General features: G+C 48.2%; 1 long non-coding RNA gene and 4 other non-coding genes across 5 annotated transcripts; 1 reads left to right on the forward strand and 4 right to left on the reverse strand.

The window, feature by feature from the left end:
- Positions 1–19,964: 19,964 nt before the first annotated feature.
- LOC146839693 (uncharacterized) lies at positions 19,965–51,724 on the reverse strand. The gene is made up of 3 exons (XR_014980699.1): positions 51,449–51,724; positions 24,862–24,912; positions 19,965–21,317 (listed from the first exon to the last, which is right to left on the reverse strand). It is a non-coding gene; the product is annotated as an uncharacterized LOC146839693 (long non-coding RNA).
- Positions 51,725–52,228: 504 nt separating this feature from the next.
- On the reverse strand, positions 52,229–52,300 carry TRNAD-GUC (transfer RNA aspartic acid (anticodon GUC)). The gene has a single exon. It is a non-coding gene; the product is annotated as a tRNA-Asp (tRNA).
- Positions 52,301–53,012: 712 nt separating this feature from the next.
- On the reverse strand, positions 53,013–53,085 carry TRNAF-GAA (transfer RNA phenylalanine (anticodon GAA)). The gene has a single exon. It is a non-coding gene; the product is annotated as a tRNA-Phe (tRNA).
- Positions 53,086–66,628: 13,543 nt separating this feature from the next.
- TRNAE-UUC (transfer RNA glutamic acid (anticodon UUC)) lies at positions 66,629–66,700 on the reverse strand. Its single transcript has one exon. It is a non-coding gene; the product is annotated as a tRNA-Glu (tRNA).
- Positions 66,701–67,387: 687 nt separating this feature from the next.
- Positions 67,388–67,460, forward strand: TRNAR-UCG (transfer RNA arginine (anticodon UCG)). The gene has a single exon. It is a non-coding gene; the product is annotated as a tRNA-Arg (tRNA).
- The last annotated feature ends 4,629 nt before the right edge of the window (positions 67,461–72,089 follow it).

The following is a 72,089-nucleotide window of genomic DNA, read 5'->3' on the forward strand; positions in this document are numbered from 1 at the left end:
GTTCTCCAGAATCTGCATCCAAGGCCATATCGCGTAAAGCTCTGGCAATAATGTATTATGAAAGAAATCGGTCGGTTTGGCTGACCTCTGATAATTTGGGCTCCATGACAAGTTCATTTATCTTAATGAAAGATTATTATAAGTTTGAGATAGTGCTGGATGATATTTATCCCCCAACTCTTAGAAAACTTTATCTCCAATGGAGATATAATTCCCTCCCTATTTGTCCTCTTACGAACAGATGGCACCCCTCAACTGTTGCTAATTGTCCCCTTTGCACTGCTCAGCCTGAAAATGATCTCCACGTAATTCTTTTTTGTCCTCTATATATAGCATCTAGAAGAAAGTGGATTATTCCCCTATGCAAAAAATGGGGTTTTAGAAAATATATGGAGGCTTATCGAATACTAAAAACGGATTTATCACCATTAACCGTTTTTGCTGTTAGCAAATTCTTAGATGCAATGTGGAAAACTAGAAGAAAGTTTTGGTAAACATGATATTATCTAGTTTTCACAGTTTTCTGCTATGTTGATTTTTTGGCAAGTGGTATCAACTGTGTTTGCTAACTTGATTAGTATTCTTTTCTTGGCTATAAAGTGTATGATGAATATATCCCTCTATTGATTGTAATAATTGTGAAATTTTATGTTACCTTGTGTTATAATTGTGAAATTTTATGTTACCTTGTGTTATCTTTTATGACTCATTGTAGTCGAAATAAAAATTATAGAAAGAATTGTTTTAGTAGAGTTTCCTTATGATGCACATGGTATTTTGCTGTGTTACAATGTGCCATAACAATCTTTACTTCTATTGAAGGCTTTACAGACAGTGCTACATATAACTATGGAAGGGCAGGGCAGGGAACAGAAAAATCAAGGTAATTACATCCTGCGGTTTGCCGCCGATGCCTCGGTACTATGTGACAGATTGCATCCATGAGCATAGTCATAAACCTAAGCCATGTTCATTATTTTACAGGCTTTGTGGCACAGCCGGTTAAAACCGGCTGGCCCGAAAATGTTCAAGCACAAAGCTGTAACTTCGGGAGAGTGCGGTGCTTCACCACAAAGGAAGAAATGGTGCCTTGTATTGAAGGAAGAGTGGATGAAAGAAATTGTGGAGGCTTAGACACAGAAATCACGAAGCAAGGTTCGTGTGTAACTCGGGGAACTATTTAAATACAGTCCAGAGGTGGGCTTGATTTGCAAAGCATGTGCCGAAGCCAAGATTTCTGGGGACTTTTCTACAGGTAAGAAATGGAGTGATGGCTGGAACTGGATTATATGATCTAATTAGCAAAGTTGACGAGTCTGCCTTGGTGATATTAGTAACAGAAGTGCTTCTGGCAGGTTTGGTTATAGAGTGCGGAGAAACTGCCACCAACAAAGCAAGCAGAATGGAAGTGGTTGAACGACAAAGACCCCTGCCTGAGGAGATAAAGATTCTCATCAAAAACGTGTTGCTGGCGCTCAAGTTGAATACTTCAATGTTGTCTGTCCAAGACATCCATGACCACATAGCTTTGTATGTGAAGATACCAGACAGATGGAGGAGCAAGAATTATGCCTTTGAGTTCCATTGAGGCCATCAATAGCGTGATACACTGTGAAGCTATGGGAGAACTTCGTAACGCTTTGTATCACACATTGATAATTAATAAGCGCACAGATATTTCTGTTAAAAAAATGCTCATCCTGTACTTCAAGTTCTGACCTATAACATCATCATACACTCTTTGGGGACATAATGAAGCTGACTAGTTGTAATGCTGAGGCTATCACTACTGCTGTGCAAGAATTATACGCTGCCAATGAACTGGACCTTAAGAAAATGGTCATGTTCACATCTGATGGTGCGTCCGTGATGCTGGATAATACTAATGGTGTTGCTACTCGTCTTAAACAATCCATTCAACATGTAGTTGAGCAGCATTGTGTCGCCCATCGAGAAGATTTGGGAGTTGATGATGCCTGGAAGAGGGTTCCAATGACTGAGGAGATGGAGACATTTTTTAGGACTGTCTACACTGTGTTATCCAGATCTCCTGCAAGGAAGTCCAAGCTGGATGAAATTGCATCGGTCATAGTATGTGAAGTGGTCTCCCTTTGACCATTGACTGAAGTCTGATGGCTTTCAAGGAATTTTTCAGTTGGTGCACTAATTCACAATTACGAGGCTGTTCTAAGTACTTGAGCACGAGAAAGTTGAGGAGAATGATCCAGTTGCAAAATATTATTACAAAATGCTATTGGACTCAAACTACCATATTTTCCTTGCAGTACTTAATGACATTCTGGGCGAATTTGCATCTTTGTGTAAACTGTTCCAAATAAGTTCTTGGACTACTGTTGAAGCTGTACAGTATGCAAGAGCAAAGATTAGCCAAATTAAGGAACAGTACTTGGGGGATAATGACTTTTGGAGCAGCACGGTAAGAGATCTGATGGTGTTGTACAAGGAAGGTCAAGAGTTCGACACTGGGCCTATTTTGTCTTTTGTTTCCCTTCTTTGTGAGCACATGCAAAAAACGTTCCCTGAAGATGAACTGAAAGAATGGGCAAGTTTTGAATTCCAGGCAATAGCAACACAATCACATTTTGGTTTTTGGGACTGAGAATGTATAAAGACTTGTTGAAAAGTATAAAAATGTCTTGGTCCTGGGTGATTGTGAAAAGATGTTGTTCAATAATACACAGAATATAAATATGTGGTGGCAGAACATGTAAAGGGTGGGTTATTTACCACCTTTTAAGAGATGGTGAATTTCCCTGAACGCAATGCTGCTCAGTAAAGTGTGGTGTTGATGTCTGCGTGACATTTCAAGCATCTAGTGCAGATTATGAACGAGAATTTAGCCTCATGAACACTATCAAGAGTAAATTGAGAAATAGACTAAGGGAGAAGCATTTGGATATGCTCATGACGACAAAGGCATGTCTCCTGAATGGGAAAATTGACCTCCATAAAGTTTATCAGGACTGGAGAAATGGCAAGAGTAGACGTGAGAAGCAACCATGTCACCATCTAGTGATGGCACTTGACTTGTGTGAACGGCTCTCTCCCACAGAGCATGTTTGCCTGGATGTCACACATTTCCCAAGCTATCTCTCAGGAAGGATATCCAGACTTTACTCAGTAGCTTGCACATCAAATTATAAATTTGGTATGTTATTGTGTAACTTATTGTGTATATGTGATTTTCTATAGGCTCCCAACATTTCCCCACCCTATGAACAGTGCTCCGGTTGAGAATTTTTAGTAAAATCTTATAACGGTACCAGTGCTTGAGCCCTGTGCTTTTCTAAACCTGAAGTGTACTGGCCTGTGTAACCAGTTCATGTCATGGCGTGTGCATCTAAATTGCAAACCTGCCTTATGACCTTTCATGTGGTGCTGTATGTGGAAATGCACCGTCTTTACACTTTTTAAAGAAAAGGTTTGGAGTGATATTTGCATTGATATTTGGCGTTGCACCTACACGCCCCATCTGGTTTCTGGTGCACATAGCCTTGGCTGCAGCACACATAGACCTTACACTGCCGCACACAGAGGAAAAAAACTTAGAGGGAACATTGCTCGCAGTGCTACCATCTCCCTCAGAGTCTTAACCGAGGTCTTATGTAGCTTGACCCCCTCAGTTTGATCTGGTGGGTTCTCAGCCTCTTCATGAACCTCCACAGTTGGGCTTGTCCTCTCCAGTGACCCCTCGGTCACAGCTGGAAATACTTCTGGGAGAGGAGCTGTCTCATCAGAGGGACCTGTGACTCGTCAGGTGTGGACGCATTCATCCAGTTTGGTACTCCCCCACACTTCACAGCAGTTTTCGTCACCAGTATCACTTGGTATGGTCCACGCCACCTATCAGGAATACTGCACAAACTCATCAGGACCAAGGGCAACGCATCAGGCCAGTTTAGAGATATCGAAGCACAAGCTTTAGCTAATCTTGCTTTCCAAGTCCCATTGATGTGCTTCAAAATGCCAGATGCTTTCGGCCTGTAACTACAATGCAGTCTTTGATCCACACTCAAGGTGGTGCACAACAGTTTCATGGCTTTGCTATGGATGTGCGTCCCTCCATCCGATTCCAATGAAGCTGGAAATCCGAATCTAGGAATGAGTTCCCTCACGTTAACTTCGCAACTGTGACACTATTACACCTTCTAGTTGGATAAGCTTCCACCCACGAAGAAAAGATGTTCCCAACCACCAGTATGTATCTTAAACCATTACATACAGGCATCTCAACAAAATCCAATTGGATCCAATTAGATCCGATTGAAGGGGCCACCTGATCTGCCAATGTGACTCAAAGCAACCACTATCTTCTTACCAGCATTCATCTGTTGATATGTAACACAGCGGTGACACACTGCTTCTGCAATCGTCCAAAACCTCGGATTGAACCAAGTCTGTCAGAACAATCTCACTATTGAATACCTCCCTATGTGAGCTGCTCCATGAATCTGTATTGCCATTTGATGTAACAAACAATTAGGTAACCCTGCCCTGCCATCAGTTGACATCCATATGTCATCTTCCCCTTCGCTACCTGCTCTGATCTGTTCCTTGTCTGTTGCTTCCATTTGCAAATGCCTAACTTCATCCTGTCCGCGACAGCTAGCATCATGCTGAGTTCAGTCTTCTCTGTATACGCGCCAGTATATTCCCCATTAAAGATACATGAATGTGTAGCACAAAAACAAGCAACTTCATCAGCATATCGGATCCATATTGTGACAAAGTCGTCCCCTCTTCCATGGGCTGCGCACTTAACAAGAGCCACTTCTCTTGGTAATTGCAATACTTCCAGTAGTTGTCTCACATACTCCCCATATCTGATCGGTGGGGAACCCTCTCTGTGATCACAGCTATCCGAAGTCATGCAGCACACCGAAATCGTACTGGCTATCGATATAGATGATGACTCGGATCTGTTCAGTAACTCGACATGCACAGGTTAAGGCAATGACTTCAGCTACTTGTGCGGAGTGTATTCCCTGTAAACAAGCAGCTTCCACCACTCCAGAGATTATACATACAGCAAATGCTGCTCTCAAATTACCTTCATTGACCCTTAAGCATGAGCCATCAACAAAAAGGAGGTGGTCAGGATCCGGCAATGGTTCATCGACTATGTCAGGTCTCGGCTTAGTGCAAAGCTCAGTAGCATCCAGACAGTCCTGGTCTTCACAATCTTCCCGATCAGCATCTGGAACAGGCAACAAGGTAGAAGGATTTAACACATAACAGCGCTTCAGAGTAACATTCTCTGCAGGAAGCAGAATTTGTTCATATCTTGTCAGCCTGTTATTTGTCGAATGCTGTGTTTTGGTTCTCGTCATCAGAAGCTCAACTGAATGCAGCACATAGACTGTAAGTGGATGACGCATCGCAATGCTCTCCCATCGTTCAATACTGACACCTGTTGCAGCAATGGATCTGAGACATCCAGGCAACGCTGTAGGTACAGGATCTTGCGTATCTGAGAAATAGGCAACTGGTCTACGGGTACCTCCATGTGTCTGGGTGAGTACAGATTAGTAGCAGCTGGCATAGATCGGGTGTGGAGTGGGTGGGGGTAAAGATAAAAAAGAAAACGTACTTCCTCCCATGTCTATGTGTCGTCCATCGTTGTTCCTCTGCTCCAGCTGGAAGAGGAAGCAGCCAGGCTCCCCTGACCAATCACAATACTGCAATACAGGGTTGTGATTGGTAAGCACCCAAGCTCCCCAGACCCATCACAATGCTAAAATGTAGTATTGTGATTGGTCAGGGGAGCCTGGTTGCTTCCTCTTCCGGCTGGAACTGAGGGACAATGACGGATGGCACGGAGAGACGCAAGGAAGTAAGTTTTCTTTTTTTTTATTTTTACTCCCGCCCGCTCCACCACCCCCTGTCGGTGATCGATGATTGGTCTGAGCGCCATGGTTCGGCACTCAGATGGGGAATGGGAGCCTGGGTATGTTCTCCATGCAGGCTGAAATGCAGCCTGTATGGAGAATATGCAAAGTGCGCATGACTGTTTGACCGGCCCCAGAGGGTCACCATTCCTCCCCCTGCTCTGAGAGCAGAGCAGCCCTGCCCCACAAAGACTCAGGAACAAATAAAATGATAATAACATCCGCTTGTTATCATTTTATTTTTCCTTCATTTCCACTGCTAAAAGAAGTGGGGTGGTGCTCCTCCGCCTCAGCTGAGGAGCCACCACTGGTACAGTTGGAGCTCAACCTTAAGAACGATGAGAATGCTTTGTTGTAATCAGGCATTCTCTCAACTCCAGGAAAACAAGCAAACAGTCATTATCCCAAGGCACTGGATCACATACATCCCTGGTGGTCAGCATCTGCAAAGGCTTAGCCATCAAGGAGAAATTAGGAATCCATTGTCAGCAGCAGCCAACCATTTCCAAGAACATCCTGACCTCTTTCTGTGTACTGGGTGGATTCATTTTCATGATCACTTCCACTCTCTCTGGTGGCACTTTCCTCTTGCTTTTCTCAATTCTGTGACCCAAATACTGTACTTCGTCCAAACAGTACTGTAGCTTACTCAGAGACACCTTATGCCCATTGTCAGTAAGATGGTTCAGCAAGGCGATAGTATCGTGTCTGCAAGCCTCTGGCGTTTCAGGTGCAATGAGAAGGTTATCTATGTACTGGACTAACATTGAGTTTCGGGGCAAAACCAAGTTCTCAAGGTTCTTTTTCACGATATGGTTGAATATGGATAGACTTTCAGTATGCCCTTGAGGGATACGACACCATGTTAAGACACGATTCTCCAGACGGAAAGCAAATAAAAATTGGCTTTCCTCATGCAATGGGATGGAGAAAAAAGCCTGGCAGTGGTCAATCACTGTGTGCCACTTAGCTTCACAAGAAATTTGAAATAGGATCACCGAAGGGTCGGTACCACGGGACAACATGGAATCACTATGTTATTGACCTTCCCACGGTCTTGAACAATGCGTTCTCGGAAATTCTGCATTAGGCTTGATCTATATGCGAACTGGCTCAACTCCTTGAATCAGTCCGATTTCCTCCCCAATAAAGTCCCATACCACTGGAGAGACATTGTCTCTCAAATCCAACAGCATGTCCTCGAGTACTGCTTGAATTAATCTAGGGTTCAATTAATGGCATCTGATTATAGGTCCGAATAACCTGTGAGAATCTCGGAGGTTGGGGCACATGTATGAGTTGGTTCTTATTCCCCCATGCATTAAGAGATCTTGGCTTAGTCACTGTCAGTAGCTGATTTAATTCATCTGTCACTTGCATGAGTTCTCCTTATTGCACCTGATGCGCTGGATTGAAATGATACGTGCGTTTCCAATGCCCAATCTTGAGACAAAAATGACAGGCAGTTATCCTTTTGAGGGACTCAAAATCTATCCCTGTCTTTGGGTCTATGGGGACACCCCTTCCTCTTCCCTGTCCCATTGACACTGTGACGGATGTGACTTGGACACCTTCCTGAACATTTCCTTGACCAAGAGTTGCCGTTCCCACTATTGCCTGTACCTGCTCCCCTTTCTGTGCATTTCGCATTTGAACCAGCATCAGTTTCTCCTTTAGCCTCTTATGCTTGGAATCCACCTCATCACTGCAGGATCGAGTGTGCCTAACCCACTGTACTGCTTAAAGGCTTGTAGTAGCCTCTAGTAATAAGCATGTACTGACTCTTTTGATGTCTTCAGGGGCTATTTTGGACAGCAACCATGTGATCACCTCCTCGTACTTCTTCATGACCAAAGACGAAGGACCATGAGTTACCGAATCCCTCTTTGGCTCGGCAGCAGGCCGCTCAAAAGCTGTTTTACAAGCAGACCATAGATCACTCTGAACCACAATTTCAAACAAGGTATTCAAATCGATCCACAACACCTTCGAGATTTTGAAAACGTGATCGACTTGCTTGTACAACTCAGCAGGCTTCTAACTCAACCTTGGAAAATCATTTGTAAATGCAGATGAGTCACCTCAACTCCAAGGAACATGCATGTACCCTCTGCTAGGCACTTCCTGTAATGGATATGCCTCAATTCCCTGCGTCCCCCCTCCTGGAGGTGGTGTTTCTCCGGTCACCTTCCTAGCACTTTTCTTCCTTGACCATAGCTCCTCCTACTTATCCAGCATACTCCAAGCTCTTATTCCTACAACCAATTCTCGAATATGGGTTTTCAAGCCTCTTACTCTCTTTTCCTCCAACTCCTGATCACTGTAAATAATCCTGTGATTACCCTCTAGCATTTTTGTTCGAGATAGGTAGACTTCATACCTCTGAGCTAACTCTGGCAGCTTCTCATGTGCTCTCCTTGCCCAGTGATGACAGTCTTCACTATAAACAACAGGTCATCTGGCTCGTAGGTCTCTATCCTGTCCAAAGGTAGGTTCCCACTGATAATTTCGTCTACCTCCACATCTAACCTCATCACATCCAATAGTTTTGCCTTCACCGCAGCCTTCATAGTGTTATGACTCGATGTACAACTCCGACCCTCCTTGTTGCTAATATGATGATCTCTCAAGTCTCAACTAAGACTCCAAATCTGCGACATTGATGGAGCAGGGTTTTCGCTAAATGAAACCTGCTCGATTTGAACCCTCAGTAACACTTATTAACTGTGTGCAGTGAAAAGCAGGAAAGGGCCTAAAATGGGGGAAAATGCTACTGCACAAGCGTGAACTAATGCACTGAAGTAGGCTGCAAATGCTTTTTGACTAATGTAAAATAAAAGACTAATGCTGCTTTAATGCATTATATTAATGTTTGCAAGAAGATGTTAGACCTGGCACCATTGGCGTGGGTCTCCCTTCCATTTTTCGCTATTGTCTCCTCTGTGTTTGCTGGTGTTAGATGCTCTGGGTGCTGTGCCACTGCCATTCAGTGCCACAGCGCAAATGTTCTCTATTGTAAATTAACTGCATTACCTTCTATAATCCTAATTGACCCAAGGAACCTGATAGGAAAGACGAATTTAGTATGCCTGAGCTCAGAATATTAAAGTGCATCTGGTAGTGAAGATTATATCCATATTCTGTGGTTGAAAATACCACTTTTAGAAAATGGGTATTTTCTTGCCTAAACCTTCCAGTGTGCTCTGCTGTGATGTGTATTGGCTGTCTGGTTTTGGATGGAGAGGGCAGGCTGAGCCCGACCTGGATTGACTAGAGAGATCTGCTGTTGGAGTATGGGGAGGGGTGACCCTTTGATCTGAGCAGGGCTCTGCCTGGCAAGGTGAATGATGGCTCCACCTCCCACTGTGCATCTGATAGCAGACCCCCTCTCCCTGAAAGGCAGGATGCAGCCTTGTAAACAAAGTGCTCCAGGACGAAACCAAACTGGTTCTGGCTGGGTTCAGTGAATTGTGACTTTTTGAGAACAAAGACTCTTGGGGTATAAAGATCTGTGCTAAAACCCCCACAGAGTACGTTACTTCTGGATGTCAAGACAAACCTCCGTCCGTGTAACTAGAGGGAAAGGACTTTGAAACTTTCATCCATCTTGCTGAAGCAACTACCCAAGGGCATGATTTGAGCTTGCCTCCTGCTAAAGTCTCAGAGACATTAGACTTCACCCTTCAGCCGCCCGGATTCCTATTTGAGGGGAATTCTACTCACAGGTGAGGCCTCTGTTGAGAATTCCAGAGCCTCTTGTTCTACTTCGGGGAATGCGGGCTGAAAGTCATCGTATCGCTTGTGTGGGCCGCTGCAGCTGAGGAGCTGTGCCGCTGAGTGCCCGCATTTGCCGTTCTACGAAAACCATGGTATTGCTATTGTGGGCTGCCGCAGCTGAGGAGCTGTTTCCGCTGAGAGCCCGTATTTGCCTGTGTTACCAAAGTCATCTCTATTGCTATTGTGGGCCATGGCAGCTGAGGAGCTGTTGCCGCTGAGAGCCCGTATTTGCCTGTGTTACCAAAATCATCGCTATCACTATTGTGGGCCGCTGCAGCTGATGAGCTGTGCCGCTGAGTGCCTGCATGTGCCGTCCTATGAGAATCATCGCAATCGTTATTGTGGGCCGCTGCAGCTGAGGAGCTGTGCCGCTGAGTGCCTGCATTTGCCGTCCTACGAGAATCATCGCAATTGCTAGTGTGGGCCGCTGCAGCTGAGGAGCTGTGCCGCTGAGTGCCCGCATTTGCCATCCTACGAGAATCATCGCCATCGCTAGTGTGGGCCGCTGCAGCTGAGGAGCCGTGCCGTTGAGTGCCCGCACTAATCACCACTTCAAGGATCTTGTTATCACCTGCGTGTGCCGCTGGGTGCCCGCCTTAAGCCCCGCACCAGGATTATCGTGAGGGCACGCTACAGGCCACTTCAGCCGGGAGCTGTGGCCGCTGCGAGTCCGCCTGTCATCACCGCGGCTTTCTTGTGAGGCTGCGTGCCGTGCCCCCTTTAAATCTGAGGTACAATGTGTATCACCGGGTCGTGTGGACCCCGGCCTCAAACTAAGTTGCTTTTGAAGTGAATCTGTAATTATGTGCATTGTGGTTTCTTGAGTGCTTTTAAGCCTCGTGTTCAGTCTATATAAAGATAATTATTTTTCTATAACTACTTGTGGTGTCTGTTTGTAGAGTACTTCCTGTGTTATTGTGTATAGTCCTAAATGCCTCACACACTGCCTCTGAGACAGGCCTGTCTGCTCGTGCTACGTTACCACAGGGTTGAGCAGGGGTTGTCAAAGGGTGTAGCTCACTTACTCTGACTTAGGAAGAAGGATCCCTATTTGGACCTCGGCGCCAGCCACTGCCAACTAGAGATCCCCATTTCTAACAGGAAATTAATATTAACTCGGGTTGCACATGAATAGATGCAACACAGGGTGGGTGCGTAATGGAAAACATTATAAGTGATTAATAATGTCTGTGTTTGTTTTCCATAGAAGTATGGTTTTCTGTTCTGCAGGAAATGTTTGGGTTAATAAAAGAAATAAATGCAGTCTAATTCTGAGCGAGAAGGGGAAGGTGGAAGACAATTGTCCTTCACGAATCCTATGTGCCTGTCAAGAGTTTGCATGAAGGGGGAGGAGCCTAGCGCGCAACCAAGATGGCCGCGTAGGTGCGAGGCTCCCGAGGACCTCCGCGACCTCCTACGTTTATCCTGTCTTCATCCTGCATCGGTTGAGGGGACTGTGTCGGTGAGCCTGAGCCGAGGTGGTACCCGTTTCCCGTTTTCGAATCGGACCTCGGGTGCCGGAGTGAGCACCGATTGAAGTTCGCGGCCTGCTTCGCTCCTGACCCCGGACTCACGTTTGGGGGCGACCCGGTGGCAAAGTGAACAACAACGGCGGGCTGGGCCTGGCGAGTCGCGTACCCCGCACTTTCACTTTCACTTTCGCGCCCCCTTGCCGTCTTTGCAAGTGGGATCGCGGCGCTCTTTGTGTTGGGGTGGACTCGCTGGCTGACCCAGCCTGCCTGCCTGCTGTGGCCCGCTCCGCCGTCCTGGGGTGACCCCCCGGAGCCCGTGGCCTTGATTGCTTGCCTTTTACTGCGTGGCTGGTGAGGGTGTGAGACCCGCGACGATGGCCACGAAACAAGATGGCGATCGGTTAAAGGCCAAGTCGACCTGGCGTGGCGCCGCACATCAGGCCAACATCATGGACCGCTACACCCTCCCGAAGGGATCTCCCGGTGGACCGCGCAAGTCCCCTGAGTGCCCCCCGGATGCCCCGGATTTGCCCACAGAGCTGACTCTGCAAGACGTCATGGGCGCCATTGCTGAGATGAGGGCCTCGGTGGGCCAGCGGTTTGACACTTTAGCCCATAAAATCAACGCGGTCCTAGTTGACGTCAACCTGGTGAGGGCTGATCTCTCCAAGACCAACGACCGGGTCGATTCTTTGGCCCACACCGCGTCGGGCCTCACGACTGAGGTGGCGGCCCTACAAACGGAGGTGCACCGACTTCGTCAGGCGAGTGCGCTTATGGATCGGCGCCTGGAGGACTCCGAGAGTCGGGCCCGGAGGAATAACATCCGCATCATCAGAGTACCCGAGGGACGGGAGGAGGCGGCGGCGGATCTCTTTGTGGAGGACCTGATCACTACCCATCTCCAGCCTCGGGGACTGAGTAAATTCTTTGCCGTGGAGAGGGCTCATAGAGTTCCCGGGGGAAAGCCGAAGGTCGGAGCCCCTCCGCGGCCTCTCATTGCCCGTATCTTTAACTTTCGGGACAGAGACGCGATTCTGCAAGCCTCCAGATTGCAAGGGCCGATTAAGCTGGAGAACATGGAGGTGAACTTTTATCCTGACTTCACCCAAGCGGTCCAGAAGCAGAGACTGAGTTTCCTGGGCGTCAAGCGGCGGCTTCGGGACATGAACTTAAAATACGCCATGCTCTTCCCGGCCAGGCTGCGGATAGAGGTGGAGGGTCACACGCACTTTTTTGATCGTCCTGAAATGGCCGGGGACTGGCTGGATACTCTGTCTGGGGGTCGGGATCGGGATGGCGGGGGGGGGGCGGCGGGAGGTGGTGGCCCACTGGACCGGGACTGAGGTGTTGATACTGGGCCTCACTCTGGACGGATATGATGCCACTTTCGGCCAAGCTTAGGGATTTTCGTTCTTCTGTATTCGTTTTTTCCCTCCTTTGGAGGTGGCGCGGGGTCTCGAAGGGGTACTCTTTCCTCCTCTAGGGGGTCTAGCTAGTTTCATTATATAGGGGCGACAGGCACACTGCAAGTTGGGGGGGCTGTTTGGGCTCATGCAGGGGTGCAGGGAGGGGGGAGTTTTGTTGGGGCGGTTGGGTTGGGGTGGGGTGTTGTTCGTTTACACCACAAGGCAAAAGTATTGGTGTGCTATTTCTAAAGTGCTCTCTGGGGGACGAGTGATTGCTTTCGTTTATGATGGGGGGTAGGGGACTGAGTCTTTTGTCCTGGAATGTTAATGGACTGGGGGACAGGATAAAACTAGGTGTGGTCCTGCAGTTCCTGAAAAGAATTTCACCCGATATAGTTTTTCTGCAGGAGACACACCTCATTGGCAACTCCTTTCGTGCTATGAATCGACGGGGCTACCGCCTTGTGGCCCATTCGGGCTTCACGTCTGGTTCAAGGGGTGTGGGCATCATGGTCAAGAACTCGCTCCCGTTGGAAATTGATGAGGTGCTCCATGATGACAGGGGACGTTACACGGTTCTGGTGGGTAGAATGGAGGGCAGAGTGGTCGTTTTTGTGTCTGTCTATGTCCCGCCAGGGTTGCAGACGACCACCTTTGCGGATCTGGGGCGCCTCCTTCTTTGGCTTGGAGCGAGTCGAGTTGTCCCAATGATTGAGAAACAGGATGGTGTGTGTGTCACTGAACCGGAAGAAATTGTCGATTGCTTTGCAGAATATTTCCGTGGGGTATATTCCCCGGTGTCCTCCCGCTCGGAGGAGGATTCCCATGCCCTGCTCAGAGATATCGCGCTGCCTTCCCTTTCGGAGGAGGACAGGGTGTCGTTGGACGCCGCCCCAACATCTGAGGAAATTGCCCTCGCCATACGTTCGGTTGCTTCTGGCAAGGCCATGGGTCCTAATGGTCTTCCCATCGAGTTGTACGAGCTGCGACCGGATACGCTGGCGCCGCATCTCCGTGCTATGTTCCTCGCGGCCCACTCGGCGGGTTCCCTCCCGCTAGACCAGCGTCTGGCTACTATTGTGGTTATTCATAAGGAGGGGAGGCCGCGGGACCGGGTCACATCCTATAGGCCTATGTCGCTGTTGAATGCGGAGCCCAAAATTCTCGCCAAGGTGTTGGCTACTCGGCTGGTTGGCGTGGTGTGCGACTTGATTCACCAGGATCAGTCCGGCTTTATCCCTCATCGCAACACTGCGCTTAACCTGCGGCGCTTGCATGGGGTGCTCGCACGTGTCCCGTTCATACGGGAGCCGGCCATTTTGGCGTCCTTGGACGCCACTATGGCGTTTGACACACTTGAGTGGCCATATATTTGGGCGACACTCGCGAAGTTTGGGTTTGGCCCATGATTCATCGGTTGGGTAAAATTGTTGTACTCGGGACCGCTGGCACAGGTGGTTGTGAACGGTAGAGTGTCGGCTCCGTTCGAGCTGGGCAGGGGCACGCGGCAGGGCTGCCCGTTATCACCGCTCCTTTTCGCGCTTGCCTTGGAGCCCCTGGCGGAGTGGCTGCGGCGGCATCCTTCTATCCGTGGTCTCCGTTGGACCCCTGAGTATGAGGACCGCGTATCTCTATACGCTGATGATATTCTTCTGTACCTGGCTTCCCCACGTAAATCACTGATAGTACTGGTTGATGTATTGCTCTCATTTGGCCTCAACTCCGGCCTTGTCATCAACTGGGCTAAATCGTGTGTGTATGTTCTCTCTGGGGAGGCTCCTATCCTTCCGCGGGGTTGTCCTATCCAGATCGCCCCGCGGGGATTTAGGTACCTGGGTGTCTTCATTACCCTGGACGCGGAGGCCCGGTATAGTGAGAATTTGCTTCCCCCCCTCCAGCGCCTGAAGGAGGACGTCGCGCGTTGGAGGCGCTTGCCACTCTCGCCGCTCGGCCAGGCGGCATTGTTTAAGATGATGTCGCTGCCACGTTTCCTGTATGCTTTACAGAACACAATGGACGTCGGCCCGGCGCGCTACTTTCGCGAGGTGGAGAGTCTGCAGCGCCGACTGTTTTGGGAGGGTAGACCGCGTGTCGCCCTGGCGAAGCTGACGCTCCCATGGTACGACGGGGGGTCGCCTTCCCAGATATCAAGCGATATTATTGGGCCTCCCAGCTGGCTGCGATCAATCACGGCCTGTACGGGCCCGCTCTAAACCCTGCCTTTGAAATGGATAAGATGTTACTGCCGGGTGGTGATTATAATCGGGCGCTTTATTCTAGCTCGCTCGACGCATGTCTGACGGGCCCCACACGGGTCATGGTACGAGTGTGGCATGCGGCTAACGTGGCGATGGGGTGGAGGGACCGCTTGACCCGGGCGACGCCACTATACGCATCTGAGCGGCTGGGCTCCCTGTGGACCTTGAAGGGCTTTGAGAAGTGGGACATGATAGGCATCAGCAGGGTGGGCGATCTCTGGACGAGGGGGGGATTCAAGACGTTCGATGTGCTGCAGACAGAATTCCAGATGCAGGACAGGGAGTATTTTCGATATCTGCAGATTCGTCATGCGTTGTGCTCCGTATTTCCGGACGTCGCCTCCATCCCGGAGTGCTCCCCGCTGGAAGATAGAGTGCTGGATGGGCATGTACCGGACGGCACGATTTCATTAATTTATAAAAAACTTATCAATGACCGTTCGGGACTGCTGACTAGCCTTCGTGAGGCATGGGTGGCCGATGGACTGGAGCTGGATGACGAGGACTGGGTGTCTGCGGTGGCCTCCCCGAAAGAGGTGGCCATACCGGCCCGCCTTCGCTTCGTCCAGCTCAAGATACTCCATAGGGTCTATGTTACGGGGCCGAGGCTGATGCGTATGGGCTATGCTGTGGACGGGTTGTGTAAGCGTGGGTGTGGCTCTTTGGGGACCTTTCTCCATATTTTGTGGGAATGCCCGGATGTGGCGCGATTCTGGCGTGGTGTGCATGAGGTTTTGCGGGTGGTTACGCGTGTGCCGCTGCTGCCCGAGGCGAGGAGATGTCTGCTGAATGTGTGGGAGCCAACCGACTACTCGGTGCCGCAGACGTGGTGGGTGACTCTGGGATATATGGTGGCCAAAAGTGACATTGCTCAACTGTGGGGTTCCCAGAGGTCGCCGACTGTCTCGGCGTGGAAGGATAACATGGATTGGTGCATGTTTCGGGGAAAGGTGGTGTATGTTGCGAGAGGTAAGCCTGGGACATGGGTGAAAGTATGGGGCCCCTGGAACGCCTACCGTGGGGGAATCTGTACCCCGCCGTTATTGCCCGATCCGTCACCGGCCCCGTCTCCTTAGCCAGTTTGTCTTCCCGGTTCTGGGCAATGAGTCTACTTAGTCCCCGTCCTGACCTTTTTCCCCCCTCGATACTCCTATGGACTAGTGGGGTCCCCCTCCTTGGGGAGCTCATGCTGCTGTTTCCGATTGTGGTTTGCCTTGTGGATTTGTTTTTTGTTGTTATTTATATTAAAAAGAAACCGTTATGTGGGGTTCGAATGGTGTGGCTGCCAACGCTTCTTCCAACTCCTGTGACTTTCCCTCTGCCGCGGCATGCGTGCTATTGTCTGTATCACATGCTCCTTCTGTTTGCTAGCGGCCGGCCTGAAGGTTGTAGGCCCATCTTTGTATATTTTTTAGATTCTGTAATAAACGGTTTCAAAAAAACAAAAAACAAAAAACAAAAAAAAACAAAAAAGAGTTTGCATGAAGAAACAAATTAAACTTTGAGAGAAAGAACACTTCCTTAGTGAAACGGCACAAATGGACTATCAAGGCAAGAAAGTTGTTACATGAATGGGATGGAGGAAATGTGTACTATGACAGTGAATCAAAATTGTATTTCCTGGGGTGGAAGTTGATCTGATGAATAAATGAACAATGAAGACGCTGAGCTAATGGAGATAATGAGAGTGGTATGACAGTACACCCCCTTCCTTAACCAATCAAGTGTTGAGAAATTGTCTGTTCTGACACAAGTGTGGGTTGGACTTTGGGTTATAGGGTATAATTGAGGTTTCTAGTGGGCGGGAAAGGGAGTGCATGTTTCTACCTGCGAGAGGAGAGGCCCGTGTTGCTGTCTCCTGTTCTTGAACTGGCTGTTCCCGTCTGCTGAATCCTGACTTAATCTTTGCCTCTTCAAATCTTCTTGAAGGGCCTTACTGCTCTCATGGCCAGAGAGTAGTTTTCCTATTTCCTATTGGGTTAGTATAGACAGTAATCTGAATTTGCATAATCATTTGTAAATGTATTTTGCCTCAGAACCTTCTGTCACTTTGCCTTTCCACTACTTTATGCACTGTCATTAAGATATCATTTTTGTCATTTTCTCTTATATTGTTTCTCTTGATGGTCTATGATTCATACTGTATTTGGTATTAATGAGTATTTTCACATTATTTTAGATAAAGTATTATAAATATATAAATGAGTTTGTCTTTATTAGAGGTGTTTATTCTTGATTTGTGAGTATATTTAGAATCAGGTATTAGTTTGCCAAACCCTGTCAACTTTAAAAGATGTCATTGCCACAGATTATATGCAGAATAAATTATGCAAATTGGTAATTGGTAAACTTGATATTACACTCACCCAGCGTGAAGGGACTTGTTGGGTAATGAATTTGGGTCTTGTCAGTGAAAATGTATCAGTCCCAAATCACTGGATCAACATCTAAGTCATGCTGATATCCTGAGGTTCCCTGACTCGGGCTTGCTTCTAAAGGTGCCCCAATTGGTCCTTTTACTGGAGTTCCCAACATTCGTAGGTCTGAGCTAGTGCTTGACATGAGTATGGACCGTATGGTACTTGAGCCAATGCGTATTCTAGAAGGATCAGCAGTAGCTGGTAAAGGAGTACTAGTTTCCGTAGACACAAAGGATGGACCATTCCCACTTGTGCTTCCTGCTCTTCCCAATCCAGTCCCTTCAACTTATAGGGACTGTCGCTTACTAAGGTTCGCCACTGAGCTCGGATCATACACAGGGAACAGGACCATTAGTAACTGGGACTGTAAGCGCTTCCGGTAACCGTGAAGCAGCGTTGACTCCGTTCTGTTCTCTACCTCCTAAGGTGGACAGTCCTGTTCCCCCTACTCCTGTAAATATCCTCCCCACAGCTTCTGCACTAAGAACCGCTTGAGGTGCTGTTACACTTTCTGTATTCCTTGCACTCACTGAGTCCCCCTCTCCTGATTGTGCATTGTAAGGTGGCGAACGCTTGTGCATTGTAAGGTGGCGGACGCTCAAATAACAGCCCATCCAACAAGGTGTCATCAGTGTCACTCCGATCGTTTCCATTTGCCCCTCTGCTTCTGCCTGTTGTCTCCCCTTCTCCCACCAATACTGGGTACAACCTTTCTCCTTCAATAGTATCCACTACATCTCTTAAGCTGTTGTCCCACTGTGCATCCTGGCATGCCCTCAGAGCTTTCTTCATCTTCCCTTGATATTGCTCCCTCTGCTTAATATGTGCTTCATGCTTCAATGCATCTAATGCTTCAAACTGTGTTGGTCTAGGATAAGGTCGTAGTGCAAACATCACTCCCCTCATCTGCAGCAATACATACAACCGAAATGAACCAAAACTTGGAAATGGCAATTCACCTGTTTTCAGAGATTTTATTCCAATTTTTAAGCCACACTATAGTGTAAAGTCCAAGTTTTATCGCCATATCATGTGGTGGAGTATCCTTGGGTGGTGCCTCTTCACCCACTCGAGTAATAACTCCTTGGTCACTCCTGAAAAGATCTTGCAATACTCTAAAACATCGCATGATTTCAATTGCAATTTGTTGTTCAATAAAATATAGACAGAACAAGCTTTTCCAACCACAACTTACAGATGAACACCAACCAACCCCATTGCGGCGTTACGCCAACCGTCCTATCGCAGTGTGACACAATCTGAAGTCACCTTCATTCCTTGCACTGGCTCACACTCCTTCACAATTTCTCCGTACGCATTCACTCTCACAGTCATCCTAAATCTGTTATTGTCGGCCATCTAAAAGATCGATAGAATTCAATCACTCAAGAACATGCACATACGATGACCTTTGACCAGCATTAATCACCCAAATCAGTATAGTAAACCCCTGTACACCAGGTACACTAAACGATTCATATTCGTACCATTTGAAGGCCGAATGGCGTAAGGTCTAAGATGACTACGTCATCGGCATACATCATGATATGAATTTTGTATGATGATATTTTTGGGGGAAATTGATGACGTGTACAAAACGTACCGGAAAATCACTGAGATATAAAGAGAACAAGAGGGGTTCTAAAAGGCAACCTTGCCTGAGACCATTTGGTGTATCAATTGGGTGAGTAAGTTCCTTCTCTTTCCCCATTTGAACTTGACACCAAGTTCCCGAGTATGGTGATGTGATTATGTGCAGCAAGTTGTCCGGGGTTCCCAATTTTCTGAGCTTGCTCCAAAAAGTTGGTCTAACTACTCTGTCAAATGCTGTTATGAAATCGACAAAGGCCGAATAAACGACCTGTGATTTTGAGACCACGTATTTATCTATTATTGTTTGCTACACTGCTATGTTGTCGGTTACAGAGTGTTTTTGTCGGAACCGAGCTTGGTTTAGTGATATTGATCCCATTGAAAAATCCCAATCTTTAAGATGTTCGAGAATACTTACCGCAAAGATCTTCGCTGTTGCGTCCAGCAGGGCGATCTGACGGCAATTACAGGGAAGCAACCGAGAGCCCTTCTTATAGATTGGGATCACTATGCTTCCCTTCCAAGATTTTGGGATTTTGCCAGTAGAAAAGCATTGGGAGAACAGAGGGGCTAGAAACGTGCTCCACTCTTTTGGATTGCTTTGCAGTACCTTTATTGAAATCTGAGCCGGGCCCATTGCAGTGGACGATCTTGCCATTTTAATGAAGTGTACGATTTGCTGAGGAGATGGAGAACCATTGTCTGGAGTTTTTTCTCCAATCTTGCATGAAACTAGGATCGCACTTTCTTTCCTTTGGTTTAAATTGTATAGGCTACCAAAATATGATTCCCATTCGACTGAGGGAACTGGTGGGGCTTGTTTTCTTGTGCCTGTTTGGTAAGCAATTAGTCTCCAGTAAACACATTCATTTTTTTGTTTGGCTGCAATCTGAATGTCCACCCATTTTTTATCCTGCATAGTTTTCGATTTTTTTCTTTTTCGCTCCTGCAGCGGTTTTTTAGAATAATGATTTAGTGTTGTCTTATTTCTGAGACTTGAAGGAATTGCACCCGTATTAATTTATTTAAGTCAATTGCTCTTTTATCGAAATACCTTCTTTTATGTTTTTCTGATTGTGAACTTCATTGTTTTAAGGTATCCTGAAGGGGGTGCACCATTTTGTTTAGAACTCCTTCAAAGTTTATTATTGGGTCTACGGAATAAATACAGAACTAGTTACCTTTCAAACAATGACTTCGGTGACGTGGTCAGACCAGCACTTGCCACTTGCTTGCTTTCCAACATAAAACAACTCAAAGCGACGACCCGAAAACCCCGTTACGTGCACCCACCTATCAACCGTGAAAGAAACTCAATTTGGAACACTTAGAAACACAAATAACATCCAGTACAGATCTAGAGACAATAAATTCTGTTAAAAAACTATGAGTGCCTACAAGAAGCTTTTGATATCCTGATACTACTAAAGACTACATAATAAAACATAAGAAAACAGGCACCTTGGAGAAATACAGAGATAAAAGAGATAAAAAAACAAATTAGCAAGCCTGGCTCAAAACAAACACCAATCAAGACTTCGCCTACAGAAACTTAACAAATTATACAAGTCAGCTATCGAAAAAGCCAAGAAAAGGTACTATTCAGGCAGAATTCAAAATACTAAATGTGCAAATAAAGAATTCTATAAAAGTATATATTGAAAGTGGTATATGGTGAGAAATAGGGTAGTGCCTTGGATATGCTGAATTAGAAGAAAGGTAATAAATATATTGATACATAAGTACATGGAAGGTATATATATGTATATATATATGCATAAGGAAGGTAATATATGTACATTAAAGATGCATTTAATAAACTTTGGCTTTCAAGTGTTGTTGTACTTTCAATTAATGTATTTGTTTTTATTTTTTGTAATTCAATAGTGAAGCAATTGTAGATCAATAGTTATGATAAAAGATTTACTTATTATGCAGTCACCTATATACATGTTCAAACATAATTATTATACACGTGTATACAAAGCAATACACATATGTTGGTATATATCTATAGTCCAAATAAACCATGGTTCCAGGGCTGTTTGCGTGAACAATTACTTACAGGATCTCACCCTCTGCGCGATTGCTGCTGCTACTGTGTGTGTTCAGGGAGGATGAAAAAAATTCTAGCTTTCGCGTTAGAATTTTCAATTCTATTAAGGACACGGAGGAGAGGATTATGCTTCTCTTTTCTTTACTGACATGTACAGCAGCCAATGAAACTTTAAACTACATAACCCATCAGGCACAGTGTGCCCTGTCTCCACCAATCACCTCTCAACCCCCCGGGCATATAACTCGGTGTCCTCAGAGATCGTCCTCTTTCTTTGCGAACAGTCCAAACAGAACTATAACTTCAGAACCATTGGTCTCCTGACTGAACGTCGTCTTCTGGACCTTCAACAGAAGGAATCCTTGCCTTCTCAATAACAAGCAAATCAGGTGATCCAAACTCAGGTTGTCTTGTCCTCTGCACCTGAAAAGAAAATCAAGGCCATAATACCTCTTGACTTAAGGCTTACATTAACAAGGGTGGGTATCTGTAATCACTTTACACTTGTCAATTCTAAATCATGACATTTCAGCTACTTTTTAAAATTAAATATTTATAATAACATTTGTTTGGGTGGGATAATGCTCGCCTCCGTTTCCTTAATATATTTGATAATTCTTGACGCGTAAGCTAGAATTAATTTTATTCGATATCAGGAAACAAAGGCTTCTGATTATGCTAGTTTTAAAGTTTTTCCACCACATTAGTTGCCACATCCACAATAGGTTTATGATAAAATATTTTAAACGTTGAATCAGACGACCAATCCGCCGCAGTCATAATGTCCTCCAAACAAGAACCAGTCACAAAGGCTTTAGAAGCCATGGCTCCTCTCACTATATGAGCCCCAAAAACCGAGACATCAATCCCGGCCTCACTCAATAACCATTTGACCCATCTAGCCAAAGTCGCAGAAGAGACTGTTCGAAAAGGTTTCTGAAGAAAAATCAATAACTGACCTGCGGTTGTATGACATAATTTCGAAAGACAAAAATTCGACCTACAAAAATATCGCAACAAAAATATCGTGGTCAAGAATATCGACATCCTATCTACAACATGGTAAGTACAAAAATATCGATAATTTAATATCGATGTCAAAAATATCGTAATTCAAAAATATCGGTTTTTTTTAGTTTAAAAATATATGTAAAATTAACCAAATAATACTTATAAATCAAAGAAACATAATTAAATATATTTTATAATATGTAAAATTTATAATAAATATATATATTTAAATGAAACTTTAATTAAACATATATATATAATATATAACATATACACTTACTTAATAATTACTTTTAATAATAATTTCTGTAACATATAAATTATTAAATATTTATTTAAATTACCAGTACATCTATACACATAAAACAATAACATTAATAAATATTAAATAATTACATATAGCAAATAATAATCAATATTTTTAATTTGAATAATTTTTATTATTAATTATATATTACAATAGCTAAAATATTACAAAACATATTAAATATCAGACACAATAAAACTACTAGTCCAACTTCAACAAAAACAACAGTAAGGAAAATGTTGGATAGCGTAGGGGTAAAAATAACTATTCCAACTCCCGAGAGTGCAACAGTAGGGAAAACATTGGATAGCGTAGGGGTAAAAATTACTATTCCAACTCCAAAGAGTGCAACAGTAGGGAAAGCGTTGGATAGCGTAGGGGTAAAAATTACTATTCCAACTCCAGAGAGTGCAACAGTAGGGAAAGTGTTGGTTAGCGTAATGGTAAAAATTACTATTCCCACTCCAGAGAGTGCAATAGTAGGGAAAGTGTTGGATAGCGTAAGGGTAAAAATTACTATTCCCACTCCAGACAGTGCAACAGTAGGGAAAACGTTGGATAGCGTAGGGGTACAAATAACTATTCCAACTCAAAAGAGTGCAACAGTAGTGAAAACGTTGGATAGCGTAGGGGTAACATTTACTATTCCCACTCCAGAGAGTGCAATAGTAGGGAAAGTGTTGGATAGCGTAAGGGTAAAAATTACTATTCCCACTCCAAACAGTGCAACAGTAGAGAAAACGTTGGATAGCGTAGGGGTAAAAATAACTATTCCAACTCCAAAGAGTGCAACAGTAGGGAAAACGTTGTATAGCGTAGGGGTAAAAATTACTATTCCAACTCCAGAGAGTGCAATAGTAGGGAAAGTGTTGGATAGCGTAAGGGTAACATTTACTATTCCCACTCCAGAGAATGCAATAGTAGGGAAAGTGTTGGATAGCGTAAGGGTAAAAATTACTATTCCAACTCCAGAGAGTGCAATAGTAGGGAAAGTGTTGGATAGCGTAAGGGTAAAATTTACTATTCCCACTCCAGACAGTGCAACAGTAGAGAAAAGGTTGGATAGCGTAGGGGTAAAAATTACTATTCCAACTCCAAAGAGTGCAACAGTAGGGAAAGCGCTGGATAGCGTAGGGGTAAAAATTACTATTCCAACTCCAGAGAGTGCAACAGTAGGGAAAGCGCTGGATAGCGTAGGGGTAAAAATTACTATTCCCACTCAAGATAGTAAAACAGTTGGGAAAGCACTAGATAGCATAGTGATTCTATGAACATTATAACCAATTCAATAATTTCTTATTAAAAAATTGCATGTTAACAATGTTTTAAAAAAATAATTATTATTAAATACCAATTATGTAAAATAAATATTTAAATAAATAAATTTAAATTACATCCCACACTATTCCCCCTTTAACACACAACACACTACACATACAAAATACACAATAGATTTAAATATCAATTTATCTCTTATTTACAATTAATAATACATTCTTTATAATTAATATAGTTATTAATTGACTAATTAATACATATTAACTACGAAATTACAAATATTCACCTATTAATTATTAATTAACAATACATTAATTAGCAATAACAACAAATAAAATACAATAATCAATTATTTATATTCACTATATTTAACTAACTAATAACAATTAATTAATAATAATTACAAATAAATAAAATATATCATTATTTATTTTATTTTAATTACATCCCACCCTATTCCCCTATAAACCCACAACCCACTACACATAAAAATTCACATAATTAATTTAATTATGAATTAATCACTTAATAAAATTAAATCACCAATTAATTACTAATTAACAATTAATTAACTATAACAATAAATAAATATTATTAATAAACTAATTATAATGTATATAATTAACCAAATAATAAAATAATTTTACAATTAATAACTAATTAAAAATTAATTAATCTATTAATCAAATTAATTACCAATTATTAATTAATTACCAATTAATTAATCATAAATACCAATTAAACAATACATATTAATTCATTAATTATAATTACATTACTTCCCACCCTATTCCCCTATAAACCCACAACCCACTACACATAAAAATTCACATAATTAATTTAATTATGAATCAATCACTTAATAAAATTAAAGCACCAATTAATTACTAATTAACAATTCATTAATTAACAATAACAATAAATAAATATTAATAATGAACTAATTATAATGTATATAATTAACCAATTAATAAAATAATTTTACAATTAATAATTAATTAACAATTAATTAATCAATTAATTACCAATTAATAATTAATTACCAATTAATTAATCATAAATACCAATTAAACAATACATATTAATTCATTAATTATAATTAAATTACTTCCCACCCTATTCCCCTATAAACCCACAACCCGCTCTGATACTAAAACGCTAAATTAAATGTAAAATAATTATTAATCTCTAAACATTTATTTTTAAATGTATTAAAATACATTACAATAATCTTTAACATACAAATAAAATACATATTAAATGACATTACACTAAATAAATATCGATATTATTGACATCGATATTTTTACTTACGATATTACTTACATCGATATTAATTACTTCGATATTATTAACTTCGATATTACTTACCTTGGGATCGATATTCTGTCCATCGATATTCTTGACTTCGATATTCTGTACCTACGATATTAAAAACACGATATTATTGTAGGTCGAAATTTAAAACTCGATATTTTGGCTAAACACCCTGACCTGCAACATCACTTCTAAATTCACAAGTACAATCCTCGTAACATTTCAAACATTGTACAACGAACCATTTACTATGGTGTGGAAAAGCCGGATAACTTACACACTTGGAATTAGTTTTAGTTTGTTTAGAAATAGTGAAAGAAACTCCTGAAGGACTAAATACTCTACCTGCTAAATCCACAGCTCGTACGTCCAAGACGCGTCTACAGGAAATCAGGCATAATAACATGGTAAGCTTTGCTGACAAAGGTTTTGGTCAAAGACCTTCATTTGCCGGCCAGCTTCTGATAAAACGAAGTACTACATCTACGTCTACGAGTAGAATATCTGCGCTCTGATGGTTTCACTAATCTTATACCTCTCAATAACTTATAAATCAAGGGATGCTCCCCAACCAGTTTCCCTTCAATGCGGGGGAGTCCTGCCGAAATTGCAGAATGGAAATTATTGACCGTCATATAGGCCATTCTCCGACTGGCAATATCGGAAAGAAAATTCACAATCAAGGTGCCAATTCCGATCCGGTAAAAAAATTCCCCGTCCGACTCGTATCCGGATTTTTTTCCGTCCGAATCGTCAAAGTAGCGTACAAACTGCCAAGTACGATTCGAACGGAAAAAAGTCCATACGAATCGCATTGGGAAGATTTCCCCACACGTCCTCGGGTCGGGAAAAGTCACCGACACGTCCCCGGTCGAAAAACACACCGTGCGGAAAAATAAAGTCCGACAGCGCAAGTACGATCCCTCCCGTCCTCCCCATTTCACAACCGTACGCAAAAAACACCGTCCGAACCGAACTCCCATAGCAACCATGGAGACATGTGCCCGCATACGCGCCGAACACCCCACCACCCCCCCGCCCGCGTATGTACGCACCGAACCCCCACCCCAGCAGTGCATGTACGCCCCGAACCCCCACCCGTGTATGTAGGCCCCGAACCCCCACCCCAGCAGTGTATGTACGCCCCGAACCCCCACCCGTGTATGTACGCACCCAACCACCACCCGTGTATGTACGCACCGAACCCCCACCTGTGTATGTACGCACCAAACCCCCACCCGTGAATGAATGGACCGAACCCCCCCCCAGCCGTGTATGTACGCACCGAACCCCCCCCCCAGCCGTGTATGTACGCACCGAACCACCACCCGTGTATGTACGCACCCAACCACCACCCGTGTATGTACGCCCCCGAACCCCCACCCGTGTATGTACGCACCGAACCCCCACCCGTGTATGTACGCCCCGAACCCCCACCCGTGTATGAATGGACCGAACCCCCACCCCAGCAGTGCATGTACGCCCCGAACCCCCACCCGTGTATGTACGCCCCCGAACCCCCACCCGTGTATGTACGCACCGAACCCCCACCCGTGTATGTAGGCCCCGAACCCCCACCCCAGCAGTGTATGTACGCCCCGAACCCCCACCCGTGTATGTACGCACCGAATCCCCACCCGTGTATGTACGCACCAAACCCCCCCCAGCTGTGTATGTACGCACCAAACCACCACCCGTGTATGTACGCCCCGAACCCCCACCCGTGTATGTACGCACCAAACCCCCACCCGTGAATGAACGGACCGAACCCCCCCCAGCCGTGTATGTACGCACCGAACCCCCCCCCCAGCCGTGTATGTACGCACCGAACCACCACCCGTGTATGTACGCACCCAACCACCACCCGTGTATGTACGCCCCCGAACCCCCACCCGTGTATGTACGCACCGAACCCCCACCCGTGTATGTACGCCCCGAACCCCCACCCGTGTATGAATGGACCGAACCCCCACCCCAGCAGTGCATGTACGCCCCGAACCCCCACCCGTGTATGTACGCCCCCGAACCCCCACCCGTGTATGTACGCACCGAACCCCCACCCGTGTATGTAGGCCCCGAACCCCTACCCCAGCAGTGTATGTACGCCCCGAACCCCCACCCGTGTATGTACGCACCGAATCCCCACCCGTGTATGTACGCACCAAACCCCCCCCCAGCCGTGTATGTACGCACCAAACCACCACACGTGTATGTACGCCCCGAACCCCCACCCGTGTATGTACGCACCAAACCCCCACCCGTGAATGAACGGACCGAACCCCCCCCCCCCAGCCGTGTATGTACGCACCGAACCCCCCCCCAGCCGTGTATGTACGCACCGAACCACCACCCATGTATGTACGCACCCAACCACCATCCGTGTATGTACGCACCGAACCCCCACCCGTGTATGTACGCACCAAACCCCCACCCGTGTATGAACGGACCGAACCCCCTCCCAGCCGTGTATGTACGCACCGAACCCCCCCCCAGCCGTGTATGTACGCACCGAACCACCACCCGTGTATGTACGCACCCAACCACCACCCGTGTATGTACGCACCGAACCCCCCCCAGCCGTGTATGTACGCACCGAACCACCACCCATGTATGTACGCACCCAACCACCACCCGTGTATGTACGCACCGAACCCCCACCCGTGTATGTACGCACCAAACCCCCACCCGTGAATGAACGGACCGAATCCCCCCCCCAGCCATGTATGTACGCACCGAACCCCCCCCCAGCCGTGTATGTACGCACCGAACCACCACCCGTGTATGTACGCACCCAACCACCACCCGTGTATGTACGCACCGAACCCCCCCCAGCCGTGTATGTACGCACCAAACCACCACCCGTGTATGTACGCACCCAACCACCACCCGTGTATGTACGCACCGAACCCCCACCCGTGTATGTACGCACCAAACCCCCACCCGTGTATGAACGGACCGAACCCCCCCAGCCGTGTATGTACGCACCGAACCCCCCCCCCCCCAGCCGTGTATGTACGCACCGAACCACCACCCGTGTATGTACGGCCGTACCCACACCCCACCAGGGAATGTACGGACCGTGCCCCCACCAGTGCATGTACGGACCGTACTGACGCGAAAAACACACGTACTGAACCAGGACAAACCATATTTACACAAGGAGAGTCAATTAGAGTTTCCCCACACCACCAAACATGCCCAACAACCCCACAAACATCACATACACTGACCTGCAACTGCCAAACTGCCAAACAGAGGCCCAAAACTCAATCACTCCTCATAACACACCCACACAAATTTCAAACACAGCCACACCCACAAATGGACCAATAAAAATGGACCACACACACAAACCATGAGCCTTTGCAACAGACCCACTGCTGCCAGAGCCTACAGACGACCCACACCACCATACTTGAACCTCACACTTGCATACCTTCACACAACCACCTACACAAACACCCCCTCATCACATTCACACACACACCTCCACTACCACACCCACACACCCACAACCATCCACATCCACACCCACACCCCCACAACCATCCACACCCACACCCCACGCCATGTCCACCACCAAGAATCCAAAGTTCACAAAGGAGGAGCTGGAGATCCTTGTCGACGAAATCCTCAGAGTCGAGCCACAGCTCTTCGGAACATTGGTCAGACAGACCAGCATATCCGAAAAAACGGCCATGTGGCAGAGGATTGTCGATTCTGTGAATGCTGTTGGGACCACCAGAAGGACCAGGCACGAGTGCCAATCCAGGTGGTACGATCTGCGGAGGACGGTCAAGAGGAAGATGACTGACAATCACAACCAGGGGAACATCACTGGAGGAGGGCCGCCCCCCAGACCGGTACAATACCATCCCTGGGAGGAGAAGGTGATGTCCACGCTGGCAGTGGAGGGACTACACGGACTACCAGGACTCCCAGACCCTGGTGAGTACACAAACAACTCACCTCACATGGGGGGGGATGCCATACACAATCAATCATGCATGCCACCCCCCCCAAGCCACCACCGGACACAACAACACTCCACAAACACACACATGCCACTAGCGCCTCCATGCCCCATGCATCAATCAGGGCCATGCCAAGTCACAGGCCACACAAAACACCAACACAACACAGGATGTGGCCGATGCTGGGAGTGGGGGCATCAAAACTAACATTGAGCAACTCACAAGCACACCACAATGCCCTCAGCCCATATGGCCCAGGGCACAGCCATACAAACTGTGTGTACCCACACAGTACTGTCTTGCCTGCAAATGGTGGCTGCCATGCAGGATGACATGGGTCTGAAGGCACAATTTGCACATAACAGCAGACAATGAAGATGCATCGCTCTGATAGAGTCTCAGCACACACCGCCACAGCAGCAGCCTACACTCAGACACACTGCCCAATGGGTGCCCGGAGAACAGGAACTAACTCACATGAACAAGCCAATGGCCATTCAAAGACCGGCTAACTGTGTGTGCCCAGGAAGCTGGCCTGAGGTGACAGAGGGTGACAAATAGAGGGAGGGAGAGGGGGAATGAGAGGGAAGGAGACAGAGGGGGACACAGGGAGACAGACAGAGGGAGGGAGTAGGGTGACAGAGGGAGACCGACAGAGGGAGGAGGGTGACAGAGGGAGGGAGGAAGGGAGACACAGGGAGACTAAATCACCCTTGGGTGGTGTGGCCATGTCCACTCGTCAGCCGGTGGACTGTGTGCATGCAGACAAGGTCTGGCAGTGCCTCAACCCCCCCCCTACCGTAGATGAAGACCGTTCCATGTGTCAATATGTGCACGAGTCCATCCGTGCTGCAGGCACAGACCTAACCACACACCCAGTATACCCACCCACTGTGTCGGTAAGAACCCTGTCACAAATGCTTCAGTCACCTACCTGCAACATCAAATTGCCTTGGCAAAACACCATTTGGCCACGTACAGTGCAACACGTAAGGCGCCTCTGCATGGCTCGCTACGCCCGCACACCACACTGCTGACTGTGTACCCAAATAGATGCATCAACTAAGATTGTGTCACACATGCGTAAAGCCCTGACAGCTGTGGCCAAGGGACATACCCATGCACAAGTGCACTGTGAGAGGAATGCAAGACAGATCCAACTACCCAGAGGAAGAGTGCCAAATCAGAAATGCATGAAACATGGATGCCACATGTAACACTGTTAACATTGTCTCTCTCACACACAGGTCAACGTCGACGATCACCCCCCAACACTGGGGGGGAAGTCTCACAGGACCAGGCTCTGCGGGATGAGGACCCCACCGCCAGCGACGACTCTCACCACTCCCTTGATGACCCAGACCAACCTGGCCCCTCTGGTGTCCAACCACCTGCAGCACCTGCGTCAGGTACAACTGTGCCAACCACCACCCCCATTCCTGCCACATCCCAGGAGACGTCCAGGAGCCCTGCCCGCACACGACCACCCAGCCAGTCTGCCCAGGAGGGACACGGTCCTCCGGGCACCCAGGAGGAGGCAGGCGGCAACGCAGATGCCATCCCTCAGGGGTCCCGGAGACCCGATGCGCCCACAACGGCAGGCCAGGTGCACGTGGGCAGGGGTGGCGGGAGTGGAGGACGGCGGAGGCGCGAACCTGACCAGGGAGCTCAGGACCCGGTAGTGTCCCAGGTCAGCAACATCCTGGATACATACCGGCGTGACACCAGGGGCATGGACCAGATTGCGTCCACCCTCAATGACATCAAGGGGACCCTCCAGGAGATGAAGACCCTGCAGGCCCAGCAACATGCCTGTCAACTGCAACACCAAGGAAGGATGGAGGATAGACAGGCTGAGCTCGTGGCGGTGCAAACCCAAATGACCGGTGTACTCCGTCGGATTGCCGACAACATGGGCAACCCTCCCTGTGGCACCAGGCGAAGGCCATTACCAGACACAGGGAGGGATCAGGAGGAGGAGGATTCATCCGACGGAGCGTCACAGACATCGTCACGGCCTGCTTCCGAGGGTCCCCGCAGGAAGGTGGGTCGTCCACGAAAAAGACTGTGAGAGTCAGCAGAACATCACGATCTCCCAGGTCACCTGGCCTGGCACCTGGCCCTCTGGCCCAATAGCAGCACATGACATCCTCTGCCACATGGACTTGCTGGTCACTGTCTGACCTATGTTGACGAAGACTGTGGCATGGACTCTGACATTTTGCTACGGCAAGGATACCAACTCCCCCAGTGAACTTTGGATTCTACACTCCCGCTGTGCACCTCTTGTCATCCCCACAAACCCGTACCCCACCACAAATAAATTAATCACACTTACAAGATGATGCCGTGATTCTGCATTATTACAATACATGTGTGTGTCGTAAAGTCAAAGCATGCCTGATCTCAGAATTAACTCCAACCATCCAAACCGTGGGGTCTCAGTCTTGCCCAGGACACACATGGGTCCCAATGTATCATCTGATACAGACATGGAGTACCATACTCACCTGTGCTGGGCCCAACCAGCTGAGTGGTTCCCGCACAACTGTGGCTACAGACACATTCAGGGGAGCAACAGTCATGCGCAGAGGTCAGGGATCATGTGGAGTGACCTGGCTTGCCGCTCCCAGGTATGTCTAGACATGTGTCCCTACCATGTCCTGCATGCTAGCGTCAGGCGGATGTTGAGAATGGTGGCTAGGCCAAGGTTGGATGCATGGAGATGCCAGAATGCAGTTTTGGATCACAGTGCCACATGGTTGTGTTGGGGTTGTGGGCTGCATCATGAGTGTGGGCGTGGATCGAGAAGGTCATCCTGCAGCTGGCTGTGAATCATTCCCCCCATCCCGTTTGGACGTTGATGTGGCCTGGTTGCCCAATGCAGTAGCAGAGCTGTGCAGATGCACTCCAGATATGGACAAGTATCATGGGAGTCGTAAGGCACATGTCCGTAGACTGCAGGGTAGGATTCGACACGGATGTTGTAGTTGCCCTGGGGGATGGTCTATCTTGCCTTGAGGTGGATGGAACTGTGCATCTTGTGCATAATACAGTTTCCACTCCCTGACAAACCGCTAGCATCTTGTCACTCTACACATAGACACATATGCACCACCTCTGAAAACTATGCCAGACATGCCGCACGCACAGTGGCAACAGGCCACCATTGACAGGGAAGAGGCAGCTTGGAGACAGAGGGACAAATTTATTAGTCATGTGTGTTGGAATGACAATGATACTCTGTCAACACATACACAGGTCATGTGGATGAACATGTGGGAGCAACACTGGCACCCCCCATTGCAACACAGATGCTGGTATTCCATTGAACTGGCACACAAGTGACGGATAACAGCTAAACACCCCCTACTGCCACGGAGAGGCTGCTATACACCATTGAGGCCCTGATGGGGCAATCACACACCATGTGAACCCGGTGCAACCTGTATGTTTCCGAGGCCAGTGTTACACACATTGATGGCCTTATCACAATCCCCAATCCCCTGACACATGACAGTCACCAAGTCTGACCATGGCTCCAGGTGAAGCCTGCCCCATGTCATGTTCCCCATGTAGGATCCACATGTATGCAAATTGACCACACATGAACCGGAGAAGTGCACACAGACTACAAACAATTTACACACCCAAAACGCCGTGAGGCATCCCTTACCCTAAGGAGATTTCCAAACTTGCCCGTGCATGTGACGCAGAATCAGCACATGTTGCTGTGTTCATGAGGAGTAGCAGGAGCACAACAATGCCACCAGCAGACAGCATGCCCATGGAAATGTGGAAGAGAGACACACAAGGAGTCAGCCCAAAGGAGCACATCCGCAAGCATGTACTCAACACGTATCATGTTGTCAACATGACAGGTGACAATGATGACTCTCTGACAACATCCTTCCATTGCGCCATCACTCGAGTGACACTTCAATACACACCACTGACTCACTTGGCAGACATGCAGATGGACACACACATTGCAACACATGCCACACACGGCCCAATGCGTGCACACTCAGACACTGGAACTCACCACTAAGCAAAGAAGTTGCGTATGAGCCGACTCCGCATGTCCTCCACAGCCTCCTCCTCCTCCACATCACTTGCCCCGTCACCAAGGCCTTCATCCTCCACGGGTGGATGGTCCTGGTCATCTTGATCCAGTATGAGTGGAACAGCTTCCTCCACTGCCATGTTGTGCAGCATGCAGCAGACGATGATGATCTTGCACACCTTCACCGGGGCATATGGGAGTGCTCCGCCGGTCTTGTGGAGGCACCGGAATCGGCTCTTCAGAAGTCCAAACGTCCTCTCAATGACTCTCCTGGTCCGCCCATGGGCGTTGTTGTAGCGGTGCTCGGCAGCCGTGCTGGGGTTGCGGACAGGCGTCATCAGCCATGGCATGTTGGGATAGCCAGCGTCCCCTACAAGGAAACATCATGGACAGAAGTGTGTCAGCACAGGCAGTGAGATTGGAAGATGACGCCAAACACTGAACTGCCAGAGTCTAGCCACCAACAATACATGCTCGCTCGTTCCGCAGCTGCAGCATCATTTCAGGCAGCCTGCTACGCCTCATGATGAAGGCATCGTGTGCTGATCCTGGAAAGCGAACACAGACATGTGAAATCACCATGTTGGACAGACACACCACAAGGGCATTAATGGAGTGATAATGTTTGCGATTCCTATACACCACCTCCTGTGCCTGTGGTGGTACCAACGCAAAATGTGTCCCATCTATGGACCCAATGACATGGGGCATCCCTCCCAGGGCATAGAACTCACGCTTGACATCTGTCAACTGCTCACGAATTAGGAATTTAATGTACTCATCCAGGTGAACCAACATGGCCTCTAAGAAATCATGCAGAACACGGCTGAACATCGTCTGGGACATGCCCCCGACGTCAGCAATGGTATGTTGGAACGTACCCGTGGCAAGGAAATGTAGGGCTGCCATCACCTTCAACTTGGGTGTCAGTGCACTGGGATACCTGTGGCGCGGGAGGAGTTGTGCTTCCAGCCGGCCAGTCAACTCATCAATCAACCGTTGGCTGAATCTGTAGCGGCGTATACAGTCCCGTCCATGCAGGGCTGCCATGTCTGGCATACGTCGAGGGAGAGGCGGAGCCCTGCAGTGAAATGGAAGGAACACCGAAGAGTGAGCACTGTACAACGACATTGACAATGCACTGAGCACATGTTAAACAGCCAATCCACAAATGGCACATTCTGAGTCAGGTCTGTGCCACATTTCCTGGACACGTACGCCAGTCAGGTGACACTCCTACCAAGGGACAGCCACTAACGGAGTGGGGCAAGCTCACGATGACATGGCATGAGACTAGCTGTGGGCCAGTGTAAGTGAACATGCACACGCATCACAGGATTCACAGACATCCACACATGTGCAGAAGTAGTATGCGTATGGTACAGACAGGTTGGTGGATGCGATATGCACTGGTCACATGTCATAGGAAAAGGACAGCCCACACACATTGCCTTGGAGGAGTACATGTCGAGACAGAACATACATAGAGAGCATGTGGATATGTACTTGTTTTGATACTCCGTGTAGTTGCATACATACACACCTCATGGCAGATCACATATGTGGGCTGGTGTGCGGAACAGTGTGCCATGGCCATCTACACACAGACACATGTTGGCAGCAGCAACTGCTGATGCATTGAACCACACACCTACAGCAAAATCATGGAAACACATGCCACACACATGACATGGTTGCAGCGTGCAACGCAGCCATACACATGTCATGTGTAATATTGCGTGTACCTGGCATCAGGGGACAGGTGCGGGTGTCCGTGACAGGGACATGCAAGTGACTCATGGCTCCACTAGTGTGTACGACATGCACACATGTCAAAGGAGTGCAGGGGATGTGTGGTACAATGCGCACCATCACACACGACATGTGTACACAGCTAATCGTACATATGCTTTGCCCACACCTCAGGGGTAAAGTGCCACATCACATCCTGACACACCTGTGTCACACACATGTGGTATTGCACAGACAATGCATTGGTGTCCACCCTTGGCAAAATCTGACCGCTCCATTCCTGTCTGTGTGCCGCCTGTCACCACTGACAGGTGTGAAACGCACCGTACATACGCTCTGAGTGCGTGTATAAGGTCCCTGGGCCAATATGGGCGCTGGCGTATGCGTACGCCACAGTAGTACGGACCGTACAAGCGCTTGTACGGTCCGGATCACAATATGGGCGCTGGCGTATGCGTACGCCACAGTAGTACGGACTGTACACGCGCTTGTACGGTCCGGATCACAATATGGGCGCTGGCGTATGCGTACGCCACAGTAGTACGGACTGTACACGCGCTTGTACGGTCCGGATCACAATATGGGCGCTGGCGTATGCGTACGCCACAGTAGTACGGACCGTACAAGCGCGTGTACAGTCCGTACTACTGTGGCGTACGCATACGCCAGCGCCCATATTGTGATCTGGACCGTACAAGCGCGTGTACGGTCCGTATCACTGCTTGTGGGGTGCCCTAGGGCGTGGAACGCACCGTACCTGTGTGTAAATGTATGAAATCACATAGGGGACACATGAGGGACAAGTATAAGGGCCTAAATGCATGATGGTTGCCATGGAGACTGAGTTAGAATTTTGAATTTGAGCACCAGGTGCCCAGCAGAAGTCAGTTTGAAAGAATCTACATTGTTGCAAAGTGGATGTTGACTTGACATCATCATCAAAACTGAAACCATGCAAAGCCACACACTGGGGTAGGTTTGAAGGGATTGGATGAAACGTAGGATGCAAATGTGACTGACCAATCAATCTGTACTCCTGTACATGAACAGGCCAGCCAGGCATATATAAGGCAGCCAGGTCCCATGAGAGAGCACTTGCCTGCACATCCATTCATCCATGACCACTGCTGCTGATAGTGATTCCTCTGGCACCATGTCCAGGACTGTGGAGAGGTCACAGCCATTCACCCAGGAGGAGAACCTTGCCCTGATAGATGTGATCCTCCCACAGTTCCAGAGCCTGTATGGTCGACCAGGGGTTCAGGTGAGTGCAGACTCCACTAGCTTACACTGTGCCCCTTTTGTGTGACAGTGAATTCTGGCATTGTGTCCATGTGTGACAGACATGCACTGTTGTTTAGAGTGGGTCCCAGGGTGTGGAAGGCCTCATGTCACCCATGCAGAGCATGCTGTGTTTCCTGTGTGCACTTCTCACTTGCATAGTGCCTACTGTGACAATGAATGCATGGTGCATGCCACATTCTGCCTGCATACTCCTCCTGGGGATGTTGTTTCCACAGTCCTGATGTGATCCTGTGTTCCCCCCAGTGTGACAGGTGACAGTACCCATGGATGTGTGTTTGTTCAGTGTACCTGTGCTGTGAGTGTCCAAAGGCCGTGTTCGTCCCCTGCACATTGGTGTGTGTGTAAGTCCCCTGTCATGTGGGTGAGTGCATATGGGGAGTGTTGCACACAAGCAGCATGAGGGATGGATATAGCCTGGCCATCCGATGTGAGCAGGGAGCAGTGCTGTGTGCATGCCGTGCTGAGCCAGCCCCACACCTGTGACACCCCCCGTCTACTGGCACATGGGCAGAGTGAGGTGTGTACCCACAGTTGGCAATGCCATGTGATTGTCATGTACCTGTGTGTGTCTGTGTACTCTGCTGAGGTAGCATCAGTGTGCTGGGGCAGGTGACTGCTGTGAGGTGCTGTACATAATCCTGGTGTAGCCTGTGAGGCACAGTGTGATCCCTGGTCAGTGAGTGTGTGGTGCCCCTCATGCCACCCGTGTACTTTCAATGACACGTAGTGCATTTGGCCTTCCACAGTGGATAATGTCCCTATGACAAAGGTGCAATGAGTTGCATGCATACCATGGCCTGTTCATAATGAGGATTGTACTATATGTGTGTCTCTGTGTCTTTGCTCATGTGGATTAATGTATTCTCACTTTTGCATCCTCACAGGTAGGCACCATTGCCAAGGGCGAGATCTGGAGGGAAGCCGTCAGTGCCGTGAGGGGTACAGAGGGTCGGAGGCGGAGCCTGTCTCAGGTGAGGAAACGCTGGCAGGACATCCGGTGCTGGACGAGGAGGATTGCACGGCTCCTGCTGGGGGACTCACCTGAGAGCCGTAAGAACCGTGGGCGCCGTCGTCTGACCCACATCCAGAAGCGTGTGCTGGCGGTGGTCTTCCCCGATATGGACAGGCGCCTACAGGAGAAGCAGCAGCAGGAAGGGGGTAGGTACATGTGTGTCAGTTGTGTGTCCCCAGCCAATGTAAGTGCGCAGTTGCATGGATACACTGCCAGGGTTTGATTGTGCAGTGCGTCAACTTCTCCCCAAAGTAGCCCGGTGCTGTTCTCACTCCCTCCCTTCCCCTCCTTGCCATGTGTTCCCTGGTCTGTGTGTAGCCACTCTTGCACAAGGTTATTTAGGCAGGCTGTTTATGCTGGTGCCCAATGCTAGCAGCATCATGTGTGGGGGTGATGTGTCACAGGTCTGGGGACCTTGTGTGTGCCATGGCCAATTTCTGTCATTGTGGGGTCCATGTCACTTGGCAATGATTGTGAATCACGACATAGGGGTGTGTCTCCAAAGTGTACAGCCTTCCAGCATGCATGTCCAATTGTGTGCCCTCTGACATGATGTGCCTGAGTGGGAGGCCTGCTAAGTGCAGGGACGGTTGCTTAATTTGCAGTCATGTCCATCCTGGACCATGGAGGAGTGTGGGCACTACTGTGCCCTGGGGCACCTCTTCCTAGGTATCATGTGCGTCATCAAACAATATGGACATTCACTGTGTCTTCGCCAGGGGTTGGGTAGGGTGGCATTGAACCCTGGGCTCAACTGTTATGACCTACAGGTTGCTACATGTGTCCACTGTACAGGGGGGCCCATTTTGCTTGTGCATACTCACAGTGGGCATTACCTGTGTGTGTTGTTAAGACAATCTGATGATGTTTGCTTGTCAATGATGTGTGGACAGGCGCACGAGGGGCAGTGTGTGTACAGTCATGAATTAGTGGAGGCCATGTGTTTTCATCCCAGAGTAAGGGGTGTACATACTTTCTCCGTCTCCATGAGATTGTCTCAGGTGTGGGTGGTTTGTGCGTACAAGGCCTACATGTCAAGAGCTCCATCCTCCTTGCTGGGTTTGGCCTGTGTGTGATGTTTGACTGGACATACGCTCAAGGTGCAGTGACCCAGTCATGTTTGGCATGGTTTCATGTATTGCCTTTGCAGCATGTGCCAAGAGTAAATGGATATGATTCCTGCTCATCCCTTTTTGACGACGCAGTGTGGTGCAGGTGCTGTGCACATTTGTCCCCAGAGGCTGGCTCCTCTGTAAAATTTGAAGTGAAGTGATTTGCTGTTGTGTCATGCTCTCCATTGTTTCTCAGTGGCATGGTGGGTCGACAAACTGTGTGTTCCATGGCCTACATGTGTACATTGTTTTGTAGGTGTAACTCCTGTTGCTTTTCAGGCTATGCAATGTGACCTATGTATATTTGACTCATGTGACATATGTGTACAGGTGTCTGATTATCTCCTGTCTCTTCACCTTGCCCACAGCATCGCCGGGGGACACGGAAGGAGACACTAGCAAGGACCGGGAGGAGGGATTGAGCACCAGTGCCAGCAGTGCTGTCCTGTCTGGCACATGGAGTGGCACGGAGGCCGAGGGGAGTGAGGCAGAGGACCTGTTGACTGCCAACACAGACTATGACGCAGACGGGTCCGAGGCTGAGCTCCCAGAGGTGGCGGAGTCTGCCCACCCAGCTGAAGGCAGCCCTCCACATCCCCCCGCCACCTCAGTTTCCATCACCGGCCTCCCACCTGCTCGTGGCCCTTCCCTCCGTGCTCGGTCCCCACATGTCTCCTTCCTGCCAGGCACCGCACCCCCTGCCCCTGTCACCACTGCTGCGGTGAGTGCGGAGTCTGTGGACATCCTGAGGCAGTTGCAGGTTGGTCAGACTGCGATGCTAAATGTCCTCCATGCCCACACCCAGGTGCTGACCCAGATGGAGGCATACATGGAGGGCATGTCGGCTGCGCAGTCTGACCAACGGCAGTTGCTGAGGTCCATAGACTCCACACTGACTGCAGGACTGGATCTCCTGCAGCGCTGCCTACCCCCCCCCTACCCCTGCCCCATTGACAATTCCCACTCCCGTGCCTGTCCCACGCACATCCAGACGTCAGCGTGCACGCACCCCAACAGACACAGGCACCACACCACCAGGGAAGTCGAAGCGCACACCTCCTGTCACGCACACACAGGGTGATGTAGGCACAACCACTGGGTCGGGGGGGAAACGTACAACACGCAGCCACAGTGGGAGTCCGCAGTCCACACAACCCACTCCCTCCAAATCCACTCCCCTTAGCTCTCCTGGCCAACAGTCGGTGACAGCATCATCCACTGCAAGTGTGCCCCCCAGCCCCAGGATGACACCACCCCGCAAGCGGTGGAGGCGGGACCCGGCCAGGGGAGTTCAGTCCCCCACCCTGTCCACACCCTCCCCCAGTGGCGCTGCGACCCATCCCTCTGCCCCCCCCCTCCCTGGGGCCTGTGGTTCGATTGGGTGCGGGGGAGTCGCTGGGGGAACTTGCCGACGTGTGCAGCGCCATTCTGTCCTCCACCTTTGGCGCTGGCACCCCCCCTGTGGCAGGATCATCCCTCCCTGCACCCACAACACCTACCCTTGCCCCTCCTGTCCCTGCGGTGCCTGTTTCCACTTTCCCCCCTGATGCCCCCTCTTCTGTGGATGAAATGGACATGTGAACTGTGCAGGCAAGCTAGGGGACACACGTCCCGATGTGTACCCCCCCCCGGACTTTGCTGCTGGCCAGGCCCATGGCCCTTGTACATAGTGGACATTTTCTCAGAGATATTTTCCTGCTGAATAAAGCCTTTTCTTTTGGTTTTGCACACTGATGCTTTCCTGGACTTGCTGTTGGTGCTGGTGCTCCCTGAGTTGGGGTGGTGATTATGTGTTAGGGGTCTGTGAAATGTTGGAGTGTGCTGCTCATGGGGTGTACCCTGCCATCTGCGTGCCATCACAAAGGTCTCTGCCAATGGTATTTGGTCATGTTTGCTCTCACTGTATGGTGACATTGTCCCAAGGTGTGTTCCATCCTCTGTGGAGCAGGCCATTTTCCCTGCAGGGTGTCTCCCAAATGCTGTGCTGTGCTGTGTCTACATTTCCTGGATGTGTGAGGGTTGCCTTTCAATATAGCCATGCTGGCTCAGTGAAGGCTCCACCTGCATCTGGGGTATCACCCTTGTTGGTCACTGAACTTGTTGATGGGGTATATTGTCCTATGTCTGGCCACTGCTGGGAGGACTCTGCACACACCCCTCCTGTCTCTGGCCACTGCTGGGAGGACTCTGCACCCACCCCTCCTGTGTCTGGGCACTGCTGGGAGGACTCTGCACCCACCCCTCCTGTCTCTGGGCACTGCTGGGAGGACTCTGCACCCACCCCTCCTGTGTCTGGGCACTGCTGGGAGGACTCTGCACCCACCCCTCCTGTGTCTGGGCACTGCTGGGAGGACTCTGCACCCACCCCTCCTGTCTCTGGGCACTGCTGGGAGGACTCTGCACCCACCCCTCCTGTGTCTGGGCACTGCTGGGAGGACTCTGCACCCACCCCTCCTGTCTCTGGGCACTGCTGGGAGGACTCTGCACACACCCCTCCTGTGTCTGGGCACTGCTGGGAGGACTCTGCACCCACCCCTCCTGTCTCTGGGCACTGCTGGGAGGACTCTGCACACACCCCTCCTGTCTCTGGGCACTGCTGGGGGTGTTAGGCACACACCATTCTTATTGCAGGTTAGGTGCGTACATACACGGGTGGTGGTTCGGTGCGTACATACACGGGTGGTGGTTGGGTGCGTACATACACGGGTGGGGGTTCGGGGCGTACATACACTGCTGGGGATTCGGTGCGTACATACACGGGTGGGGGTTCGGGGCGTACATACACGGGTGGGGGTTCGGGGCGTACATACACTGCTGGGGTGGGGTTCGGGGCCTACATACACGGGTGGGGGTTCGGTGCGTACATACACGGGTGGGGGTTCGGGGCATACATACACGGGTGGGGGTTCGGGGCGTACATACACTGCTGGGGTGGGGGTTAGATGCGTACATACACGGGTGGGGGTTCGGGGCGTACATACACGGGTGGGGGTTCGGGGCGTACATACACTGCTGGGGTGGTGGTTCGGTGCGTACATACACGGGTGGGGGTTCGGTGCGTACATACACGGGTGGGGTGGTGGTTCGGTGCGTACATACACGGGTGGGGGTTCGGTGCGTACATACACTGCTGGGGGGGGGTTCGGTGCGTACATACACGGGTGGGGGTTCGGTGCGTACATACACGGGTGGGGTTTCGGGGCGTACATACACTGCTGGGGTGGGGGTTAGATGCGTACATACACGGGTGGGGGTTCGGGGCGTACATACACGGGTGGGGGTTCGGGGCGTACATACACTGCTGGGGTGGTGGTTCGGTGCGTACATACACGGGTGGGGGTTCGGTGCGTACATACACGGGTGGGGTGGTGGTTCGGTGCGTACATACACGGGTGGGAGTTCGGGGCGTACATACACTGCTGGGGGGGGGTTCGGTGCGTACATACACGGGTGGGGGTTCGGTGCGTACATACATGGGTGGGGTTTCGGGGCGTACATGCACTGCTGGGGTGGGGGTTCGGGGCCTACATACACGGGTGGGGGTTCGGTGCGTACATACACGGGTGGGGGTTCGGGGCATACATACACGGGTGGGGGTTCGGGGCGTACATACACGGGTGGGGTGGTGGTTCGGTGCGTACATACACGGGTGGGGGTTCGGGGCGTACATACACTGCTGGGGGGGTTCGGTGCGTACATACACGGGTGGGGGTTCGGTGCGTACATACACGGGTGGGGTTTCGGGGCGTACATGCACTGCTGGGGTGGGGGTTCGGGGCCTACATACACGGGTGGGGGTTCGGTGCGTACATACACGGGTGGGGGTTCGGGGCGTACATACACGGGTGGGGGTTAGATGCGTACATACACGGGTGGGGGTTCGGGGCGTACATACACGGGTGGGGGTTCGGGGCGTACATACACTGCTGGGGTGGTGGTTCGGTGCGTACATACACGGGTGGGGGTTCGGTGCGTACATACACGGGTGGGGTGGTGGTTCGGTGCGTACATACACGGGTGGGGGTTCGGTGCGTACATACACTGCTGGGGGGGGTTCGGTGCGTACATACACGGGTGGGGTTCGGTGCGTACATACACGGGTGGGGTTTCGGGGCATACATACACTGCTGGGGTGGGGGTTAGATGCGTACATACACGGGTGGGGGTTCGGGGCGTACATACACAGGTGGGGGTTCGGGGCATACATACACTGCTGGGGTGGTGGTTCGGTGCGTACATACACGGGTGGGGGTTCGGTGCGTACATACACGGGTGGGGTGGTGGTTCGGTGCGTACATACACGGGTGGGGGTTCGGGGCGTACATACACTGCTGGGGGGGGTTCGGTGCGTACATACACGGGTGGGGGTTCGGTGCGTACATACACGGGTGGGGTTTCGGGGCGTACATGCACTGCTGGGGTGGGGATTCGGTGCGTACATACACGGGTGGGGGTTCGGGCGTACATACACGGGTGGGGGTTCGGGGCATACATACACTGCTGGGGTGGGGGTTAGATGCGTACATACACGGGTGGGGGTTCGGGGCGTACATACACGGGTGGGGGTTTGGGGCGTACATGCACTGCTGGGGTGGTGGTTCGGTGCATACATACACGGGTGGGGGTTCGGGGCGTACATACACTGCTGGGGTGGTGGTTCGGTGCGTACATACACAGGTGGGGGTACGGGCCGTACTTCCACGGGTGGGGGTACGGTCCGTACATACCCCTACCCACGCTCTGCGTGCCTGGGTACGGCCCGTACCCATGCCTTTGGTGGGTGGGTACGGTGCGTCCCCCCATTGTTGCGGTGCCGTGGGGTCCGCACCGTACACAGGCCTTGGGGGCGTGGCTACGGGTCGTACCACGCGTACCCCTACATGACCCCAGCAATGCTGTTACGAGCCGTACCAAGGCCTTTCTGACGTGGGTACGGGCCGTACCCACATTGTTGGATTGACGTAGGGGGACGCGTGGTACGTTCCGTACCCACGCTCTTGCGGCCTGGGTAGGGTACGTACCGGTTCACGTGACCATCCACTTCCGTTGTGGCGGACGCTTGCGTTGCTGGCCTCGCCCCCACCCCCTGAAAGTGACCAGGCCCTGATGGTCAGGTATGTCCAGGCCATGTGTGATTTGGTACCATGTGTTGGTGTTGTGTGTCCTGCCCCTGCCCCCCCTTTGCCCCTGGTTGTTGTGCTGACCTTCTGCGGCGTCTGCGTCGGTTCCTGTACGCCAGGTGGACTGCTAGGAGGGCAGGGATGGCACGTAGGTTCGGGTCCATGTCTGTTTGTCGCGTCCAGCTGCTCCTTGCGTGTGTCGTCCTGATTTCCCGGCAGTTTTTGGCAGGCGGTAAATATTTTCCGTGCGGGATGACGTCGGTTCGATTCGTACTTCCTGGTTCGTGAAACGTAGGCTGGATGCGTACCGACGTCAGGTCGGCGCCTTTCAGGATCGGAATTGTGTTTAGATTCTGTTCGGTCGGTGTTTTGTTCGATTCGTACGGAAATGGTGTTTCCGTGCGAATCGTACTTGCATTTTCGGATGGATTTCGCACCGGGTACGAGTCGGACGGAGAAAAGGCTCCGTCCGACGGTTCGTACCAGGTTTTTACCGGATCGGAATTGGCACCCATATGTATACTGGATCCCATGGGTTCCACTTGTCGTTCACCACACCAACAAATCCATCTACGCCAAGCCGAATCATATTGTTTGTGCATAGCGGGAGCCCATAGATTGTGACAGGAAAAACAGTGCGCCTTGCGAAACTTCCAGCACTTGCCAGCGTCTTCAGAAAGTCTCCAGGCCATGAGAGGCCCTGCATCACCAAGGGAGGTGGACACCCCACCGGATCCTGTAATATCTCTGGAAATGACAGAAGACCTACCGGGGGAGCACAAGTCAATGTCAACGTTACCGGAAACGATGATGGTGCTTTCCAATACTGGGTGATAAATATTCATTATGCCCCATGTCGGCAGACTTGTGCCAACACCCTCTGAATCATGGCGAATGGGGGAAAGGCATACATTGTGCCCGTCGTTAATGTTTGTAAAAATGTGTTTGAGTTGAGCGTTTGAGGATCCGGTCGCCAACTGTAAACTGGGGCAACTGCGTATTCAGGAGTGACGGAAATATATCTTTTGAGCATGGAACCCATTTCTGATTCAATTGCTGAAACACGTTGGGATGCAGTCTCCAATCGCTGGAATCCCAAAGAAATCAGGAGTTCCAATCCACTATCACATTGGAGCTGCCCGGAATATATTCCACCATCACAGAGATCTGGTGCTGAGTACAGTAATGCCAAAAATCTATGGCTATCTCCGCCAACAGGCATGATCTCGTGCCCCCCAATCGATTGATGTATCTCACCACTGACACATTGTCTATGCGCAGGTGAATGCAACAACTCGATATCTGAGGTGACAGAGTCCGATTTGCAAAGGAAATCGCTAGGAGCTCCAGACAATTAATATGTAATTGTAGATCTGCTGGGGAAAATCTGCTTCCCGTTTTCATTGATCCGCATCGGGCTCCCCAGCCCCAGTGGCTGGCATCCGATTCTATCACCACCTCCGGGCATGATGCAAAAATGGCCTGCCGTTCCAAGCATCCATGTGCAGCAGCCCCCAGGAAATTTCTGTTCTGGCTTCGTCTGATAGTGAAATCTGTTCTGAGTAACTCAGACCCTTGCGCAGATGCATGATCTTTAGTGCTGCAGGAGCCCTGGAAAAATTGCCTGAATAGATGATGCTAGGAGACCTGCTAGGTGAGCCAACATCCTCAATTAAATAGTCTGAGAGGCAAGCACTCTCCTCAACTCCTTCTTGATAGCCACCCTCTTTTTCAGGGGAAGAGTAATTGCGTGAATATCGAATTTACCTGAAAACCCAGAAATTCCATCGATTGCACTGGAATCAGGATCGCTTTGTCTGAATTGATGACGAAACCCAGGTCCTGAAGGAGCTGTCTCGTCTAAGGTAAATGAAGTAGCACCAGGTCTTGGCTCTGTGCCATAATCATGACATCGTCCAAATAGATGATCAGGTGAACCCATCTCTCTCTCAGAAATTGTATCATTGGTTTCAGTAACATGGTGAAACACCAAGGGGCGGAGGAGAGACCGAAGGGCATGGTTCTGAACTCGAGCCATCGTTGTCGCCATTGGAACTGGAGAAACCTCCGATGAGGAGGAAAAATAGGTACTGCTAAGTACGCTTCTTTTAAATCGAGACGCACCATCCAATCTTTTTCCAATAACAGGACCCTCAACAAATGTCTGCCCTCCATTTTGAAGCGCCGATACACTATCCAAGTGTGGAATTCTCTGAGGTTAAGGACCAAACGGAAGCCCTCATCTTACTTGACACCAGAAAAAAAGTGCTGACATAACCGTGTGGGAGAGGACTTACATGCGCCCCTTCTTTCAATAAAGCCGTCACCTCGTCGTCTTTGAAAGAACTCTCTGTTATGGAAAAATTTAGAGGATGAGGGTGACCATTTTGTTTTGGGAAGGGGTAAACATCTCGCTGGCATTGTTGTTGTTACCGCCTCGATAACCTCCTCGATTTTTTTCTACCTCTCCTAGCTCTGTTGCGAGTGGGATAGATGTTTGAACTGGTCTGACCCCCTCGACCCCTGTTGTCGGAACTTCAGGAGGCTTGGTAGTATCCTCAGCCAGCCACTAGACTCCTTAAGCGTCCAGCCCGGTAAAAAGGCCAGTATGGAACACCTTTTTGACTGAAGTTTGGTCCTTATCTAGGGCTGAAAAGGTAGCTACATACTTTCCTAAGTCATGGACCAACTTGTTGCCGAACAAAAGCCCATTAGCTAAGGGCCCTGCCTTCGTAGAAGCCAGCTGTACCAATTGAGGATCAATACTCATCAAAAATGATTCCCTGCGTTCGGTAGATGGAGCGCAGTTGGCATTGCCAAGGAAGCATAAAGCTCTCTGTGCCCACTCCAGAATCTCCGTTGGGTCCAAATTAGCACTTGATTCCTTAGCCCTCACTGCCAAATCTAAAATCTTTGTTAGTGGTCCTGTCACGCCTGTCTTGGCACCCTTTCCAAGCTCTATCTAAACCCTTCTTTGGGTCCTTTGTGACCTTCTTTATAAAAGTTGCATATTCGGATCTAACTCTGGGGTATCAGTAACCTTTCCCAGTACGGAAGGTCTAGGGCATTCCGATCCTAGAGTGTGCCCCTCGCGCTCATTTTACTTGAACATAAGTGCTACCTCCACACATGGCACCCACTCAGTGGACCTTGGGTGTAGAATATTCTTCAGGTCGAATAACAGGTTTTTATTAGTGGTGTCTGGATTAAGGATATGGGACTTCTTCTTGCGTTTTGGCGCTGAACCCGCTTTCTCTGTGTCTTTATCGGAGTCTGATGTGTCATGTGCTGATGAGGGAGTGTCATCTACAGCTCCCAGACTAGACTGAGAAGTACTGTCCCGAGAACCCGATGGGAATGAACTCCCATATCCGTGGTTCATAAAGACCGATGACGCAACCTGTATTAACACCTCTGTTGACGAGCTGAAAGCAGGCCTCTCTCTTGCCAGGCTCTGATCACCCAGACGCACACTCTGGGATGGGGACTCTCCCCTTGGGATTCTCAGTGCATGTTTCCCAAAGTTCTTCAGGGGTTTCATAAAGGGTTGTAAAGCCCTAATAAATGCCCTATTGACTGAGTCTTGAACATGATTGTCAAGGGCCTCCACAAACCGCTCCTCCATTTGGTGCTCATAAGGCAAAGAATCTCTCTCTGAATGGCTATCCGCCCATGCGCAAGCCGGGTAGAAATAGAAAGGGGACGCTTTCTTGAAGACTTGATCCCTCGTCTGTCCCGCTCCCGCTCCACACCAGGGAATTGACTCTTGCACCCCTACACGCCCACAAACATGCAAATCCACAATCAATACGGCTTACAATCAGCACAATACCAACAATCACTGCTTTAAAACATTGCGTAACCAGTAAATAATGTAAATGAAGATGTACTTGCCTTGCTGCTGCAGCAAAGAAAGAGGACGATCTCTGAGGACACGGAGTTATATGCAAGGCTGCCCGGGGGGTTGCGCAGCAGCCCCCTAACAGGGCGGCCGCCTTAGTGCCGCATGAAGGCACTGGGGGCAGCCGGTCTAGTCCCTGGGCTCAGCCAGGGAAGATGTCCGGCAAATAGTTCCTTCCGGCGGAGGGGGCAGGGGTATTTAGGCTGTCCCCGCCCCTTCCTCGCCCTCTTGTCCCTCTCGTCTCGCCTTGCTCGGTCCTGTCCCCAGGAGCTGCCTTATCTTGCGGTGAGTGATCTCCCCCCCCCCACCTCGGCTGGGGTTGCTCAGCCCGGCTTCGGGTTGGCGGCGGCCCGCCAGTGAGGGGGGAAGGGGGCAGCTCCGGGAAGGCTATGGCAGCGGCACCCCCTCCGTTCAGTGCCAGCACTGTGCGGACTGGGTAGGGGGCAATGAGGGGGAGGTATGCGGTGTGCTCCGCGGCTCGGACTTGCGGTCCGACGGGAGAGGATGTGGATGCGCTGCTGACTTATGGTGCTGGAACCAGGGTTCGAGCCTCGTGGTCGCGACCACATCCTGTGTTTTGGGCACACTAGTTAGTCATCCCCCCCATCCCGGAACATGTATGTATTTTGGTGCGCTTACACAGCGCTCCAGTCGAGTTCGCGCTAATTTTAAGATGCAAATATAATATTATGGTGGGCCCACAAGCCATGTGGGCCGATTGTGTTTGGCCCCGGAGGTGCTAGTTGTGAAGATTTAGAGGCCTCGAAGCACAGTGTAGGATATGAGAAGGCAGACGTAATCCCCACAAAGCGTAGAGTAATGAAGATGATGTACGCCCCTGCACTGCCTGGTAAATGAAACTATTCCCCTCCACTCGTACTCGCTCCGTGCCAGGATTTGGCACTGAGCGATGGAAGGTGGCAGAGGGCGCCTCGGGGCTTGGTATCGGAGAGTGGCATCTAAGATGGCTGGTGCATGAGATGTCTAGCAATAAAAATAGCTGTAATTATTGTCAGTTTGTAGTAAATCGCTCGTATGCAAAGGCGCATGCGCCTGGGCTGCCTCTCAGTGCTTTTTTGTAAAAGCATGAAAAAACACCTCGGAGATAATAAGGACAACTGTAGTATCTATATACACTGAAGTCGGTTAGCACATAGAGTGCGAAAAGACTTCAGAACGATGTTGAGTTTGAGATGTATAGCTGTATTTCCCGGTAGTGAGTCATGTAAGGTGTTCTAAACTGATGATTTACTGCAGTCTAGGCCAGGCGCTCTGCATCTGTCGTGTTAGCAGCAGAGCAGCGCTGGCCGGTGTTTACACAACACACAGGATGCCTGTGATCCGGATAAGTGTGCATTGCGAATACGTTTGCCCGGCGTTGCAGAAACAGAGCCCAGACCTGCAGGCCCCCCCCCCACAGATTGCAGCAATCAATGCGGGGTGACCGTCACAGTCCCCGCGTGGTCGGGTCCACATCCTGTGATTCTGGGCAAACTAGTTGTTACCTCGGGGGGGGGGGGCACCCCTGAATATGTAATTTATACGGTGCTTGTGGCGGCGCATTGGAACAGGCGTACTTATGGTCTCGCTACTCGCGGCTAGGCCCGACCGGCAGCCCGGGCATCTGGGCGCGTAATAGCCCCCCCCCCACGGAACCCCGGCGGAGAGGTCTGTGACGCTGTGGAACCAGGGGTGTGTGTCACTTAGCGGGCCCACAGCTATAGGTAGTGTGTAAAGTTCTGCACTTTTGCCACAGCGTGGCTCGTTTACCGCGAGAGTGAGTTGCATTTTATACTCTGGAGTCGCTTTCAACGCACAGCAGGTACGATGCGCAGCAGAGCGTGTCTGCTGCTTTATTAACGAACTTCTTTCGTGTTGTGCGCACGATTGTTGTCCTCGTCGATGCGCTTTACTCGCAGCCGGCTCCTCATGTACTTGGACGTTCAGGGTCCTGCTTTTAAGTCAAGCAAGGTTGGGCCTGGTTAGTACTTGGATGGGAGGCCTGTATTGGGACTACAGGATGCTGAAGCCTTGCAACGAGCTCAAGGCAATTTTTGGGGCAAAATAGGAGCTTAGGCAGGCAGCAATGTATTAGTGGGCTTTCACCTAAAAATTGCGAATTTTTGCAATTTTAGCGAATTGTGAAAGCAAAGTTATTTACTTGTATTATAGTGACGCCATTGCATGTGCTAGTTGCGTGTCGGGCAGATATAGGACATAGGGTGATGGACTAGTGCTCTTTGCGCTGCAAGCGACGAAGCTTGGCGCGCTGCGGTTGCCTTGGCAACATATTAACATGCTCTGCCAGTGAGGGCACAGTCAGTGCGGCTGATACAATAAGGGTAATAGGCTACCCATATACGATGTTTGCCATGGCAGAGCAGCACTGGCTTGGCCAGTTCCTAACGAGGAACATTAGGGAATCGTTACCACTTTTTAACTTAGCATGCCCCTTTCGGCTCCGACATGAGGATTAAGGGACACTTCTCGGAAGGTAGGGGATCGGCAATGGAAAGCGTTCTGGGTCCGGGGATGTAGTCAGTCTCCTCGGTATATTGGTCAGCTGTTATGTGTCAGTATTGGTTCAGTTGCATCGCATTTTTCCACTCAGAGGGGGGGGCAACAGCTATGTGCAGTTAACGGCTGCCATGCAGGTGTTTGGTTCCGGCCCCAGGATTTTACTTTGAGCCAGCTTGAGTCGGGCATTGCAGCTGTGTGTCTGTTAGTCAGGCGCCGCGGGCCGTGTAATTCCCAGTTTCGTGCATTCCGGTGGCGTTAGATGCAATAAGTCTTTCCTTTTCCAACTTGGGCATTAGGGCCATGGCAGGGTCTTGGCATACAATTTGGGTAATGTTCATACTGGCACTATTCTATGGTGGCTACACAACTCCGGGGGAAATGTTATTACTAAGTACAGACACATTTCCCCCCCCCCTTTGTTTTGCACCCGAGTTTCCATTCCTTATGCGCGATTTGGTGGGCGCTCACACTCGCGGTAAGGGCCTGAGTTTGGGGCAGTGGTACTGCTATGGGGGGGGGGGGGGGGGAGACCTTCATAGGGATGTTTGGTACATGTTTCACTCGGGTCCACATGGCGCAGGTGACTCGAGCAACAAAGGATCTAGGGGAGCCGAGTGATGTGTCATGGCATTTGCCTGGATGGGGGGGGCACTGTGGGACGACACAGGCTGGGGGGACTGGGGCATCACGTGTGTTTTGGAGCCGATGCACAGGTTGTTCACAAGCAAACAAAGATCCAGTACTTTACGTTCCAAGTGAATTGATTTCTCAGGGTGATGCCTTTCTATTGTGTGCTTTGTCACATTAGGGCTGTCAGCTAGGTGTGTCGACGGTGGCTCGCGTTTGGGAATTGACTCTTGCACCCCTACACGCCCACAAACATGCAAATCCACAATCAATACGGCTTACAATCAGCACAATACCAACAATCACTGCTTTAAAACATTGCGTATCCAGTAAATAATGTAAATGAAGATGTACTTGCCTTGCTGCTGCAGCAAAGAAAGAGGACGATCTCTGAGGACAGGAGTTATATGCCCTAGGGGGGTGAGAGGTGATTGGTGGAGACAGGGCATGCTGTGCCTGATGGGTTATGTAGTTTAAAGTTTCATTTGCTGCTGTAAATGTCAGAAAAGAAAAGAGAAGCATAATCAGAAGCCTCCGTTTCCTGACATAGAATTGTTTCTGTCTTGCTCTGGTTAAACATCTCCGTGTTTGCCTGATTTTCAATGAGGTGCCCATTTATGTGGTGTTTCGCTAAGCAAAGCCCACAATTGAAAAGAAACACACCACCTACATTTGAAGTGATTATTCCAAATGGTAGGACATCTGTTGTGAAGAATAAGCTTTGTGAACCAGCAGTCACTTTTTTATCAGTGCTTACTGTGTCACCTAAAGGAAAAATGTATCTAATAAAATACTTCTGATTTAAAAAAAACAAATAATAATGACAATTCGAGAAAATAGTTAGGATATGATCAAAATAAAAAACAAACATACACTAAAAGACAGAAAAATAACTCCTTCCCTGACCGGGAATCGAACAAGGGCCGCGGCGGTGAGAGCGCCGAATCCTAACCACTAGACCACCAGGGAATGCAGATGCTGCCTACAAGCAGGTTCTTTATGACACAGTGTGACGATGCATGCTGGTATAGGTTCTGTGTACTAAGAATACATATCATGCTAACACTCTCAAGCTAGTATTTACTAAACTTAATAAAACAGACACAGAAAACACACTACTTTGAGGCACACCATGAAGAACGGAATTTAAATACACAGAAATCTGTTAGAGTTTCTAAATGCCGAAGATGTACGAGACCGTCATAACACACAACTGGAGAGGAAAAACAGCAAGAGGGAAAAAAACAATTACCATTCTAGGAGGCCAGCACATCTTCTCTGGGACCCTGCAGGTGGGCAGCAGACCTTCTCAGCGACCCCTGCAGCTCGTCCAAGGGCTGGACAAAGCTCTCAAGTGAGCCCAGATCCGAGCACCGGCACTTCACCCAACCCAGCTTTTTTTTTGCTTTGGATGCTGGGTCCCCTCGTCCTCAGTTTAGAGAGTTAGAAACGGGACTACAAGTCCCAGAATACACTGTTATAATCGGACCTGGCAGTAATGCCTGGGCCTTGCTAATAATATAATATCTCTCATGAGGACGGCGGGGCGGACACTTCCGGGTCGGTGGTAGTTTTGCTTCCACAATGCGCCTGTAAGTTGTAAACCATTAAGTTTATAAAGATAACAAAGTTTCGCCTTCATATTAAACACTCTGTCAGAGCCCGCCCCATCATTTCATTTATTTAGCGTGAAAAAAACATGTTTAGATACATTTTATTTATTGCATAGAAACTTTGTTTTTTATGTAAATAATAACCCTCCATTACACGTTTCTGTTTGTCAAGAAAGTACACAGAAGCTTAAAATGAAAAGGCTGCAATCCTTCCCTAAAAGTCTCTCAGTTAAAAATTGGCCGTCATCGATCTTAAAATGTATGTGATTGCATTAGAAAATCTTTTAGTTATAGGAGATGATGTCTTTAATGAAAAGCGTCAGTACTCAATAGCAGGAGTGTCACGTTATAGATGACATTTAAAATAAATGACCCCTCGTCATACTTTCAACATATAGGCGGAATATAAAAAATGTACCCTCCCCGTCGGGGAATTGAACCCCGGTCTCCCGCGTGACAGGCGGGGATACTGACCACTATACTAACGAGGATTCGATGCGCTGCCTTGTGCTGAGCAGCTCCTTGAGTGTCCTTCAACCCGCCCCGTCCTGCTTGTGACTGATCTATTTCTTTTCCCAGCTCCTTCACACCAACACAGGGGGCCACAGGCTCAACAAACACAAACTCTCTCTCCCTGAAAAGACACACAAACATACACACTCCCTCTCACCAACCTTCTCACCTCCTAGCAGACGCTCTCAGCAGCGCTCTCAGCAGCATTACCTAATGCCAGAGTCTCCACAACCAGCTCCCAGGGCTGCTTCAGAGGGGGCCCGGCCTGGATTCAGCGCCCCCCGCCCCCAGTAGGAGGAGGGAGCTGGGGTGTAAAGTTGAGGAGAGGAGGCAGGAAAAGCCCAGGTGTGTGAGTGTCCGAGAAAGAGGCGCTTTCTATTTGGACCAGCGACCTAAGGATGTCAGTCACTTCTCTACAGTCCTCCGCTCCACCAACTGAGCTATCGGAGGCTCGGCTGAGGGCAGCGGGAGCTACGTGGAATGAAGAGTGGCAGGGAGGGGGGGAGCTGGGGAATAATTTCTAAATTGTAAGATTTACAGTGAGTAGGATTGCGTAACATGTGTGTTAATAAAGAAAATAAGGAACCTGGAAGAAATCGCGATTGATGTTGTGTTATTTTACCAAGTTTTAGAGGGTTTAAAGTTTAACTATGCAGTAGTGATTGTAATATGTTTCCAACAAAAGGTATCTGCCGAAACCCGGGATCGAACCAGGGACCTTTAGATCTTCAGTCTAACGCTCTCCCAACTGAGCTATTTCGGCGGCTTCTGTTCCCAGCGTGTGGCCGCTCTGGCTCCACAGACCCTGGAGGTTTCCTGCATTATTGGTGAGTTTACAGGGGTTATTACCAGGCGTCCAGGGCTCTCATCACCTCCGCCCTCACACTGAGAGAAGCCTCGCTGGGGGGCGCTGCTCTCCTCCCAGCACTGAAGACCAGACACGGAGCTGGCATTTTAAGCAGTGACGTCATCGACGCCGTGACTCTTCCCAAAACTCAACCACATCCAGGCAGGTAAAACTGCCCCCACCCTAAGGAGCCATCGACCATCACTGGCACCGGGACCCGCCTGTGATGGGTGGATGTTGTGAGCAATGGGTCTGTTGGGCGGCTGCTCTGAACTCACACCCAGAGGCACGTGCCTCCCTGGACCATGGATCACAGAACACACACATGACAGCAAACAGGATCCTGCTCCTGCAGGGGGAAGTGGGGCTAAAGTCCATCACTTTACAGAATACCCTACATCAAGCTGCTTTTTATTTTCAAAATAGGTTTATTTCCAGCGTAAAAACATATAAACCATCTAATGATAAAGTGTTAAACATTAAAAACACAATTCAGTTTATTCCACATCTTCCATAAAATCCATTAAACCCTCCTCACATCACTGCGGACCCCCCATCATCGGGACTCTTCCAATCACATCACTTCACTCTTGGTGACAATGTACAACTTTTGTATAATTGTGTATAATGATAATATCTTGTTAATTTCACTGCTGGACAGGCAGAAAATACGTTTTTTCAGCACGAGCAGCACATGGCTGTGCAGGACTGCATGTATGCAGCGTATTTCCACTATTTGCACGTTCTCGAAGCGCTATGGAACCTGAGTGCCCTTTCCAGCTCAGGGGTTCATGTTTATCAATCAATCAGTAGATTTGTAGAGCGCTTCTTGTCACCCGTGGGGGTTTCCAGGCGCTGGCAGGGACCAGAGTGGGCCCTTGATATATGCATTTTCATTGCCTCTCACATTGTCTACTGTGGAAATATGGATTTTTCTGATCAGTTATGTCCCCTATCTTGGACCCCAACGGTTTCATGTATGAATCACAAGTACATGTATGTTCCCTCCAGTTCCAGTTATAAAGACGCAAACACATGTGCGTCCACCGTCAACATGTCCTCTGTCAGATCCGCCATGAATAGGCCGGATATTCCATTCCTAAGTATGAAAGGCCACCGCCTTTATATGGTTCACTTATGCCATTTTACAGTCCAGGCAAGTAGGCCCTGATTCTGTCATCAAACTCTTCTTGCCCTCTGCCTCTGAAAGCTCCAGTCTGAGCCTGCATCTGCGACCATGAACTTTGTCTCATTCTCTGCGCGGCTCACGAAGCCTGACATCAGCCTGCTGTCTGCCAAAAACTGTATTTCACCTTCGAAGTTATCTGCTCCGTTCCCTGCCCGATGCATTCCTGTCTAGCAGTTTAAGTAAACATTCTTCCAGCTACCGAGCAAAGGCTCGGCTTCCCTGTCTTTACGCAAGTAATTCATAGCCCTATTACTATGGAAGATTTCCGCCCTCGCATCTAGTGTAGACACTTAGACGCTTGTACACGCACTAACAGTCAGTATAGTCAGTATAGAATAAGATTCTACTCGAAGAGACCTCTCTTTTGGATAACTTAGTTCTTTAAACATAGGATGTTAGATATGATTTGGGATTAGGTTGACTTGACCCTCCAGACTTCTGTCGCCACATGTAGAGCTAAATGTCAAGTCCCCTTCACCCCCTAGTTACACGTCAATTACACGTCATGCTGCTGCGCGCGTATTTCTGCCAAGTATTTCTGCTGACATTGCGAAATTCTTTCATGTAACCACCCTCTTATGACATCACATCTGATGACGTTCTTTAAATCACTCCCAGTTACGCCTATTTTTGCTACGCACGAATATATTATCACCACTATCAATTGTTACGCCTCTTGTATTCGCTTCACTGTAAATGCCTATTGTATAAAAGTAATTGATTGTCAATAACGTATGTACTTCACTTCCTGAACCTTCGTGGTGATGGAACTTGGAGCAACCGATTATAATCGACCACTGGAATAAAGCCCATTCCGAACCTCTAATACCACGGATTCTGCCTCTTATTTACTGAGCTATTTTATTATGTTTCTGTATCAAATTAAGTCCCGGTAATTAAATTATTTACCACATGAATGGCGCCCGAACAGGGACACTTTCTCATCTCACGCGCCGGCGGTGCGTTGCAGGCCCGGTCTCCTGCCACAGCTGGACGGACAATAACGCGTACCAGCAGGATTTCCTGTATCTCCCTCCGGTCAAGCGGGGGCGACTGAGGCTGCGATCAACACCCAGACGAGGCGGTGAGAAGTGCGAAGTATCCCGACCAGAGCCTAGCTGAGAGAGCAAGATCCGAGGTATACAGAGGCCCACCAGTTTCCGAAGTCCCAAGTCGAGTCCAATGTCCGAAGTGTTCGAGTCGAGTCCAGTCCGGTTCAAGTTCAGTTCAGTTTCCGAGGCCTTCCGTTTCCGAGCTACCCGGTGAGTACCATTACTGGGGAGGCGTTCTGACGTGCACATAGGTTGTGCCGGTCAAGACGGGTTTGGGTACACAAATCCGGTCTGCACTGTTTCAGCAGTGTATCTGTACTGTTTAGCAGTATATCTAGTATATCAAGTATATAAATTCAGAATAATCCAGTTAAAGTCGAGTATTATGTTTAATGATTAAGTGTTCCTTAGATCGTCATTATCATCGTTGCTCAGTTAAATGTTAAATGTTAAATGTTTTAATAACGTTCTGCATATTGTGGTGTGAATGACTGTTCATGTTTAATGTATTAAGTTTGTTCAAAATCAAGTATCAGATCAGTTTTCAATATGCCGCTCTTTTCGAAATTAAGACAGATCACAACAAGAAAAGGGGTACTCGAAGAAGCCGTTCCTATTCCTCCTAGGGACACTCCAGGGTACTTCATGTATCATAAACATGGCTTAGACGCTATATTATTTCTTGATTTATGGGTAGACTACACCAAGGAATTACCAGAAAGTCAGAGGTGGCCCGCAGCGGGGACCTGGGATGCAGAGTGCATCATGAAAGTAGAAGAAGAGTTATGGAAAAGGAAAGTCAGACAGTCACAGAAGGACGCCATTGAGTTATGGCGTAAAGAATCTCATAGACGTACAGAAAAAGCACTCCGACAGGAAGAGAGAAATAGAGAGAATTCAAATAAAATCCGAGAGAATATATTGATTGAAGAAGGTACACGAGTGAAATCAGAACAAGTAGACAGACAAAGAAATGCCCTTATGAATGGTATGTATCCCCTTCTGGCCGAAGGATTACCTAAGGCTACTCCAGAGATACCAAAAGACTTGCCAACCCCATTATTTCCAATAAAGGTACATCCTAAGGGGCATCCTAGAACCGCAGAAGATGTTTTTCTTTCCTCATATTTAGATGACGCAGCTCCCGAGTATGCTAATCCCGCCCCACATAGACCGCCTGCCAGGGAGGTTCAACGCCAAGATCCAGTACCCGTATCCCTACAGCAACAAGTTCTGACACAAGTTCCGGCAAGCACATCTGTTTCTGCATCTGTTCCTACAGCTACTTCTATAGCTGTATCCACACCTATAGTTGCTGTATCACGTTCAACGAATCCTTTCACACCCGATACCCCAGACGGGGCTACCGGAGGTGCTACCAATATCTTTTCTACGCCACCTAGAATAAATAAACTTACTTTTCAAGAGTCAGCACATTCACGTACCCCCAAACTCATAAATGCCCGTACGCTTAAGGAACTTCTTGTAGATTGTAGATATGACCCTGTGCCCGGCAAAGAGGACGAAATGATCATGGCATCATTACGTATCAGACGAGCCGCGGTGTATTTAGGGAAGTTACCAGGAATGACTGCGCATCTAGATAATATATACCATTTTGTCCAAACAGGGCGAGATTCTGAATGTATTAACAGAGCTATGGAATACCAGAAAGTGGAGATACAGGGGGAACTGTTACGTTTCCTTATAAATTGTGTGATCCGAAATCAAGACCGACCGGGGGTAGACCCGGTAGCAATGCAAATTCTTACCAGATGGAGCCAGAATATATCAGAAGGGAGACATGATAAGCAAAATTGTATAATAGCCATGTGCCGAAAGATCCGTAAAGAAATAGAACGCCTACACGAAGAAAGATTAGCGGTAGACCAGTTCGAACAAAGCGAAGAAGAAGGATTAGGACTGCCCACAGGACAGTCAGACACCATAGCCTATGTAGGTAGAGGAAGATCTTGTAATAGTACTAGATGTCTTATTGACCCGATACATCCGATATGTCCAGATAATAACAGGAATTTCCAAACACCAATAATAAATATAAGGTCTAACGAGCATTCATTCCAAGCAGCTAACAAATTACTCCGAGAACGAAGGGGTTATCATTTTCTCGATTCTATGGATGAACAAGAATTAGCCAGGTCAGCTGTCCATTGGGTTGACAGTCCCGGGAAGTATAGTGATGATACAGTAGCACGCACATTTTTGAATCTCACCCCAGATGAACAGCGTTTAGCTGGGATTTATATGATTCAACAACTCCTTATACTATATCAGAGTCAGCATTCGGATCCTGGTCCCTTACCTGACATATTGACTGAATTACTCATGAATAGATGGAGAGGTTCAGGTACTAAATTAATTAAAGAAATACTAGAATTAAGAAAGCAGTACATTCTTTTTGTATGCTCAGAACATGTCTCATTGCCCATCAAGGAAAGAACGACGTATTACATGGACAGACAGAATCCCTTACGAGAAGTGCACCCAATAAAAGGCGAGGACAATGAGTTTAAACGCGTATTTGTATATACGCCCATATCAAAAATAGAATTATTGGAAATGAAGAAAGTGGTACCCAGTCATGACAAAGACCCAGCGAGTTTCCACCGAGAAATTAAAGACATGTTACTCATGGGAGAGTATACCTATCCCGACATTATGACAATATTAAAGGTATTAATGCCCGCTGGCATTTATGAAAAACTCAGGGAAAAAGAGTGGGAGGTAGGCGACCAAAAGATAGAATGGTCAGCATTAGAAGCAGAAGAAAAGGCCCGAACTGCAGGAGCAGGACTTGGGGATAAAACTAAAGCACTACCAGGTTTACTAGTACAGGTACTGCCACGTTTATTGACTACGAAAAAGGAAGATTGGGGTACAATTTCAGCCTGTAAACAGAAGCAAGATGAAGACACTAGTGATTTCTATGCCCGATTTGAAAAATGTTTTGGTATAAATAGTGGCATAAAAGCAAGTAGCGAATCATACCCACATCTGTTTGTGACAAAATTAGTAGAAAATGCCTTGCCTCAAGTAAAGAACAGAGTATTAAAATTCGAGAGTACCTGGCAAGGTAACACTCCATCACAAATGTTACAAATGTTACAGTACCATCACAATAGAATTAGAGAGGAACAAGAACATGAACAAATACGCATGAAAGACACGAAAATGAAAATGCTAGTCTCCCAGACAGTTCCAGCTGAAGGACATAAAAAGGGTACGACACATTCCGGTGATTCAACAGGACCTATAAAAGGGATATGCAACTATTGTAAAAAGCCAGGTCATTACGTACACGATTGTCCAGTTTTGAAACATAATATCGCCATAGGTAATACAAAAGAAAGACCACGGCCACCTAGACAGGATCAGAATGAACAAGGAGCCCCACAGCATGCGCAGTCCATACCAGCTCCACCACAGTCTATACAGTTTGTGCCTGCTGCACCAGCGCTGCCTGTTGCTGCCACACAAACGACGACAAGACAACTGTACCAGACCGCACAGTATGACTATCCTGATTATCAACGATACGCATGAACAAGCCTAGAGAGGGAAGTTGACTTACCCCTTATCGAGATCCCTGTAGATCAAGAAGGACCTTATGTACATAGTGAATTATTAGGCCAAGACAGAAAAATTTTACTCGATACAGGGGCAAGTCGAACAACTATAAAACGTAGTGAAGTTCCAGGGGCACCCCTCTCAGGCTCACAGAATATTTCCCTTGGTTTTTCAGGAAAACCTATTGTTAATGAAGTGTCACAACCTCTTCCACTTACGATAGGACCTTTGACCCGAACTACAGATTTGTTGCTTACTAAATCATGTCCAGAAAACCTGTTAGGAATAAAAACACTGAAAGCTCTAGGAGCTATAATATGTTGTTCTCCGGAAGGAGTAAGATTGTTTTTACGTGATTTTAAAGGTCATTATGTGTCTAGAGACATGGATCCCCGATTGCAGACTTTACCTACACATCTATGGGCACAAGGCCCTACTGATGTTGGTTGCATGAATATTACACCATATCGAGTCACACTAAAGGCAGGAGTGGTACTACCACGAATGCGACAATACAAGTTACCACCAGATGCTGTAGTGGCTTTACTGCAAATCATTGACGAACTCATTGCCCAAGGAGTGGTTGTGGAAACAGACTCCAATGTATGTAATTCACCGATAATTCCGATTCTCAAACGAACAGATCCGAAGGCCCCGCCAGTATATCGATTGGTTATTGATCTGCGCGAATTAAACAAGTGCATTGTGCCACAATTCCCTGTGGTCCCCGATATCTCATCATTACTGACAGCTATTGATTCCGAAGCAACATTCTTTACTGTAATTGATCTCAAGAATGCTTTTTTCAGCGTCCCAATAGATCCGGAAAGCCAATATTTGTTCGGATTTAGTTTAAATGGACGTAGCTTTAAATTCTCCCGCGCACCTCAAGGATTTACAGAAAGCCCCAGCATCTATAGCCAAGCACTAAAACGAGAACTCGACAGTATCCGCATGCCAGTTAACACTGCTCTGCTTCAATATGTCGATGATCTGCTGATCACCGCTAGAAGCGAACCCGAATGTGAGAAAGCATCACTGACAGTTTTACAATTTCTAGCCGAAAAGGGGCACAAGGTGTCCCCTTCTAAGCTGCAATTCTGTGTCCAGCGAGTTGTTTATCTTGGACACTCGCTGTCCAAGGAGGGAAGGCAGCTTACACCCGACCGCATTCAGTTAATAGCTAACATGCCAATACCCAAGACACAAAAGGAGGTACGGGCTTTCATAGGCCTCACTTCATATTGTAGACAGTGGATCCCTCAGTATGCATTTCTAGCAAAACCACTCATTCAGTTGACAACACAGGAGGCAGCCACATCGACTGTTCTCCCTTGGACTCAGGAACATACACAAGCTTTTGAAAGCTTAAAGAAAGCTTTATGTCAAGCACCTGTCTTAGCAACACCATGTTACAGTAAACAGTTTACACTCTTTGTTACAGAACGAGAAGGTACTGCCTTGTCAGTACTCACACAGGAACAAGCAGGAGCACACAAACCATGTGCTTATTTTTCTAGTACATTAGATCCCGTAGCTCAGGCTTTGCCTGCGTGTCTGAAATCAGTGGCAGCGACAGCTTTAGCAATCAGACAAAGCGATGCCATAGTGTTAGGACATCCATTGACAGTACAAGTACCACATGCAGTGGAGGTTCTTGTGAATCGAACGCAAACACAACATTTGACTATAGCAAGACTTACAGGGTACGAACTAACACTGTTTCAGCCACATATAGAAATCAGACGTTGTAACACATTGAATCCTGCCACACTTTTACCTATAATCGGAACAGACCCACTAGCCCATGACTGTATTGAAGTTACTACAATCACAACGAAACCCAGACAAGACTTAACCGATGTCCCGTTGTCAGACCCAGACCTGACGTTGTATGTAGATAGTTCATGTATGAGAACAAGTACAGGGGAATTAGTGGCCGCTTACGCAGTCACAACAGATACTGAAATCATTGAAACAAATTGCATAAATACCTTGTCAGCTCAAGCCGCAGAGCTCATCGCTCTGACACAAGCCTGTATTCAAGCCACAAATAAAAAAGTTAACATATACACTGATTCACGTTATGCATTCGGAGTCGTACATGACTTCGGCGTGCTGTGGCGAGAGAGAGGTTATTTAACTTCTCACGGTACCCACATTCAGCACGGACCCCTCATTCATGCCTTATTAGAGGCAATACATCTACCCACTGCAATATCAATTATGAAATGTAAAGCTCATACGAAAGTTACTGATATCATTTCTCAAGGTAATGATCTAGCCGACAGAACAGCTAAACAGACTGCTCAAACTCAAACATCCGACATGACAAAGACAATAGTCCCGACGCCAACACATTGTATGACGGTTAAAGATCCTACTCTTGACGTAATTGACATACAGACACATGCTACACCAGACGAAATAAAGAAATGGACTGAATTAGGAGGGATCCAAACCGATCAAGGATGGATGATGAAGGAAAAGTCCGTGTGGTTCCTTCCTGATTCAATGGTCCAAGTTATAATTAACACTGTACATAGTCCAGCACATCTAGGAGAAAAAGCTATGCTAGATAGCATTCAACACATTTGGTTCAATAAACATTTACGAGCAGCAGCCAAACAAAAAGTTCGTACCTGTATGATCTGTTGCCAGTTCAACCCAGGAAAAAGCGTTCCCGTAGAACAGGGTGGATTTCAGCCTCCTGATCACCCTTTTGAAGTCCTCCAGATGGATTATATCCAGATGGAACGATGTAGAGGATTCAAATATGTTCTCGTAGTTGTGTGTGCTCTTTCCCGTTGGACGGAGACATACCCGGTTTCAGATTACACTGCCCCGACTACTGCCAAACAGTTGGTTCGAGAATTCTTCCCACGATACGGTTTACCACGTGTTGTTCACTCAGATAATGGCCAGCCGTTCTCATCCGAATTAATGAAACACGTTTCACTTTTGTTAGGCTATCAGTGGAAATTCCACTGTGTCCGACACCCCGAAGCAGCAGGTCTCGTAGAAAGACATAATCAGACTCTGAAAATAAGATTGTCCAAAATATGCAGAGAGAAAGGTGTCGACTGGGTAGTAGCATTACCAGTTGCACTCTTTTACACAAGAATGGTAGCACACTCTCGAACAGGGCTATCCCCGTATGAAGTGATCTTCGGCAGACCACCAAATATGTGGGGGACGCCTATACCACGCAAAATAACGGATATTGACTGTAACATGCTGACAGATTACTTGGCTTCCTTGATGTCTGCACTACAATCTTGTCGTTCACAGGTAGCTGCAGCTTTTCCTGACAACACTGAGGTGAAACCCCATGACGTAGTTCCGGGAGACTTGGTCCTCGTGAGGAACTTTGATCGAAAGACTCAGCTGGAACCTAGGTGGAAGTTGCCTCAGCTGGTGTTGCTCACCACAAGGACAGCCGTGAAGATCGAGGGCAGAAAAGGCTGGATTCATTCAAGTCATATCAAGAAATTTCATGGACTACCAGCAGATGTGAATACCACACCTCGTGTGTCTTCACCCATTGACTCAAAACTTCCTTTTGTTGAAAGGAGTAACTCCGAACATTATAAACTAAAGCTTAGGTCCAATCAGTCAAGCAATTTGATTGTTTAAGTCCTCTCCGAGGTGAAGCGGTTGAATTGTCTCTGACATGTATCCCTTGGACCTGAATAGAGATAGCACCCGAAAAATGTTGAAACGACAGGCGTACTGTAAATCACTGCGTAGTCATTGCATAGTGACGTTATTAATTTTGTTTTTCTTAAGTCTTTTTATAATTACTGCAAGTATATTGTTGCACATATATTATCCTATTTCTAGACATGTTTACAATGTTACTGCTGAACATTCTTTTAGTGAATTACCTCCGCTTGAGTTGTCTTATAGATTTGCGCTGCGCAATAACACGTTTATCCGTATGTTACATCATTCCCATCAGGTTAGCAATGCTACAAATTGTTGGATATGTGGCCGACTCCCTCCCTATCAGAATTATAAAGGAATTCTACCTCTCTTTCCATACCCGTTCACACACAACGGCTCCTGTGGAGCATGGTTTAGTTTAATTAATTCTCTAGATTCGAATTCTGCAGTTTATCAAGATAACTGGGTATGGGGAAATTTGAACTTAGTTTTGCTTAAAGTCTGCCACCCTAACAAGGAGGGACTTCCCCAGAGAACAGGAACTGATCTAGAAAATGAAGTGTATGGATTAGGTAATTTTACGCTTAATCTTATGATCCTAAATGTCGAATCAGAAGCTACTCCAATTTTGCTCGCTATGTCAATATTTCCAGTAAAGGGTGAACTATGTGTAAGAAAAAATGGTTCCATACATATGGGCCATAGTAGATGCACCACTGTAGTAGAATTTAGTGATCAAGGCAAGTCTACATTTAGAGCTTCTCGCCATTCCTATTTCATATGTGGTCAGACGGCATATGTACGTTTGCCTCTAGATTGGGATGGTACTTGCTATATTGGATTCCTTTTGCCACCTGTTTTTCTAGCTCCTCCTGATTATCACAGAAATACTCATTTAGTATATAATAGAGTAAGGAGAGATCTCCCAATAGTCGATTTCACTGAAACAGCATGGGAAAAATACACAGATTTCAATAAAGGTCTCTTTCCCTATATAGGTACCGTTACTAATAGTAAGCTGATACGTAGATTAACTAGGACCCTTGAAGCAGTAGTGAACGAAACTATTTCCGCCTTAGGCAATTTAACAGAAGAGCAGTCTGCTATGCGGATTGTTGTGCTTCAAAATCGTCTTGTCCTTGACGTCATCCTGGCCGATAGGGGCGGAGCTTGTAGGGTCATCGGATCAAGCTGTTGCATTTTCATACCAGAAAATTCGCCATCTGTATATAAAGCCATAACTCGCCTTCATAAGATTGTAAGCCAGATACACCAGAATCCAGGCACCTGGACTTGGTCCGGTTGGTTTTGGAGTGTATTATCTACCTTTGGATGGAAGGTCCTATCTTTCCTAGGTATTGGCCTTCTCATACTATTCAGTTGCTGTCTATGTCTACAATGTGGACCAGCGATCTGTGGTCTGTTTGCCACATCGTGTATTCCACCGCCAGGATTTCATCCATCACGGAAGAAAAAAGAAGAACAAATGATGCTATATGAACAGATCAATGGATTGATGAAGATTGATATCTCTTGACGGGCAAGTAGGGGACAAGGAGGGAATGTGGAAATATGGATTTTTCTGATCAGTTATGTCCCCTATCTTGGACCCCAACGGTTTCATGTATGAATCACAAGTACATGTATGTTCCCTCCAGTTCCAGTTATAAAGACGCAAACACATGTGCGTCCACCGTCAACATGTCCTCTGTCAGATCCGCCATGAATAGGCCGGATATTCCATTCCTAAGTATGAAAGGCCACCGGCTTTATATGGTTCACTTATGCCATTTTACAGTCCAGGCAAGTAGGCCCTGATTCTGTCATCAAACTCTTCTTGCCCTCTGCCTCTGAAAGCTCCAGTCTGAGCCTGCATCTGCGACCATGAACTTTGTCTCATTCTCTGCGCGGCTCACGAAGCCTGACATCAGCCTGCTGTCTGCCAAAAACTGTATTTCACCTTCGAAGTTATCTGCTCCGTTCCCTGCCCGATGCATTCCTGTCTAGCAGTTTAAGTAAACATTCTTCCAGCTACTGAGCAAAGGCTCGGCTTCCCTGTCTTTACGCAAGTAATTCATAGCCCTATTACTATGGAAGATTTCCGCCCTCGCATCTAGTGTAGACACTTAGACGCTTGTACACGCACTAACAGTCAGTATAGTCAGTATAGAATAAGATTCTACTCGAAGAGACCTCTCTTTTGGATAACTTAGTTCTTTAAACATAGGATGTTAGATATGATTTGGGATTAGGTTGACTTGACCCTCCAGACTTCTGTCGCCACATGTAGAGCTAAATGTCAAGTCCCCTTCACCCCCTAGTTACACGTCAATTACACGTCATGCTGCTGCGCGCGTATTTCTGCCAAGTATTTCTGCTGACATTGCGAAATTCTTTCATGTAACCACCCTCTTATGACATCACATCTGATGACGTTCTTTAAATCACTCCCAGTTACGCCTATTTTTGCTACGCACGAATATATTATCACCACTATCAATTGTTACGCCTCTTGTATTCGCTTCACTGTAAATGCCTATTGTATAAAAGTAATTGATTGTCAATAACGTATGTACTTCACTTCCTGAACCTTCGTGGTGATGGAACTTGGAGCAACCGATTATAATCGACCACTGGAATAAAGCCCATTCCGAACCTCTAATACCACGGATTCTGCCTCTTATTTACTGAGCTATTTTATTATGTTTCTGTATCAAATTAAGTCCCGGTAATTAAATTATTTACCACACTACACGTGAGTCTGGGCCGGGTAAGGTTGCATCACACCATCACTCTTCTAAAACCACTTTCTACCCTCTCACACTGTCCACAAGAGGAATGTTATCAATTTAAAGACGAGTATCTTGAACATCCGATGCTGTTCAAGCCCAGAGGATTCTCCCACTGCCCCTGGACTCCCACAAACCCTCGAGGACACGTTTGTAGAGTGGAGAATACTTGATTTTACCGCCATCTTCATGTGTAACATACTACGCGCCTTTTTCACTTCACCCTTGAGCGCTATATTGGTGGCATCGCCTGTGCACCTTCACCTGTGTCATAGTCCCATTATGGCACCAGGCCCCACCCTTACCACAACAGAGTATGCATGCATAAATCAATACACAACACAACTTTTGTTTGGGAAAAATATTGCTGCAGGTTTATTTCATACAAAAGTATGCAATATGGTGGGTTATCTTACGGGCGATCCAAGGGCAGGCAGCTGTATAAACCTATGCTGCCCTGCCCGCCTGATGAGCCACGCACTGTGGAGAAACCCATCAGCGCTACCCTTATGGGTTCCCCCTTGAGCGCTATGTTAGTGGCATCGCCTGTGCACCTTCACCTGTGTCATTTCTAGTTTTCCTGTCCCCCAAAATGCAATAAGTATATATACATTATTGATTTTCAATTTCTGATCCCACATTCTCCTCGCTTGTCGGATCTATAATTTTCTGCTTGAATTGCTGCTTGTGTTAATTGTTTTCGTCATTTCCTGTAAATCTTCGGGGTCACTTAGCTGCGATCAACATCCCCCAATATCTTAGAGGTCTGAAGGTTCCACAAACCATCACAATAAACACAGACCAGGCCCCTCTGTGAATACTATTGTGTGAGACGTGACAGGGCCCTTCTTTCATGCCACTAAAAAGAGACTTTTCACCCTTGTCGTGGCCTGCGCGGTGCCTTCTTTGGATGGGTGATGGAGGGTAGAAGACAAACCTCAAGGCGCTTCTGGGAGGAAGAAGTGATCAGCGGCTCCTCTTGTGAAACACTCCTTCACTTTTACACTTACAACAGTGCAGGAAAGGGGTGTGGAGATCAGTTAGGTTTATAGGCGGTGGTTTCTGGGTAATATGCCGAAGGTATAAACATACAGAGTGAAGGAAGTGGAAATAAAATAAAGTAAAATGTGTGTAAACCTTTTGTATTCTTAAAAATGTAACAGTAAAAATTGATCTTCCCATACCGGGAGTCGAACCCGGGCCGCCTGGGTGAAAACCAGGAATCCTAACCGCTAGACCATATGGGAGGCGTGTCGGTGTTAGCTGGGCTCGGAGTATTTGTAGCGCAAATGACCGTATCCTCTCGTAGTGTGTTTCTCAGTGTTGAATGCACCACGACTTTCTAAATAAAGAAAATAGCAAAGAATAGAGATAAACTCAGCTGGTCTGGGTCAGGGTGTGTGGGATCAGCTTGGTCATTTCCGCTCTGTACAGGAATAAAACACGCAGACTGCTGCAGGAACACGCGCCTCGGAGGAAGGAAACAGCAAAGACAGAGGGTCAGCGAGGAAGGAATCTAAACAGAGGCGACGAGCACCTAAACCACTGAGGCTGAAAAGAAGAATAAGATAGGCAGAGAAAAGAATGAGAAAAACACAGACTTAGAAGAAAAGAATAGAGACAAAACGGATACACTGGAGAGCGGAAGTCAACAATCTGCCCTTGTGATCTTGATCACACGCGAGGATGAGCCCCATTCAGAAATACTACACACACTACAAGGACGGGTTATCAAAACGTAACCTCTGATCCTCTAGGAGCGGGGGACAGTACGCACCGGTGTGGAGCGGACACACATAGCGCCTGTACACAAGTACTTGTGAGTAGAAGGTGCAGCGCCCGGAGAGTCCTCTCTCCGTACTCCGTGGACAGTTACCACGGGCCACGGATGCTCCCAGCAGCCGCGAGCAGCACTTGCGGCGTTTCACCATATTGACCGCGTGGCCTAATGGATAAGGCGTCTGACTTCGAATCAGAAGATTGAGGGTTCGAGTCCCTTCGTGGTCGGGCTCTTTTACCTACTACTGAAAGGACATTTTATCAAATCTACAATCCTGCGCACATTTAAATGTTTTTGTTTTTAAATCTATGCAGGATGCTACCAAGGAGGTGGTGATTCTAATAAATGCCCACAAAACCTCGCTTAATAAATATACTTTCTGCAAATTCCTAAATTGTGACTCTTTTTCACAACACGCACAGTGTCTCTCACTAAATCACTGCACAGTGTCTCTCACTTAATCACAGCACAGTGTCCCTCACTAAAGCATTGTACAGCGTCCCTCTCTACAGCACTGCACAGCGTCCCTCTCTACAGCACTGCACAGCGTCCCTCACTAAAGCACTGCAGTGTCCCTCACTAAAGCACTGCAGAGTCCCTCACTAAAGCACTGCAGAGTCCCTCACCAAAGCACTGCAGAGTCCCTCACTAAAGCACAGCACCGTGTCCCTCACCAAAGCACTGCAGCGTCCCTCACTAAATCACTGCAGAGTCCCTCACTAAATCACTGCCCAGAGGCGTTGAAACAATCTGCGCATAGCGGGGGTGGCCGAGTCCAACAGTACTGGCCCCATGGAAACCTATGTTGAACGTTCATTGGGAGACACCTTTGGCAGAGATTGTTTCTCAACTCCGTTTGCGGTGGAGCGGACTCATCGGTCCCTGGCCCCCAGATCTGCTCCTGGCGCTCCCCCTCGTCTTATCATCGCGCGCCTGCTGAATTATCATGATGGAGATGTCGCGTTGAGAAAGGCTAGGGAAGTGGAAAATCTGCAGTACCAAGGAATGACTCTTTCTCTAGACCCAGACTTCACGGCACTGGTGCAGGAGGCCCGGCGCAAGCTTCAAGATATAACAAGCATTGGCAAAGCCAATAGGTCTCGCTTTTGGGACCTTATAAGTATTTAGTTATGCAGCACAATATCCTATAACTGTTGCATGGCCAAACACTTATAAGGTTCCAAAGGCGAGACCTATTGGCTATGCCAATGCTTGTTATTGCCTTGGAAACGTTTCCACTTCCAGGAAACCAAAGATGCCGAGCTAAAATCAACATTTTTGTCTGCAGTTTTGGGAATATGTCCGCGTCAGGTTTTTTTTCCGTATAATTGTTTTACTTTCTTCTTTCTCTGCTATTTGGTGCGCAGCAGGCGGGCAACTAGGGCCAAATATCGGGGGGGGGGGAGGCTGAAAAAGATTTCGGGTGGGGGGGCTAATTCTTCAGAGGCAGAGTGGCTCTAAGAAGAGGTGAAAACACAAAAAAGCCTCATTAACACGTAGTGTTCTTTTAAAGACCTGTGAAGCACTCGGATGCGGCTGCAATTAGACGGTCGCCGTCCCGTGAAGCTGTCTCAGCCCAGGCGGACATGCACGATGGGGGTGGGGCTGGAGCCTGGGTGTTGTGCGCCTGGTGAGCAGTGTGATGGGTTGAAGATTCCTAGTGCCGCTGTCAAGCGTGAGGTGACCGCCCATCACCCTTTGCTTTTGTCAGGCTGTTTAACCTGCCTGATGGGTTTGCGGGACTGACACTCTGCAGCCTCATCAAACGGCGATTAATAAAACTCCCAGAACAAGTCACGCTGCCAATGCAGTCTTCTGAGTAAAGTTGCAAATTATTGCTGTTATTTACGGGTTACAGAACAGGACCCATAATTTAGCCCACTAAAGCTAGCTCGCACGGGCAGGGCACCTATAACAGCGAAGTGAGGAAGGGGGGGCTCTGGCAGTGACGGGGGCCTCCCCAGAGCTGTGGCAGAGTTAAAGGGCGATCTGGAGGCAGAAGGGTACAGTAAGGGTACCTCTGCGACAGTCGGTACAGTAAGGGTACCCCTGTCCGGCACAGTAAGGGTGCCCGAGCCAAGGTCCGGGAGCCGAAGGAGGTTCTGGGAAGACCACGACGGCGCCCCGTTAGTCCTTCGGGCGGTTGGGGGGCCTGACCAACCGGGGGTGTGCCATAACACGCTCCGCCCCCGTTAAAAGGGGCGGGAGTATTAGACAGATCACGTAATCCAAAGGAGGATCTGAAAAATGTGCTGCACTGCCGGGCATCGACCCACCGTGCGTGCTGGCTCGCAAGGCGGGCGGAGCAGCGAGGGGCTGCTTGCCCTGGATCGCCCGTAAGATAACCCACTCTATCGTCATACTTATGTTGTATGAAATAAACCTGCAGCAGTTCTTCACCCATAACTAATGTGTCAGTGTAATCATTGGGTGATGTCTGTGCATACGTGTTGAGTGGAGCGGATGACGGTGTGGTCACTATGGGTAAACTTCAAGGGAACAAGGGTAGGCGTGTTAGTGACGGAATTGAGTTCTGTACATGTTATTATTTACGCAACCCGTGTACGTTGAAGAGCCGTAATTTCTAAATGGGTTACAAAGACGAGGAAGTGACTTTTGAGTATGTTTAGAAGCGCAGCATAGGGGTCTGTTGCCAGCGGGTAATGCTAATTTGCTGAATGGCGCAGGCTTTTGCCCTCCTTCACTGCTCATTTGTTAACTCAACCTGGTGACTCTGGGCTCATGCCGGCAGCTAACAGCTTTGTTCTTTTGTGGCACTCCGGCTTTAGCTGTGAACATCGGAAGCTAAATCACAGGTTCCGCAATTGCTTAAAATGTAAAGAAGTAGGAAAAAAATGTGTTTCTATTTTTTTACTTTTTGAGCAATCACGGCACCCTCGCTTTAGTTTACGATGGTGCTACGATTGTAACAAAAGTGCTTGAGTCACATAGAAGACATTTTGTAACTTGCAAGGCGTTATCACCAGCGCATGGAGGCTGACAAAGAGAGAAGCACCGATATGAAGGATCTGCCCCCATTTCCTAGAAAGAGAATGTCCTGCACCCTTTCGGCGCTGGTGCCAGTAAATGCACAAACTGCAAGTCCCCGTCCGCTGTTTTTATGGCTGAGAGTGAAAAGGCTAGAAGTACAGTGAGCACAAATAGTTTTATTTATTGAAGAAAAAGACACGCACACTTTAAAGCTTTTCAGCAAGCAGGAAGGGGGTGGCAAATGGTGTGCACTTTCACAGCCGCTTTGATGTCCTCAGTGGCCGCATGGCTCACTGAGGACATCAAAGCGGCCGTGAGTGAAAGTGATCACGCAGTGCTTTTCAGGCTGCCAAATAGTGCGCGCGCCCGGCGCACATGCACTGTATTTGGAGGCCTGAAAAGCACTCGTTTGCACTTCCAGATCCCCCTTTAACAAAAGCTCTCGCGAGAGCAGCTCTAAAGCGGTGTCTCAGGCGAGACCTAAAAAAGACGCTGCGTAACGAGAATATGCGCTATTCCATGTTGTACCCGGCACGCCTCGGTGTGCAACTCAACGGTAAAACTACTATCTTTGACACACCGGCGGAGGCAGCTGACTTCTTGAAACGACATAAATCGGACAGAGCGGCTTTCCCTGCAAAGTAGAACCCTGGTCACTGGGAGCATGAACTCACTGTACTGGTGCATATAGCACTCTCGGAGAGGCTCGGACACTGATGCCCTCTCAGGGTTCTTTGCAGATTTCAACGCTGGAGTGCTCTCCCTCTCTCCCCATTGGTGTGGGAGTTCTTTCTTCTTGTTTCCCCCCTTTTAGCTCTATCATTCACTTAAAAAAAAAGACATGCTTACATATCGATATCTTTCTGAGCTCAGCTTCATATAAATGATGTAGACTTATTATTATAATCGTGGTATGCTTGGGGCGTTGTTGCCCCCCTTGGAGATCTCCTCTTATTCACAATAGGTATGGGGATTGTTTTTCTTGTTCTTTAATCCTATTTAGGTACACTATGTTGGGATTCACCGGATACAGGTTGGGTGGTTATCCGATGTGGGTGGGGGGGCTGGGTTCTTTGGCTAATGATGGGTTTTTTTGCGCCCAGGCCTTGGAACATGGCAATGGTTAGCTATTTGACTGCAATCATTTTATCACATTGCACCTACGGTAATGTCAAAGGAAGGGCGGTCCAGGGGCCTTGAATTACGTTGCATAACGTGGTACGTCAGGGGGTTGTCCAATCCGCGCAAGGGGCGATAAGTACTTGCCTATTTACCCAGACACAAGATACAGGTGGCGCTACTACAGGAGACTCATTACGCTCCGAAATCAGATAATAGCTTTGTAGCCACTTGTGGTAGTAACAGATTTTCTGCAGGGTATAGCAGATATTCTAGGGGGGGTTTGTATCCTGATTCGTAAATCGTTACCCTTTAGTACGCAGACTATGATCAGGGACCCGGAGGGTCGCTACTTACTGGTGGCGGGCTCTGTGGGAGCGCAGCGACTACTTTTCATAAACGTTTACACTCCTAATATAGACACCCGTGGTTTCTTCGCTAATATTTCAGCTCATATTGCTGGCTTATCAATTGATTCTATCATGATTGGGGGTGACTACAATCTCACATTACAGCCTGGCTTAGACACAACGGGCACAGGACACAATACTAAACCATGCTCCACTAGGGAACTATTGGCATAGACAAGCACACACCTTATCACAGACGTCTGTAAGGTTGGGGCGTGGCTTGTAGCCCAGTATGGTGGTTGGTTGAGCGACGTGCTACGGGCCAGGGTAGCTAATGCGTCCAAAATCCGATATTTCCTGACGCATCAGGATACTGGTGAATACATAAGGGATTAT

The sequence above is a fragment of the Triturus cristatus genome, chromosome 4_1, assembly GCF_964204655.1.
Source record: "Triturus cristatus chromosome 4_1, aTriCri1.1, whole genome shotgun sequence".
Classification (NCBI taxonomy): Eukaryota; Metazoa; Chordata; class Amphibia; order Caudata; family Salamandridae; genus Triturus; species Triturus cristatus.